This window comes from Saccoglossus kowalevskii, chromosome 3 (assembly GCF_978046115.1).
Source record: "Saccoglossus kowalevskii chromosome 3, keSacKowa6.1, whole genome shotgun sequence".
NCBI lineage: Eukaryota > Metazoa > Hemichordata > Enteropneusta > Harrimaniidae > Saccoglossus > Saccoglossus kowalevskii.
Window position 1 is genome coordinate 9,819,818 of NC_140643.1, and position 64,701 is coordinate 9,884,518.

Sequence of the window (64,701 nt, forward strand, 5' to 3'; positions counted from 1 at the left end):
TAATAACACACACATGAGTGCAAGTAGTAAAAGCTTGCTGCTCATCGTCTGGGATCGTGCCATAATTCAAGAGGTATGAAGTACATGTACGTGATGACCGCAGTTATAAAGGCATTGTACACTGTTATAATATCATGAACAAACAAACTTGTCATTGACTACTGAACCTTTGATCAGCGCACAAACTGTAAACAAATGTCCCACTGCCCGCCCAAAGGTCATGGTGTTAAGCTAAAACATAAATCCTGTACATCGACAGGTGCAGCCAACGAGCAATAAATTGAACTAGTCAATTCTTAGGGACAACATTTATTTTGAAGTATGCTAACTAATATAAAAGAGAGAGGGGAAATTAAAAGCTGTTAAAAGTTACCCTCCACCTGAAAAAATTGTCTTCCCCTCCCGCTGACCAATTTCATCTTTCCCCTGCCCTCAATAAAAAAACACTTTTTTGCCTACTCCCCTACCGCCAACTTGCCTTTCTTGCCCCTCTGCTGACCAAATTCATCATTCGCTGCCGAACTGTAACATCAACTTCGTACATTCATAGTGATGACAACTGTTATGAACTCTATTCCTCACTTACACTGGTTGCAGTACACTGTCTGTGAATATCCCGAGTGAATATTCACAGTGTCAGAACTTACATTGCTGTGCCGATTGGTGGCGTAATTCATCGAGTCATTGTCTTCTATGTGCTTCTTGAATACAATAACCCCTCAGCAGATCAGTGGGTGACTCGCATTTTCAGTTATTGGTAGCACACGGCTGCCCACATTTAGCAGATATTATTTCCCCAATTTTTTTTATTATATCCTGCCCTAAAGGCCGTTTTGCCCACTCTGCAATATTTTTTTTATATAAGTACCCTACCCACTAAAAAAGTTTCTCTGTCCTTGCATTTTTTTTAGAAATCTGCCCTGCCCACTGGGGGGGGGGGTACATATATATATACTGAAAAAATCAACCGCCCTCAACAAAAATCCCTTGGAACATTATTTTTCGTACATCCAAACGCAATGTATTATGGGATTCTAACTTTTGTTAACTCGGCGATAGTCGCCACGATGACAAATTCGATGTTTTTTGTATTCTCGCGGTACGGACGAGGGAGTACGATATTTCAGTAGAAAACTATCACCGTGATCCAGGGTATTTGTATTTACTCTGGTATTACCTATAATTTCAGCAGAAAACAGGTTTTTGAGGACACAGTTATTAAATTTTCATTATTTTGAATATATTTTAGTGGAACAACGCATCATCTGCCACCCATTGTTCAATAGTTTACTGTATTCGAGTTTACATTTCTTGACACAGCTCAAGGTGAGGTACATTGTACTGGTAAGCAGTGTTTCACTGTATATTTAATACTGTGCATAGTATATACTGCGGTCATCGCGTACCACGTACTGTATACCTCTTGAATTATGGCACATTCCCAAACAACGAGCCACGAGTGTTTACTACTAGCACTCATGTGTGTGCTATTAGGAAATATGTTGTGCCACAAAGTCTTTATTTTTTCGGAGCCTCGGTGGATGTTACAATGCTATCATCTTTCTAAACAAGATACCTTTTGTAGATGGTTTCAGCTTTCAAATTGAGAAATATACCAGTGCTGCGGAGCAAAATGCGATGTACAAGATGGACAAGTTGTATACAAAGCTAAAAGGGAAGTTTAATCCTTATGATATTGAATAACTTATTATTAGAAGATTCTCTATTACTGCTCAAAAACAAGGAATTATTTCAACGATTACCAAAAAAAGAGTTTGATGTCATACTTATCGATCACTTTACTCCATGTACCATTTTTACAAAAACTATGTCTACCGTTTGTCATTGTATCCACCAATCGATCGATAACAATGAAGGATGCATATTATCTCAATATGCCGTGCCCCATTTCATATGTCCCATCAATGATGTCTGGGCTCTCTGACAACAAGAAAATTTGTCAAAGATTATTATTTAATGTATATGTTTCTGTTTTTAGCTCCTCATGACAAATTAAATTTGTCATCTTTCATTCTTCATTTCAGTTATAAGAAGAATACCGAGAAGATATCAGCTATACACGAAGACAAACCCGGGGTTTACTTGAAGTTAAATAGCCAAGTATGGCAATGGGCAGTTAGAATATACCATTTATTAATATTCCTTTGGCTCTCCCAAATAAAAGCCAACTTCCTTATGACTTACGTGCCATGCCCTATTTAAGGTAGAGATGAAGGTTCGTTGGCACTAGGGAGTGATTTTTTTTGCTTTTTATTATCCAAGCAGTCTTGGCTATAGACTGTTAAAATTTTGTAGAATTGTGAATAGTGGAACATACTCAAAAAACGATTTTAAATATATATAACAGGTACAAACATTCTCTCTTTTGAATGCTTAACAAGATTTAGCAAGGCTGTACATATATAATAAAAAAGAAACATGGTGAAAAAAAGAAATGACGGGATCTCCATATTGTGTACTATATTTTACTTTTAACAAAACGATAATACATTTAAATTTTGAACTGTTACAGCCATTTTAATTATGAGCATTAGCAAACTTCTTACTGAGTGAATTGTTATGCAAATTAGCAATTATCTCAGCTTCTTTTTAGTGCACATTCCAGAACTTAAAAAAAAAATAGCTCCTAGACGCTTTAACCTTTTGTTTTGAAATTGTCACAAATGATTGACAATGTGTTTATCTTCAAAACGCCGTCGGGGCATTTTTTTTGGTTGAACAGTGTTACAATAATCGTACAGACAACTTGCCTGAGTGTTAATTTATGTATAAACTTGAAGTAATGAAATTTGAGCTACTGTCCTGCAAAATTGGTAGATAGTTTTCAAGACGGCACTTTCTTCATAGTAAACAGATGTACCCGTAAACCAATTTTGACAGGAAACCGAAGCATGGTTTAGAAGCTAATTTTTTTTAAATCAGTTTTGACCAAAAAAGCACATTTTTGTGCATATTTCAAACTACAGTGTTCATAAAAAAATACTAACAAATGTAAAAATTCATACAATAAGCTTTCCGAAAATATATAGTTTTGTGGACAAGGACTACTGAAATATAAAAATACTGAATACTTGATCGAATTCGTCCTGAAAGTACGTACAAAATGGAACTTGTGGGCTCGCAATTCAAATATCATTCTCTCTCATTAATAATTGTTTCTTCACAGCGACTGTTTCTTACTCAGGAATAATTACGCCAAGTCCATTACCATGCAAAAGAGCAATTTACAATGTCGGGTGAAGAAAATCCGACTAACTACGATTACATTTTGGCACGCTAGTGTTAAAACACTTATACATGTATACTGTGTAAGATATGCATATAATTATGCACCTTTATATATAGTTTCAATCCTACTAAGTTCGTAACGTAATTTTAAACCAGTTTGGGCGTTCATTACTGAGTCAATGAATTCAATGAAAATAATCTCCCAGCTAATGAATGCATCGTTCTATATTATAAATCAAGTATAGTGTAAAGGAATAACCATCAGAACAGAAAATAAAACTACGAGATCCCGTGTTATGAAAGAAACAAAGGTCATTGCGCCATAGTGGCATCAAAACATCGCATGAGATTGTACAATTGCGAAGGTGATTTTCAAGTCTTTTCACGCCTAAAGATGTGATAAAGTAAGGATATCTAACACCATATCACGAAAAAATGCTTGTAAATGCTTGCAAAGTTATCAAGAACAAACACATAATAAATATATATATAATAGAATTTAATAAATAACACGCACAATATATATATTTACTGAACATACAGGGAATATGACAGGTACGTAAATATGTTCTGTTCTGAGTGTTGCGTCATTGTTAGATTTCTTCCTCAGTTAGAGCTTTTTTAACATCATTGAGTTTGCTACCGAAGCATAAGTGGCGTATAATTGCCAGCTGCTTTGTATCCATGTTGTCGCATACGACTTGTTTACCACTTCCGTGTCACTGAGAATGTTCTAGAACCGTACTGTGTCTGGGTGGATTTTTTAGAAACTGTTTGAATAGGTAATAGAACACTGTAGGAGGCAATAGAAGGTAATGGAACATTCTAGAAATTTGTAGTAAGTTCCAGATTCATTATGTATGCTGATGTAATGGTCTATTTATAGACAGTGTGGGTATATATAGGGGAGTTGTGAGATCAGATCGGAGATCTCGTTGAATTGTATTGGAGTTTAAGTATCTAGTTATTGGAGTAGTGGAGTTTTACCGCGTTATTGTACTTGATGTTTGCAGAGTATAATAATACCAGTACCAGTTGAAACCTCATCTGTTGGCTCAGTGTTCGTATTTTATCATCGCCGCCAGGGAAGTCTTTTTGTTACTGTTGCCATTTTGGTATTTGAACCATCACACCTGTACTATACCAATTACGGTAATATTACGTTGCGTGTGACATCTGGGGGCTCGTCCGGGAACAGTGAAGACATATAGAAGACAACATGGCCAGCGAGATAAAAAATATGTCGAAACAAGAGTTGATGGAATGGGCGGATGAACTGGGAATGACTGGAGAAGACAGAAGGAAATTTATTTTGGAGCAACTGAGTTCTCAGCGGGCTGACAGACAAGCCGCGAGGGAAGAGAGAAGGGCAAAATGGAAATAGAAGCAGAGGTGAGGAAAATGGAGATTGAGGAAAGAAAGGAAAAGTAACGGCTGGAAGCGGAAAGGGAGATTGAGGAAAGAAAGGAAAAGTTATGGCTGGAAGCGGAAGCAGGCGAACGAGAGAAATTGCGAATGGAAGCAGAACAGCAAGAAGAGAATTTGAGTTGAGGAAATTAGAGCTGCAAGCAGCAATGCCGAGGCTCCAACAGGCTGATTTTGGCGGTCAACGAAATGTGGTCAGTGATGCACAGTCACCAAAGTTGCCTGCATTTGTTGATGGTAAGGACGAACTTGATAGTTATTTATTGCGGTTTGAGAGGTTTGCAACGAATGCGAGTTGGCATAGAAATGGATGGGCCACAAAATTGAGTGCGCTGTTGACTGGTAGAGCACTGGAAGTATATTCCAGGATGTCCGACACTGATGCAGTTGACTATGATCGTGTGAAGGTGGCGCTGTTGACAAGATACGATTTCACAGAGGATGGGTACAGGAAGCGATTCCGTGAAATTAAACCTGAAAGTTCCAAGAGTCCTGACCAGTTAATTGTGAGGCTTATGAATTATTTTGCTAAATGGGTTGAGTTGTCAGTCACTGCAGCAACATATGATGGTGTTACCGACTTGATGGTAAAGGAGCAATTTATTGGTGCCTGTACAAAAGATCTTGTTGAGGGTGTTGGTCATCGAGCAGCACAATGTCCATCCCGCGTTACTGATGTCAACCATGACAAAGGTGAACAGTGCCTTCAGTGTGGTGCCGTAGGACATGTGGCTAAGTTCTGCCGTAGTGGACAACACAAGGGTCAAGAAAGAAAGAGTGTCAAACCCAGCACTACTACTGGTGCAGCTGCAGTGGTTAAAGAGGAGTCTACTATCAGTGCTAGCTGTGCTGTTCATATTACCAGTGATGTGCCTAAAATGATTGAGAAGGACCATTTGTTGTTAGCATCGGGGGAGCAGTTAAAGGTTGTGAATGGTGCATGTATGGAACGGAGTGGCGTTGTGGAGGACAGGACTTTGCCTGTGGGTCAAGGGAAGGTTGGTGACACAGTTGTGACCATGTTGAGAGACACTGGGTGTAATGGCATTATAGTCAAGAAGAGCTTGGTACCAGATGACCAGTATACAAAAAAGATGGGTCATAAATTGATGGTTGATCGTACTGTAAGAAGGGTTTCAGTCGCCATGGTGGAAATTAATACGCCATATTTGAGAGGCACGGTTGAAGCATTATGTGTGCAGGACCCAATCTATGAGTTAATTGTTGGGAATGTGCCCGGAGCAAGACCACCAGATGACCCGGATCCAGTGTGGAATGTGAGTGGAGCAGTAACAACCAGAGCACAAGCGAAGAAATCTGGTAAGCTGAAGCCGCTCAAAGTGTGTGATGTAAAGACTGGAGCACATGTAACAAAAAACAAATTAATCGAGATGCAGCAAGCAGACACATCGTTGAAGAAATATTATAATAAGAGAGAACCAGAAGTGAGAGGGCACCATACAACCGAGTTCCAGGTATATGGAGGTTTGCTGTATCGTGTGTATCGGGATCGTTCTGTTCCAGGAGGCAAGACGGTACGTCAAGTGGTTGTGCCGAAACTGTTGATGACTCGTGTTATGTAGATTGCCCATGATTCAATATTTGGTGGACACATGGGGATAAAGAAGACAGAAGACCGGATTGTGACTAGCTTTTATTGGCCTGGGCTACATCAAGATGTTACCAGTTTTTGTAGATCGTGTGATGTGTGCCAGAAGACTGTTTCAAAGGGATCAGTTGTGAAGGCCCTGTTAGGTAAGATGCCTTTAATTGATATGCCATTCAAGTGTGTAGCTATAGATTTGGTTGAACCAATTACACCAGCCAGTGACGGGGGTCATCGATACATCTTAACTATGGTGGACTATGCTACACGATATCCAGAGGCCGTTCCACTTAAAAATATAGATACGGAGACTGTAGCCGAGGCGTTGATTGACTTTTATAGCCGATTGGGGGTTCCAGAAGAAGTGCTAAGTGACATGGGGACTCAGTTTGTGTCAGAATGCATGCAAGAAGTATCGAGATTGCTCAGCATTAAGAGACTGACGTCTACGCCCTATCACCCCGTCTGTAATGGACTGGTGGAAAAGTTTAATGGTACTTTGAAGAAGATGTTAAAGCGGTTGTGCCATGAACAACCAAGGCAATGGCATCGGTATATTAGTGCTTTACTCTTCGCATATAGAGAGGTACCACAGGAGTCAACTGGTTTTTCCCCATTTGAGCTGTAATATGGTCGAACGGTTAGAGGCCCAATGAAGATCCTTAAAGAGTTATGGACCGAAGAGAGCGATACTCCTGAGATAGTTAATAGTTACCAGTATGTGTTTGAGTTGAGAGATCGGTTAGAACAGACATTAGAGATTGCTCGAGAGGAATTACAAAAGGCACAGAACCGATACAAGTGTTACTATTATCGTAAAACGAAGAAGCGAGTGCTTAAGGAAGGAGATAAGGTGTTAATTTTGCTGCCAACTGACAACAACAAGCTATTGATGCAGTGAAAGGGTTATTATGTGGTGGAGCAGGTAATAGGCGAACACGATTATCGAGTGAGGGTAGGTGACAAAGTGAAGACGTATCATGTAAATATATAAAGTTGTATGTTGAGCAGGAGACGTCACCTCAACCAGTTTTTTTGTGTGTTAATAACAATTTTATTTTTTATTCTGAAATACAGAAAAAAAATACAGAGCAGATGACATAATCCCCTCTGGGAAAAAAAAGTACATGACAAACGCTGTCTGGTATACGGTGGTGAGACAAAAACAAAAACAAGATTAATTTACTTGTATTAAGCCAATCAATTATTTAAGAGCTCCCATTTACGATAGTGATATTGTTCCTTTCCTTTATATAGGGCTATTTCCAACTCTATTTTTCTATTTTCACGGACTAGTGATTTAAACGCAATTGCAGAAGGGATTGTAGCATTTCTTCTACAGCTATAAATATACTTTCTGAACAGTAAAATAAAATGGTTCAAAATTAGATTGTCATCATTTAAAATACCTAAAATTATATTTACTTTATTACACTATATTTGTTGAATAATACTACACCCTGCCTGCAATGCATTCCATAATTTTTGAACATGGTGACAGTCAACTAAAAGATGTTCAATTGTTTCATTATACAATTGGCAGAGTGAACACAGAGGAGAATTTACAAGGCTCCATTCAAATAATTTTGCATTAACAGGTAGGTATCTATGTAAAATTTGAAACTGAAAAGAAAATCACATTACTCATTTCCGAGGATACACCATACAGTTCTTGAAATCTGCTGACAATGGTTGGAGTCTCAACAATATCTCTGCATAACAATTTATAAATTTGTTTACTTGTAATTGAATTAATATATATATAGGAGGACTTGCAATAAATCCTTTCACCATAATCAACCTTTGTATGTCTGTTTCTATGAATTATACTTTTCCATTCCCTTGGAATAGCTTCTATTATGCCCTGAATTTGGAAAAATTCTACTTGAGAAATACCTTTAGTATTCCAAAAACCCCAATTGTAAAAGTTTCCATTGGTGTCAATTAAATCCCCAATCCTATTAATATTTTTGTTTGCCAATCCCCGAAAATACACTGAGTGGTTAGCAATCCTTAAAAATTTATTATTCCAGAGTATCTGGCTATCAATTTGCTGTACAGTTTCAGGATTTATATGGGTAATTTTTGACCAATCTTGTAAAATATCATAATAGAAAAGTGGGACCTTGTTTAACAACTCTTTAATCTCAATGTTACACAAAAAAATAATATTACTCCCAAAGCCCTATTCACAATAGTTTGTCATCCAGCAAGACCACCAGAGATAAATTTTTTAACCCACTTTATTTGTTGTGCCTTTATGAAAGAGTCAACTTCAATCATATTAAGACCCCCATTTTCAATACTGGATATCAATGTATTCCTTTTAACTTTGTCTCTCCCGTTCCAAATAAACTTAAATATAATCTGTTTTATCTCTTTGATAACTAGTTTTGGTGTATGAATCATTGTTGCTATAAAAAGAAACTGTGAAAGGCCGAATGTTTTCAAAATTTGAATCTTACCAATAATTGAGAGTGATCTTTGAGACCACAGATTACATATTTGTTTCAGTTTTGTTAATTTATTTTTGAAATTTTCTTCAAAGAACTTGTTTTCATCATAGGTTACATAAATGCCCAGTATTTTTATACCATTAGACCAGTTTAAAACAAATTCAGGGTTTTTCTTTGGCTTGTGCCCATAACCCAGCAACAATAATTCTGTTTTATCTTGGTTTAATCTCAAACCTGAACAACATTTAAAATTATTATTTATTTGAAACAAAACTTTAATTGATGTTGGTTTGATAAAACATGTAATGTCATCTGCATACATTGCCAGTTTAATACATTTCTGAAAAATAATAAAACCTTCAATAGACTTATTGTTTCTAATTGCAATTGCTAACAATTCAATAGCTACAATGAATAGATAAGGAGATAGGGGGTCTCCTTGTCGAACTCCTCTACCCACTTCAAAATAACCAGTTGAGATACCATGGTTCATGACGCAAGCAGTAACATCTTTATAAAACATTTTCACCCAATTTATAAATGATTCACCAAAGTTAAAACTCTTTAATGCTTCAATAATAAACCTATGGTCGACCGAATCAAATGCCTTGTGAAAATACCTTCCTATTACTGGCCAAAATGTCTTATAAAAATCAGCAGAGAGACCATCGGTCCCTGGTGTTTTATTGTTAGGCAATGATTGAAGTGCTGAATAACATTCTTACATTGTTAATTCTCCCTCATACTTCTTTTTTGCCTCTGCATCTAAACGGGGAATGTTATCACTTTTCAAAAACAGCTCAGCATTACTGCTATAGAGATCAGTTGGCTTAACAGCATAAAGTTTAGAGTAGAGTTCTTTAATACATTTATTTATCTTATCTTGGTCACTAATTTCACTACCATCAACATTCAGACGCCTCACTGTTGACCGTGTTTTATTTGTTCTTTCTAAACCTAAAAAATACCTATTACTTTTTTCCCCCATCTCATAATAGTTACACCTGGACCTGATTATTAACCCACGAGTTTCTTCTTCCAAGATGTTTTCCAACTGTAGTTTCAAATCAGTATAAAGTGCCATATCATTCTCATCATCTAATTTTGATTCCAAATTTTTAATTGATTTCTCCAATTCAAGTAATCTCTTTCGTTTATTTTGGGCTTTACTCTTTGTATAGGAAACTGTAAATCTCCTAATCTTATATTTCATGAACTCCCATGTCCCAATGGCATCCCCATCTAGGGTACCCTGTCCCCAAGTGTTAATATTCTGATTCATTTGGTTGACAAAGTCCTGATCGAGACACAAGCTATTATTAAACTTCCAGTACGATGTACCGTGTTTATCCATAGAGTCGTTACTTAAATATAAAAAAGTGCAGAATGATCTGAGGCAATTGAGGGCACAATATCAACCGATCTTACATTATCCTGTAGGAAGTCTGAGATAAACCAATAATCTAGACGACTTTGGATGACTGGTGATCTCTGGCGCCAAGTATATCGTTTTAAATTGGGATTTTTAACCCTCCATATATCAATCAAATCCAATACTGCTAGCTTTTCATTCACAATATTCAAAATATTTTTGTTGAATCTCAGACTTCCTCCTTGTCTATCCAAAAGTGGGTTTAAACACAGGTTAAAATCACCCCCCAAAATAACTGCTTCATCGCCCTCAGGGTTAAAGTCCTCAATCTCAGAGCAAACTTGATTGAAAAAAGGTACTTTATCAACTGGACAATTGGGTGCATAAATATTACAAAGAATTACATTCATACCCTGAATTGTAACATCCATACAAATTAGCCTGCCATTGTTATCTCTAAATGTATCATGAACCATGATATCTAATGATCTTTTGATCATAATACCAACCCCCCTACCATGACTGGTTCCATGAGAATAAACAATATTACCCTTCCAATCATTTGCCCATCTCTGCTCAATCTCTTGTGTACTGTACAATTCCTGTAGCATGATAACATCACTACCATTTTGTTTTAACCAGGTGAATATTTTTTTTCTTTTCAAATAATTCCTAATGCCCCGTGCGTTCAAAGACAGGAGCTTAAAAGAAAAACTATCCATTACTCATCAAAAAACAAATTACACCACCGTACACAGACAGACCAAAAATAAAAGTAAAAGACCAGTACAACCAGCACCAAAGTGCATGGTGAAAAAGCATGCCTTCACAAAGTACAAAAAAAAAGATAAAGAAAAAAATAAATAAATAACAAAAAATACTGTATATCACTTAACCACAAAAAAATAAATGAAACGGTCACTGGGAATAAGTAACAGTCAGTATGAAGCTGTCCTATACACATATTACATGTAACCACCATGGTGGCCTTTCTCCATGGCTCAGACGTTTCAACTTTCATTTCATCATTCTCAAATAGTGACATTGATGGTACTCACAGTAAAACAATGTGGGACAAGTTACTCACCAAATACGGCCATAGACTTGATGAATGCTGTGCGCGCAGCTACAGCGGGTTGCAATGAGTCAGATGAAGAGAATGCTGTAGACGAAGATGATCTTCTAGAGTTAGGAACTTGTAAACCTAAGGAGTCAGGTAAAGATGTTCAAATTGGTACAGACCTGACAGAACACCAGAGGAAAGAACTGGTGGGTTTAGTCAATACTTATGATAAGGTGTTTACTGACTTGTCAGGAAAGACCAAGATAATTAGTCATAAGATTGAGCTGACAAATGATACACCAATACGATCTAAGCCATACACACTACCATATGCAATAAGGGAGAACCTTAGGCAAGATATTGAAGATATGTTAAAAATGGGAGTAATCAGGAAGTCCACATCACCCTATGCGTCACCAGTGGTGATTGTAAAGAAGAAGGATGGATCGAATCGCATATGTGTAGACTATAGAAAATTAAATAAGGTCACTGTAACCGACTCTGAGCCAATGCTAACAACAGGGGATTTATTTCAGAGGCTACATAATAGTAAGCTCCTGTCAAAAATTGATTTAAGTAAGGGTTATTGGCAGATACCAGTAGCTGAAGAAGATATACCAAAGACAGCATACTCCCGATGGAACTTATGAATTTTTAGGGCTACTCTGGTGCGGGGAATCAGGAAATTATTGTCAGGTATGGAGGGGGTTGGAAGCTATATAGATGACCTGATAGTTTATTCAAGCTGCTGGGATGAGCATGTTCAAGTATTATCTGAGTTGTTACGAAGACTGAGGGCAGCGGACATAACAGCTAGACCATCCAAGTGTGTTCTGGGTGCAACATCAGTAGAATTCCTGGGTCATGAAATTGGACACAATTGGGTGAGTCTGAGTCACGACAACATGGAAAAAATTCGAGAAGCGCAAAGACCAGCGACCAAGAAAGGTGTCCGATCATTCTTTGGGCTGGTCAATTACTACAGAGACCACATCCCCTTATTCGCAACTATTGCAGCACCCCTGAGTGATCTACTAAGGAAAGGACAACCCAACAAAGTTGTATGGGGAGAGGCCCAGGAGAAAGCATATAACTGTCATTATTTATATTTCAGTCAGTTTGACAGTGGTTGCCATGACATATACTGATAAAGGTTAATGACAAGACCAGATGGCGAGCTGGTCGAAATCAACCAAAAACATCTTATGACTCTGCAGTTTTTAAGATACAATACAGTAGCTGTAATCCTAAACCAATTTTGTTTGCGATTCTAACTAAGGCGGTATCTTTGTGGAATGTTAGTGCAAGACTATTACCCCATAAATATTAGTTAGTGTTGACAATATATAGTAGTGTTTTTTCTAGATAGCTTGACGAGTAATTAATTGATTATGATGTGTAAAACTTTCATGTGATTTGTTGTTTGTTTGAAGGCAAGGCCTTGGAGTCCCTTATACTGATTGTAATTGGTTAAGGAGTGACAAGAAATAAAGAGTGATTTAATGCTGTCTCGGGTGAAAACCAGGGACTTGGCAGAGAATCGTTTGGGGAACATGAATGAAGCTTGTGTGTGTTTTTTTGTCAGCCTAGCGTGGAAACGACCGAATCCCGGTTACCTAAGTGAAAGGTTTTTAACTATCAAAAATACCTATCACATAACACTTTGCGGGAATACTTATTGGGCAAACCAATTTTGAAGTTGCCAGACCCACAGAAACCATTTGTGTTGCGGACGGACGCGTCTCAGGTAGGAATTGGAGCAGCACTTATGCAGAATCATGGTGAGAAGCTTCATCCAGTTGCGTATGCAAGTAAGAAGTTATCCGATGCAGAAAAGAAATATTCAACTGTAGAAAGGGAATGTTTAGCCATTGTATGGGGCGTGAATAAATTTCGCCTATATTTAGCCGGTGTGGAGTTCATTTTGCAGACGGATCATAAACCATTGTCTTCCCTGGATAAAGCCAAGTTTGCAAATGACCGAGTGATGAGATGGGCGATGACTCTGCAAGGATATAATTATCGTGTTGAAGATATTCCTGGACGGGACAATGTGGTAGCGACTACCTGAGTAGATTGATGGACTGAGGAACTTTGAACAGTATAGTAGAATATTATTCGTTTATGACTGTATTTCATATTTTATTATATTCTACTGTATGTGATTTTCGAATTTATGTACTCAGTTCGATTTGATATATTGTATTGTTGTTTTTTTTGAAATTTTTATTGTATTCGTATTATTGACGTCGTTGCTAGTCATGTAATATTATATGTTATAATATTCTTGAGAGGGGAGGCATGTCGCATACGACTTGTTTACCACTTCCGTGTGACTGAGAATGTTCTAGAACCGTACTGTGTCTGGGTGGAATTTTTAGAAACTGGTTGAATAGGTAATAGAACACTGTAGGAGGCAATAGAAGGTAATGGAACATTCTAGAAATTTGTAGTAAGTTCCAGACTCATTATGTATGCTGATGTAATGGTCTATTTATAGACAGCGTGGGTATATATAGGGGAGTTGTTCAGCACTGAGATCAGATCGGAGATCTCGTTGAATTGTATTGGAGTTTAAGTATCTAGTTATTGGAGTAGTGGAGTTTTACCGCGTTATTGTACTTGATGTTTGCAGAGTATAATAATACCAGTACCAGTTGAAAGCTCATCTGTTGGCTCAGTGTTCGTATTTTATCATTGCCGCCAGGGAAGTCTTTTTGTTACTGTTGCCATTTTGGTTTTTGAACCATCACACCTGTACTATACCAAATACGGTAATATTACGTTGCGTGTGACACATGTAAGTTACCAATAACGGGATAACAGGGTACAATGTTAGTATATACACGTATGTATCTTCTAGACTCGTGTAAATTTGTTTTGCTGTTAAAATAATACCATGTAATTACTATGGAATACAAGAAATTAGAATGAATAATAAACCCGCATGCTGTAGATAATTAATTGACATTTTTGTAATACGTCAACAACAAATAAACATGGGCTCAAATGCGTCAGAATGTACATCAAGACTGCACGAACACTAGTCAAACGCGACGTCAACTTTACAATTAATGACATTCCTCGAAGGCGCGTATATCTGTCTGTATGTGTTGGCGTTGCATGGAAAAATCAACATTGTTTTCAGAGACAGAATATAAGCGTATATAAGCGCTTACATCTTGGATAATCTCAGCTATTGCGTCAACGCTGTAGGGGCTTTATAATTTCATAGGACATGTACACATGATATATCACAATAACAATACAGATCTACACATATAATGGTTTAATGTAGACAAACCCAAAATCAAGATTGAAGACTTGAGTTTCGACAATTTATTTTTATACGAAATAGGAGTTTTCGCAATTCAACTGCAGGGTTGTTTGACAATGACTTCAAATATACAAGAGGCTTCGTCTACTTTTCAATCGCTTTTTCCAACTTTGCACACTGATTTTTACCATTTTACACACAGCTCATGTGACAATGTGCTAATATAGGCTGCTTTCATCTGACTTTTATTCATTTTTTCGACTTTACAACTGGTTTCTATATACCAGCAGCTTACTTTGCACAACTTTGCTCCGTGTGTAACAGTCTAAAGGCGCGATGTGCTGACAGCACCAACAACTTGTTCTTCAAAAATTAGAAGGAATTGGAAACATTCCAAGAATTTAAAAAATATTTCCACCCATTTCTACTAGAAATGATCGATATCACAGCAAGGAACTTGAAGAATAAGCGAACGTTGCCGCACATCTTTTCCATGTGTGTGATGAAACTATAAAAACAAAATCACCAGCTCGTTTATTCAAGCAGTATCCCATACAGGTACTAACTACACCCGATTCAGCTTTAATTTACACATCTTTCAATCGTCTTGCTACACTGATGTATGCATAAATTGAAATTGATCCGATTTAGCGGCTATTTCATGTTTGGAAATATTTTAAAATTATATGGTTATCACAAGTAACTTCTTGAATTGACCTTTGACCTGTACATGCTTTGCGAGACAGTGCGGTAATTTAACTACAATTCATTTATTCAAAATTTAGAATTTTTAACTATGGGTCATATCAATATAACATCATAGGTCACGTTCCCAAATGAATCTACCAGCTTTGCAATCGCTTTTCACAACTTAGTTAGCAGTTTGTCGTCCATTTTTCGGTTCGCTGTTGAGATCAGTTTTTATATATTTAGTTAATGTTTTCGCAATTTAACTGTGGGGTTGGCATGGCAATGACTTAGGTAAAATATACAATAAACTTCGCTTTTTCCAACTTTGCACACTGTTTTTTAACATTTTACAGACAGCTCATGTGACAATGTGCTAATATAGAGTGCTTTATCTGGGTAAAGACTTTGACATGCATTATAGGTTTTGACACTACATCCGCAACAACAAATTCAATTTGTTCTCGTATTGTTGTGTTTGCAAGTTATTGTTGTCTCGCACATTGTGACCACCATATGATGTCAAGCATATATTTGTTTTCTACAAATTTGGTTTATTATTCATGCGACTGTACACTCCATTTGGGATGACATTCACTTGGCCACCTGTGTCCAATTTAAACGGCATTTTATTTTTGCCTAGCACCAGATTTACATATCACTCATCATTCATAGTGTCGTGTTCGTCAATATTTCCCGCAAACAAATGTGAGTTCATAATCCGTGTCACTATTATTTTCTCTAAGCATATCAACTTTCTTCGATCTACTGACTTTAGCAACCTTGACACGTCCTACACGTTTTATCATAAGTTTTATCATAATATTTCGTAAATATCCGTTAAATTATCATACTGTCTCTCGAAAGCAGCCTATATTAGCAGATTGTCACATGAGCTGATCGTAAAATGTTGAAAAGCAGAGTGCAAAGTTGTGAAAAGCGATTGAAAATTAGATGGAACTGTTTGCATATTTCACCCAAGTCATTGTCATGCCAACCCCGCAGTTAAATCTCGAAAACGTTAACTAAATGACTAGAAAATGACCCATATATATATGTAGATTATCTCAACAGCGAACTGAAGAGTGGTAGACAAATTGCTGGGTTGAAAATGTCCGTTTTTGGTTAAATTGTGTTTAAAACTATTTAACTCCCGAACGCATAGGTTTATCGAATGGCAGTTTGACTTGTTTTTTTCCTTATGCGTGGATGGAGCTTGTACGCGCATGTATGCAAATTACAGATCATCTGATTGTTCATAAATACCGACTCGCCAGGGGCTCGGGGTAAAATCTGACTCGCAGATGTCGTTATAAAATAGCATTAATAGACTATGCCAAAGTATATTATGCATCGCAATAGTATTGTCTCCGTAATTTCTGGGGAAAATGTTTTTATTGTTACTCTTCTGATAGCTGACAGAAATTCTTGTTGGGCCGTCATCTTCACAGCTCAACGACAGTCGTCATTCAAACATCTGAACTCGAGAAAACTCCCCCAGCCTTGTCGTGTCTTTTCATGCAGGGTCAAAAGTTTTCCTACAGAGGTCACAGGACGCAAGCATTCGTTCAGAGAAATTAGATCGATTATTTCAGGGAGCTGTAATGCGCATTACAGCTCCCTGATTATTCTCAGGACTTCAGAATCTTCTTCCATTTTATTGTCATTACAGCCAACTTTTTTCGTTGGCATATCTGTTTCTTCTGTTGTACAGATGTATGATCCCGTGTCTGTTTATTACTCCGATTCACTTTCGGTACAGTATGCACTAAACATCGCGTATTCTCTTTGGTTACGATAAGAACCACGGTCTGATTCCTTCAGTAACAATTGTTTCCCTCTACCACAGTGTCCGTCTTTCTTTTTTCAGACCTGTTCTCCTTTTTACTCCGCATGGCATTGTTGTATACAATAAATAAATCGCGGGATATAAAATAGCGGATGTGGTGTTGCCTACGAAAGGCGTTTGTGAAATCATGGAGGTAACTCCACGGTGAAAGAATTACACAGGAAACGAAACTGGTTCCCGAAACATGATTTGCATACTACTGTTAGACTCCAGCGATCAATCAACATTAATTAAGCAAGATTTATGCAAATAAAACAGTTAAAGTAAGACCATGGCACATGTGTTTGTTTTTAATAATTTAAATCTAGTTTATGAGGTGTTCTACTCACAATACAATCTTGAAATTTTCACTCAAGAACAAGAACATTTCTACTATATAAAAAGTTAAAAAAGTGAAAATTCGCCTCTAAATGCATTTTTCCCTGCACCGCTACCTAAAGGGCGTGTTTTCATATATCCTGTATCTGACACGTCACGCCATACTGTATCAATGTATTTTATTATATGCCTAGAGGTTCGTATATCACTGATTTGTACATGAATAATACGTGTATGGCTGGTTTGTTCTTAACATATATTTACATTTTCGAATTGTCTACGAAGAAAGTACGTGGTAAATATCATTTAAACTGGATTGTATACATTCAATAAATTCAATTGCGTTAGGTGATGACGGATACGAAGTTAGAGTAAGGCCTATTCTGTCTTCAATAATTTGGTATGCGACGCCAAATCCATCGGGTACTACTGGTGCGAATCCACTCACTATCAAAGAGGAAGAAAGTACAGTACTTGTTGAAAGTATGATATGATTGATTGCTTTATATGCCTCATCGTTGAACATAGCTGATTGTTGTCCACGTTGGTTTGCTAAAACTCTCAATGCAAACAAATGACGATCCCATCCTTGGCCTGAAAGTAATGGAGATGATGTTTTTAAGTGAGTTGGCTATAGGAATGATTATCACAGCATGCCTTCTTTGGCATTTGTAGCACCGTGTGCGCAAAACAGTTATTTATGTAAGATACATACATAAGATATATACATGTGTGCCCTTGATATATCGAACTTTGGCTTGCATAGGATCTATTTCTAGTAATCTAGATGTCATGTGATGTCTTACAAAATCCTGTGACGTACGTTTAGGATATGTTGCCATGAACGACAATATGATGTAACGTAAGTGATATAAACAACGTTATTTGCTAGCGATTCTCTGCATATTTAGAACTTCTAAAAATAGTGCATTGACTCACCCATAGCTGCTTCTTTGGCCAAATTACTGTGTTTCCTAGAACACACTTCTAATAATTGTCTTTTGTCTTCAATGCCGACCCCAGGTTTATTGAAGGCTTCACAGCAAGCTTTGGTTTCTATTGTTGCTGATCTCAGAGTTTCTGTACGTCCATGTTTAAATGCAGCTGTACTACATGATTCATATGTGGCAACAGTTTTTCCTCCACTCATTCTGTAGTAACCCATCTATTAATATTGAACAACCAATGATGTTAATGCGGACAGCTACAATGCATGTACAGTAATGTGAACAAAATTACATTACATTACATTACATTACATTACCTGGAATGAAAGTTGCATCATAGCATCTGGACTCATTTTGTATTTCTTGAAGATTTCTTTGTTTACGTTTTTATTTTCGAATCTATTAACCGCTAAGGTTGACGTGGTCTTATAAAAAATCTTTCGCGCTTCCTCAATACCTTGTATGATTGCAGGTGTCAGCTTCCAGTCCAACTGAGAACAAATAAAACACATTTTGAATTTATAATAAAACAGTATTACAAGCAATGTAACTCACATCCACCTGAAATCAGCATCAGTAATATCGATGAGGTGTAATAACAAGTACGGAAATACAGAACATTGGAAGATATGTAAATAACTTAATACATTGTTAAATTTCAAGAAACGCAGCTATGTAATAGTGAACACAAAGAAGTAAACACAAACCAAAAGAGTACAGAATATTATTAGTCATTTAAGTCAGGTTCTCATATATTGAAACACTCTATCCACAATGACTAATATTGACACCATATTTGAATAACCTGTCTTCATTGTGCTGAAACATTTTGAAAGAAAACAAACCTTTCTTATAAACTCTGAAGAATTTACATAGGCTGGTTTAGATGCAGGCTTCACTGCAGGTTTAGATGCAGGCTTCACTGCAGGTTTAGATGCAGGCTTCACTGCAGGTTTAGATGCAGGCTTCACTGCAGGTTTAGATGCAGGCTTCACTGCAGGTTTAGATGCAGGCTTCACTGCAGGTTTAGATGCAGGCTTCACTGCAGGTTTAGATGCAGGCTTCACTGCAGGTTTCCTTGTACAATCTTTAAACATTTCATTCATGAGTCTCATAAACGTAACACCGTCTCCCCATGAATGTTCGAAATTCATAGATGCAACTCCATCTTTAGAGATAATCAACTGAAAGGATTTGTCGAACCATCTGAATAAACAATAATTGCATAAATCAAAGAAAGCTTAGAAAGAACTCCCGTGTGCTGAGAGTATTGAAGACACATTAAAAATTAATTCAAAATTACTTTTACATGAGATATTGATGGAAAAGCTGAAAACTAATTATGTAAATCAGGTAACTAATATGAACAAAACAGAACAAGAAAAATTATGAATTATTATGCTAATTAGAGAATTAATATGAACAAATTTTAACCCAAAATTAATCAGGCCTGTCTATTGTCCTATTGTCTATTGTTTATTCAAATGTGATGATCAGTAATTGAGATATCAGTGTTAATTAATAATATTAATTAGGTGATTAATAAGCATAAATATTTACCAAAAACTAATTTGATTTCTGCATAGTTCTCTTTAAAGGTTTCATTAAAATCCAATTTGTGGTTCTTTATATATCAGTGGAACATTATGCAAATTAGGTAATTAATATCCAATTAAAACTAATCAGGTCTCTGCATAATCCTAGAAGATCTATGTAGCAAGTCCCATTGAAATATGATGATTACTACTTGATATATCAAAAGCTGAAAATTAATTAATTATGCAAATTAGGTAATTAATATGTACTCATACTACCCTAAAAACTATCAGGTCTGTGCAGTGTCCTATGACATATATGTACCAAGTGTCATTGAAATGTGATGATTACTACTTGAAATATCAAAAGCTGAAAATTAATTAATTATGCAAACTAGCTAATTAATATATACTGATATTACCCTAAAAACTATCAGGTCTGTGCAGTGTCCTATGACATCTATGTACCAAATTTCATTGAAATGTGATTACTACTTGAAATATCAAAAGCTGAAAATTAATTAATTATGCAAATTAGGTAATTAATATGTACTCATATTACCCTAAAAACTATCAGGTATGTGCAGTGTTCTATGACATCTATGTACCAAGTTTCATTGAAATGTGACAATTACTACTTGAAATATCAAAAGCTGAAAATTAATTAATTATGCTAATCAGGTAATTAATATCTACTGATATTACCCTAAAAACTATGAGGTTTGTGCAGTGTCCTATGACATCTATGTACCAAGTTTTATTGAAATATGATGATTAGTACTTGAGATATCAGTGGAAAAGCCGAAAATTGATTAATCATTATGCAAATTAGGTAATTAATATTGGACAGATTTTTACCCAAAACTAATCAAATCTGCGCATTAGTTTGGAGCATCTGTGTGCCAAGTTTCATCAAAATCCAATGAGTGGTTCTTTAGATATCAGTGGAACAGTCATGGAACAGCTAAAAATCAGCTAATTATCATGCAAATTAGGTAATTAATATGCATGGATTTTAACCAAAACCTAATCAAATCTGCGCATTGGCCCAGAGCATCGATGCACCAAGTTTCATCAAAAACTGATGTATGGTTCTTGAGATATCAGTGGAACAGACGAACACACACACATACATACCCATACACATACACACACACACACATACAGACACACTAACTGCAAAGACTCCCTTTTTGTGCTTCGCACACGGGAGTCAAAAATTGTATATATATAGAATGTGTATGGTTTTCAATCAGATGTACATGGTACACACATATATAAACCATATTATGTGAACTTTACTGAGAATGTATTCCTACAAATCATCAATATTACATATGACTTTCACATCATGATTACTATTGTGGCAGTATTACATACGACCGTTAATAAAGATTCTGTTCTATTGCTGATAATTTATTTTATATTGAACATGAGAATATGTTAGGTGTCTAAAATTACATAGGTAGTGTGACTGTCAGTGTATTTACCTATTCGCAGAATCGCCACACAGAGACAGCTTCATGCGTGAAATGTTATCATCACTAAGTTTATCATCTTCTAAACATAGTGCAAACACAGCAGAATCTATTAATTTCAATGTTTCTTTATTTCCACATTCTTCTAATTGTGCTCTATAAGATGCCCATGTATTGCGTTCTTGAGATGTTAATGCAGCTACAGGATGTTGAGGTACAGGACTTTTGTCTGAGAGGATAAACTCTAAATGTGCTTGGATTTCACTTGCAGCTACTATACCACCTGTTAGTTAATTACAAGTAATTTATTAACAAGTATGAAGATACCAATTTACAAAACAGTCAATTTGAAACTTATTAGCCGGCATACAAACACACACTTGACTTACCATCTTTAGTAAGCACATCAAAAGTATAAAACTGTCCATTTCTGATAACCACGATATGTCTGGCATTGACATCAGTATAAAGCTCATCTTTGTTCTGTTTAGGTATTCTTGTAGAGTTAAATATATTACTATATTGACTCATATCTAATGGAATTGCTTCATACAGGTGGGCTACATACCATGACAATGAACTTGGCACCCATCTAGTTTAATAAATGAAAACAAAAAGTGCCTTTTAAAAATTCAGTTAGTATTAACTTATTTTTTGTGTTCATGCACATTATCGTATAATTGGCATTTGATAGAACTTCAATTAAATATACAGATGTACCTTACAATATTCTTAAAAACATTTGTATTACTTTTAGCTGGAATACGATGTAATACTTCAGGTGATAATATATTCGACCTCAAGGTTTTTAGAAATCGCATTGCCGATACTATCATGTTAGTAGAACGAGTCACCTGAAAATAGTATTGAATTTAGAATATGTTCATTTACGGTTTTTGCTCCATTTAACATATTCAAAGGAATGTTGAGATATGCTTGGAGGAAACTTATATTATAGTAAGTCTGGAATAGCGTTTATAAATGTACTTATTCTATATGTTATAACAACACGTTATAGTCACATCCTGCTATGTCGTATATTTGACTTATATTTGCACAATTCGTTATTCCATAATGAAAAAGTACGATATTCAAATAACGAATAAGATCTAAAAAATACTCTTACAAATACGGAACATAATTGTCAGAATGTTCTACTTGCTACATTCAGAGAATAGTTGGTACTGGCAGCATAACAGTTTGTACTACTATAAACCAACCTGATTATTATATGCATGTCTTTCATCCATCCGAAAAAATACTGATGCATTAGAGTTAAGTACGAGAGGGTCTCTAGACTCCAAATACATATCAAACCAAGGCCCTTTAAAATAAAGTAATATTATGTTGTTAAATTGCTACCACCCCTTCTAATAATGCAGGGGGCAAATGTGAAATAATGAACATTATTTCAATTAAACTTGTCCATTGGGTAACCTTTCTTCATGAACATTCGTTCACAATGTTTTTAGTTGTTCTGCTTAGGCGACACTGATTTAATTTCATGGAATACATCTTCTGGAGACCCCAAAACTAATGCGAGAGGACGAAAAAACAATCCTGCCAAGAAAAAAATGCTGCTAAAACCACAGTACTACGGAGCTGCTATTACGAATTGAACCACATAACAGAGTGTATCAAAAAAAACAAAAAAAAACAAGTCTTTATTTGTAGGAGACACATGTTGATGTACACATCTCGTACTGTATTACTGTCACAGGTAAAACCATTTCATTCATGATGAAGTACCTTCAGTCAGACTGCATTCAAGGTACAGCATGAACACCATTTTCAGTACAAGTCAAGGCGGAATGTACATATCACTACTTTATGACAATAACTAACAAAACATTGCACTGTGTGTGCAAGCATATTATCCGAATCAGAAAATGAAAAAAAAATAAGAAAATTTTCTTCACCTGGAAAGCGGACCTCAGCCGAGGAGCTTCCTGCTTTCGTTGCAGTTTTGTCGACTTCAATGCGGACAATAACAACCGAACTGACTTGTCGCCTGACCGACTTTTAGGCCACCATACACCTCCACTCCTCTCCCATTTCTCTCATCATTGCAGAAGAAACGCGGGACAGCCACTCTGGACAATATGTCCTTAAAGTTGTCTGGGCGAAACTCGCTTGCCGTTACCAATTCTCTCGTATAGCTATGTAAACGTCACATCTCCCTGGCCGACGTCAATTGCGTACCAGTCTAGAATAATCCCTCCGTTTTTCCTCTTTTTTGCTCACGTATTTTTGTGGCGTGGTCGCCATGTTGGAATCATTTACGACAAAATTGGCACGTTTTGAGAAAGTCTAAAATGAGTTTTACGACAAGCCGGCACTTTGTGACAATATGAGTCGGCAAGTTTCGGACAGAAAACTGATCTGTGGAGACTCGTTGTGGGAGATTTGTTTTCTGAGAACAGGTGCAAACTAATGCACGTGCGAATGTCATCCATAAAATTAAGTCGGTGTATATAGCCTTATTACAAATAAAAAGTTAGACAGACAAACTAACCAACATAAACATAACAAACTTGACGAGGATAAGAGAAACAATCATGCACAGTGAAGGATGCGATTTGTAATTTGCATTAAAAATACCTGTAATATAGCTGGTATGTTTATTCTTGTTATTCAATAAAATCAGCTCATTATTCAGCTCTAAAAGAAATAAAATATAGTGTATCATATTTAAAAATGTAAGGATATATGTAATGACCACCTACAACATATAGGTTATTGTTTTCCTGTAATGTATACTGGTAATAAAAATTAAATCAATATATACCATCTTCGAGTAAAATTGAAAACAATTTCCGACTTCTGTTGAAGTAAAACTGTGTCACCGAACGTTAGAAATCATGCAAATACTATACACTTAATACCGTAAAAACTCGTAGTTGTAAAACTATTTCGTTTATAGGTGTGTGAATAACTAGTATGCTAATGCAATCGCGATTTGTTGTCTGGAAAATTATTACACTTTTCAAAGATTGATTGAATCTGGAATAAATGTTTGTCGTTTATTTTATTTTCCGGATGCAAAATGTTATAGAACGATTGGTCTTCTTGCGGCATTATACTGCAGTATACTATCATGAATTAGTTTACGCGTATCTGTTGACCGACTTAATTAGCTGATTATTAGCGAATTGCTGTGTTATGTCTGTCATCGTTTAGGCATATTTGAAGTTTTGGACGGAACTTGGCTCAGTGATTTGGAACTAATTACGAGATAACCGTCGCTATTCTGACTACCCTTTCTGACAGTTGGCATCCGTAGTTATTAATGTAGTGAACGATTAATCAAAAGATATGACGTATTCAGTACTTAGTGTGATTGGCTTTATGATTGAAGGTTACGCCCTAGAGTCGTTTTACCGTTTTGTAATTGGTTAGAGTTTTGAAAATGAATAAAGAGAGTATGAGTTGGTCTTGGCAAGTACTGCACGATAGATGCAGTCCTGGAGAGCCTTGGGGCGAGTGTTGACACAGTCTAAAAGAGTCTTGGGCCAGCCTTGCGATAGTCTTGGGGACTTTTCCCCAGGGCGCTGTGTCTTATAGAGTGCTCGATTGACCGACTAAGACGAGAGCTGAAACGTATTTCGTTGTGTGTGTCTTATTTGACTGTAAGGCTTAAGTGACTTTCCCGATCCCGCACATCGAGGGGACGCGATATAGAGACGAGACGAGATTCCCCCCTGGCAAGTGTGGAGAACCCCCGAGGAAAAGAATTTACCCCTGATAATACCAATACGCGATCACTAACATGCGTCAGGTTATGTCATATAGTGTAACAGCCAAGTCTGTTTACAGTTGTTTCTATTAAAAATAAACTAATAATAAAACAACCCATTGTGACAATTGACAAATTTATCCCCACATGTGCAAGATAACAAATGCTGTTTAATATATTTCAATACAAATTCTCACCTTGACCTTGACCATCTAAAAATGCCTTGGCAATATTAGTGGTGTTCTCATAGCTATTGTCATCTAATAAGGGTCTTTGAGATCTCAGATACCTTTCACATGTTACATCTAGTTTGGGTATCGGAAGTTTTGGTAGACTGGCTTGAAAATGCATTGTGGGTATTAAACTTTGATGTAGATATTCACAAGAATGTGACGAGGCGCTAATGAAACAAAATAATATGAGTTATCTCAGAAGTATATTGAGAGTAATATATTTACATTGGGATCATTTCAACTAGAGGGAAATTAAATAATAACCGCCTACAACAGATGTATCCGAATTCACAGTCATTTTACAAGTTCAGGAAAACAAAACAAAAACAACTGACAAATACATTTGTAATTTGTCAAATTTATTAACGCCATGTTAAACATAAGGTGTCATGAGTTATAAAAAGATTGGAGAACGTGCAATATGTGGCATCCAAAATATACCAGTATTAGTCAAAATCAAATGTTTTCTATAAAACCCCGTAAGCTACATCAAACAAGTGGCATTGATGACATAAACATGTGTAACAAGCACAATATATATATATATATATATATACCCAAACGCTTTTTAAATGTTAAGGTTAGTCATCTTTCGCAAACCCCTTAATTTAATTAATAATTTGTACAAAAGAAAGAAGAATTTTTTTTTCTTTTAGTAAAAATATATAAACTACGGTTAAAACAGAGTGTAATGTTGCTGATGTGGATAAATGATGGTGGTAAAATGAAAATCCTATTTTTTTTTAATTCTGATATAAAGCTGTCCCTTAGAGTCAGACTCACTTATCTACGTTGGAGATCTGTAGACACTTTAATCTATTTTTTTGGGGTATTTCTTTGTAATATAAAACCTAATTTACGACTGTTGATGGAAAATACGTCATCAATACAACATAAAACACTATATGTAAGAAGCATAATTAAATATTATAATCAGATAACTGTAGATGTGTGTATTACACAATTGATGCTGTTTGTTTCGAATTTCATTAATGACAAATTTCTAATCAACATGATAAACATATCATCTATCATCTATCTACACGAACATAAAATATTAAACTCACCTGCATTGTCGACAGTGCATTTGATTGATATGACATCTTAGTATCTAAAAACAGAAATTGACTTGATTTCCATAAATATGGAATCAATCACCAATTCAACTCAAATTTTATATAAACCGTAATATTTTTTTTAATAATTGTGGTTATCATAATGACTGATTTTGGACATGTCTTCATAACATTTCAAAGTTCAATGATAATCATTCGCCAGGAATGTGGAGTCAATCTGGCAATCGAGCAGTAATTCAATAAAGGAAGGTTCTGATTGACTCGTCGTGACAACCAATGCCAATCCACATGTGAATTTTAAGACGGGCTGATTAGATGAATTTATATTCTGAATAGCATAGTAAAAGAAGGACATACACAATGGCGATCAAATTGGCACTTACAGAGCATCACGATTGTAAGTTTGTATATAAAACATTCGATAATGTAAAATGTATAGATATGCAGTTTCATGATTATTGTTTCATGATTTTTTTTAATAAACTTTGTTTGCCGATATGATGTGTTCACTCACTTGTTCAATTAAATTGTCATTGACCACATAGACTGAATTGGGTTATCTAATGAGGCTAACTATTGACAAGTAATTATCCAGGGTTTATTATTCTGAGATAAGTGTTCCGCCATTGTTTTTAAACACAATTACGCATCTGGTGATAGTAACGTATATTAACATTACAATCCTGCAGTGTTAGTCACATACAATTAGCATAAAACTCCTGCTGTGATAGTCACATACAATTAGCATAACACTCCTGCTGTGATAGTCACATACAATTAGCATAACACTCCTGCTGTGATAGTCACGTACAATTAGCATATCAATCCTACTATGATAGTCACGTACTATTAGCATAACATTCCTTCTGTGATAGTCACGTACAATTAGCATATCAATCCTACTGTGATAGTCACATACTATTAGCATATCAATCCTACTGTGATAGTCACATACTATTAGCATATCAATCCTACTGTGATAGTCACATACTATTAGCATATCAATCCTACTGTGATAGTCACGTACTATTAGCATATCAATCCTACTGTGATAGTCATGTACTATTAGCATAGTAATCCTACTGTGATAGTCACATACTATTAGCATATCAATCCTACTGTGATAGTCACGTACAATTAGCACATCAATCCTACTTTGATAATCACGTACTATTAGCATATCAATCCTGCTGTAATAGTCACATACTATTAGCATATCAATCCTACTGTGATAGTCACATACTATTAGCATATCAATCCTACTGTGATAGTCATGTACAATGAGCACATCAATCCTACTTTGATAATCACGTACTATTAGCATATCAATCCTGCTGTAATAGTCACATACTATTAGCATATCAATCCTACTGTCATAGTCACATACTATTAGCATATCAATCCTACTGTGATAGTCACGTACAATGAGCACATCAATCCTACTGTGATAATCACGTACTATTAGCATATCAATCCAACTGTCATAGTCACGTACTATTAGCATATCAATCCTGCTGTAATAGTCACATACTATTAGCATATCAATCCTACTGTCATAGTCACATACTATTAGCATATCAATCCTGCTGTAATAGTCACATACTATTAGCATATCAATCCTACTGTCATAGTCACATACTATTAGCATATCAATCCTGCTGTAATAGTCACATACTATTAGCATATCAATCCAACTGTCATAGTCACGTACTATTAGCATATCAATCCTGCTGTAATAGTCACATACTATTAGCATATCAATCCTACTGTAATAGTCACATACTATTAGCATATCAATCCTACTGTCATAGTCACATACTATTAGCATATCAATCCAACTGTCATAGTCACGTACTATTAGCATATCAATCCTGCTGTAATAGTCACATACTATTAGCATATCAATCCTACTGTCATAGTCACATACTATTAGCATATCAATCCTGCTGTAATAGTCACATACTATTAGCATATCAATCCAACTGTCATAGTTACGTACTATTAGCATATCAATCCTGCTGTAATAGTCACATACTATTAGCATATCAATCCTACTGTCATAGTCACATACTATTAGCATATCAATCCTGCTGTCATAGTCACATACTATTAGCATATCAATCCTACTGTCATAGTCACGTACTATTAGCATATCAATCCTGCTGTAATAGTCACATACTATTAGCATATCAATCCTACTGTCATAGTCACATACTATTAGCATATCAATCCTACTGTGATAGTCACATACTATTAGCATATCAATCTTACTGTCATAGTCACATACTATTAGCATATCAATCCTACTGTGATAGTCACATACTATTAGCATATCAATCCTACTGTGATAGTCATGTACAATGAGCACATCAATCCTACTTTGATAATCACGTACTATTAGCATATCAATCCTACTGTGATAGTTACGTACAATTAGCATATCAATCCTAATGTGATAGTTACGTACTATTAGCATATCAATCCTACTGTGATAGTCACATACTATTAGCATATCAATCCTACTGTAATAGTCACGTACAATGAGCACATCAATCCTACTGTGATAATCACGTACTATTAGCATATCAATCCTACTGTGATAGTCACATACTATTAGCATATCAATCCTACTGTGATAGTCATGTACTATTAGCATATCAATCCTACTGTGATAGTCACATACTATTAGCATATCAATCCTACGGTAATAGTCACGTACAATGAGCACATCAATCCTACTGTGATAATCACGTACTATTAGCATATCAATTCTACTGTGATAGTCATGTACTATTAGCATATCAAAACTACTGTGATAGTCATGTACTATTAGCATAGCAATCCTACTGTGATAGTCATGTACTATTAGCATAGCAATCCTACTGTGACAATCACGTGCTATTAGCATATCAATCCTACTGTGATAGTCATATACTATTAGCATAGCAATCCTACTGTGATAGTCACATACTATTAGCATATAAATCATACTGTGATAGTCACATACTATTAGCATATCAATCCTACTGTGATAGTTACGTACAATTAGCATATCAATCCTACTGTGATAGTTACGTACTATTAGCATATCAATCCTAATGTGATAGTCACATACTATTAGCATATCAATCCTACTGTGATAGTCACGTACAATTAGCATATCAATCTACTGTGATAGTTACGTAATATTAGCATATCAATCCTACTGTGATAGTCACATATTATTAGCATATCAATCCTACTGTGATAGTCACATACTATTAGCATATCAATCCTACTGTGATAGTCACATACTATTAGCATATCAATCATACTGTGATAGTCACATACTATTAGCATATCAATCCTATTCTGATAGTCACGTACTATTTGCATATCAATCCTACTGTGATAGTCACATACTATTAGCATATCAATCTTACTGTGATAGTCATGTACTATTAGCATATCAATCCTACTATAATAGTCACATACTATTAGCATATCAATCCTACTGTGATAGTCATGTACTATTAGCATATCAATCCTACTGTGATAGTCATGTATTATTAGCATATCAAAACTACTGTGATAGTCATGTACTATTAGCATAGCAATCCTACTGTGATAGTCATGTACTATTAGCATATCAATCCTACTGTGATAGTCATGTACTATTAGCATATCAATCCTACTGTGATAGTCACATGCTATTAGCATATCAATCCTATTCTGATAGTCACGTACTATTAGCATATCAATCCTAGTGTGATAGTCATGTACTATTAGCATATCAATCTTACTGTCATAGTCACATACTATTAGCATAGCAATCCTACTGTGATAGTCACGTACTATTAGCATAGCAATCCTACTGTGATAGTCACGTACTATTAGCATGTCAATCTTACTGTCATAGTCACGTACTATTAGCATAGCAATCCTACTGTGATAGTCACGTACTATTAGCATATCAATCCTACTGTGACAGTCACATACTATTAGCATATCAATCCTACTGTGATAGTCACATACTATTAGCATATCAATCCTACTGTGATAGTCACATACTATTAGCATATCAATCCTACTGTGATAGTCACATACTATTAGCATATCAATCCTACTGTGATAGTCATGTACTATTAGCATATCAATCCTACTGTGATAGTCACATACTATTAGCATATCAATCATACTGTGATAGTCACATACTATTAGCATATAAATCCTACTGTGATAGTCACATACTATTAGCATATCAATCCTACTGTGATAGTCACGTACAATTAGCATATCAATCCTACTGTGATAGTTACGTACTATTAGCATATCAATCCTAATGTGATAGTCACGTACTATTAGCATATCAATCATACTGTGATAGTCACATACTATTAGCATATCAATCCTACTGTGATAGTCACATACTATTAGCATATCAATCCTACTGGGATAGTCACGTACTATTAGCATATCAATCCTAATGTGATAGTCACGTAATATTAGCATATCAATCCTACTGTGATAGTCACGTACAATGAGCACATCAATCCTACTGTGATAATCACGTACTATTAGCATATCAATCCAACTGTAATAGTCACATACTATTAGCATATCAATCCTACTGTGATAATCACGTACTATTAGCATATCAATCCAACTGTAATAGTCACGTACTATTAGCATATCAATCCAACTGTAATAGTCACGTACTATTAGCATATCAATCCTACTGTGATAATCACGTACTATTAGCATATCAATCCAACTGTAATAGTCACGTACTATTAGCATATCAATCCTACTGTGATAGTCACGTACAATTAGCATAGCAATCCTAATGTGATAGTCACGTACTATTAGCATATCAATCCTACTGTGATAGTCATGTACTATTAGCATAGTAATCCTACTGTGATAAGCACGTACTATTAGCATATCAATCGTAGTGTGATAGTCATGTACTATTAGCATATCAATCTTACTGTCATAGTCACAAACTATTAGCATATCAATCCTACTGTGATAGTCACGTACTATTAGCATAGCAATCCTACTGTCATAGTCACGTACTATTAGCATATCAATCTTACTGTCATAGTCACATACTATTAGCATATCAATCCTACTGTGATAATCACGTACTATTAGCATATCAATCCTACTGTGATAGTCACATACTATTAGCATATCAATCCTAATGTGATAGTCACGTACTATTAGCATATCAATCCTACTGTGATAGTCACGTACAATGAGCACATCAATCCTACTGTGATAATCACGTACTATTAACATATCAATCCTACTGTGATAGTTACGTACAATTAGCATATCAATCATACTGTGATAGTCACGTACAATTAGCATATCAATCTTACTGTGATAGTCACATACTATTAGCATATCAATCCTACTGTGATAGTTAACGTACAATTAGCATATCAATCCTACTGTGACAGTCACATACTATTAGCATATCAATCCTACTGTGATAATCACGTACAATTAGCACATCAATCCTACTGTGATAGTCACATACTATTAGCATATCAATCTTACTGTGATAGTCACATACTATTAGCATATCAATCCTACTGTGATAGTCACATACTATTAGCATATCAATCTTACTGTCATAGTCACATACTATTAGCATATCAATCCTACTGTGATAGTCACGTACAATTAGCACATCAATCCTACTGTGATAGTCACATACTATTAGCATATCAATCTTACTGTCATAGTCACATACTATTAGCATATCAATCCTACTGTGATAGTCACGTACAATTAGCATATCAATCATACTGTGATAGTCACGTACAATTAGCACATCAATCCTACTGTGATAGTCACATACTATTAGCATATCAATCCTACTGTGATAGTTACGTACTATTAGCATATCAATCCTACTGTGATAGTCACGTACAATTAGCACATCAATCCTACTGTGATAGTCACATACTATTAGCATATCAATCCTACTGTGATAGTCACATACTATTAGCATATCAATCATACTGTGATAGTCATGTACTATTAGCATAGTAATCCTACTGTGATAAGCACGTACTATTAGCATATCAATCCTAGTGTGATAGTCATGTACTATTAGCATATCAATCTTACTGTCATAGTCACAAACTATTAGCATATCAATCCTACTGTGATAGTCACGTACTATTAGCATAGCAATCCTACTGTCATAGTCACGTACTATTAGCATATCAATCTTACTGTCATAGTCACATACTATTAGCATATCAATCCTACTGTGATAATCACGTACTATTAGCATATCAATCCTACTGTGATAGTCACATACTATTAGCATATCAATCCTACTGTGATAGTCACATACTATTAGCATATCAATCCTACTGTGATAATCACGTACTATTAGCATATCAATCCTACTGTGATAGTCACGTACAATTAGCATATCAATCCTACTGTGACAGTCACATACTATTAGCATATCAATCATACTGTGATAGTCACATACTATTAGCATATCAATTCTACTGTGATAGTCACATACTATTAGCATATCAATCCTACTGTGATAGTCACATACTATTAGCATATCAATCCTACTGTGACAGTCACGTACAATTAGCATATCAATCCTACTGTGATAGTCATGTACTATTAGCATATCAATCCTACTGTGATAGTCATGTACTATTAGAATAGCAATCCTACTGTGACAGTCACATACTATTAGCATATCAATCCTACTGTGACAGTCACATACTATTAGCATATCAATCCTACTGTGATAGTCACGTACAATTAGCATATCAATCCTACTGTGATAGTCATGTACTATTAGCATATCAATCCTACTGTGATAGTCATGTACAATGAGCATATCAATCCTACTGTGACAGTCACATACTATTAGCATATCAATCCTACTGTGACAGTCACATACTATTAGCATATCAATCCTACTGTGATAGTCATGTACAATGAGCATATCAATCCTACTGTGACAGTCACATACTATTAGCATATCAATCCTACTGTGATAGTCATGTACAATTAGCATATCAATCCTACTTTGATAGTCATGTACTATTAGCATAGCAATCCTACTGTGACAGTCACATACTATTAGCATATCAATCCTACTGTGACAGTCACATACTATTAGCATATCAATCCTACTGTGATAGTCACATACTATTAGCATATCAATCCTACTGTGACAGTCACATACTATTAGCATATCAATCCTACTGTGATAGTCATGTACAATTAGCATATCAATCCTACTTTGATAGTCATGTACAATTAGCATATCAATCCTACTGTGATAGTCATGTACTATTAGCATAGCAATCCTACTGTGACAGTCACATACTATTAGCATATCAATCCTACTGTGATAGTCATGTACTATTAGCATATCAATCCTACTGTGATAGTCATGTACTATTAGCATATCAATCCTACTGTGACAGTCATGTACAATTAGCATATCAATCCTACTGTGATAGTCATGTACTATTAGCATATCAATCCTACTGTGATAGTCATGTACTATTAGCATAGCAATCCTACTGTGACAGTCACATACTATTAGCATATCAATCCTACTGTGATAGTCATGTACAATTAGCATATCAATCCTACTGTGATAGTCATGTACAATTAGCATATCAATCCTACTGTGATAGTCATGTACAATTAGCATATCAATCCTACTGTGATAGTCACATACTATTAGCATATCAATCCTACTGTGATAGTCATGTACAATTAGCATAGCAATCCTACTGTGACAGTCACATACTATTAGCATATCAATCCTACTGTGATAGTTACGTACAATTAGCATATCAATCCTACTGTGATAGTCACATACTATTAGCATATCAATCCTACTGTGATAGTCATGTACAATTAGCATATCAATCCTACTGTGATAGTCACGTACAATTAGCATATCAATCCTACTGTGATAGTCATGTACTATTAGCATATCAATCCTACTGTGATAGTCATGTACAATTAGCATAGCAATCCTACTGTGACAGTCACATACTATTAGCATATCAATCCTACTGTGATAGTTACGTACAATTAGCATATCAATCCTACTGTGATAGTCACATACTATTAGCATATCAATCCTACTGTGATAGTCATGTACAATTAGCATATCAATCCTACTGTGATAGTCACGTACTATTAGCATATCAATCCTACTGTGATAGTCATGTACAATGAGCATAGCAATCCTACTATGACAGTCACATACTATTAGCATATCAATCCTACTGTGATAGTCACGTACAATTAGCATATCAATCCTACTGTGATAGTCATGTACTATTAGCATATCAATCCTACTGTGATAGTCATGTACAATTAGCATAGCAATCCTACTGTGACAGTCACATACTATTAGCATATCAATCCTACTGTGATAGTTACGTACAATTAGCATATCAATCCTACTGTGATAGTCACATACTATTAGCATATCAATCCTACTGTGATAGTCATGTACAATTAGCATATCAATCCTACTGTGATAGTCACGTACTATTAGCATATCAATCCTACTGTGATAGTCACGTACTATTAGCATAGCAATCCTACTGTGACAGTCACATACTATTAGCATATCAATCCTACTGTGATAGTTACGTACAATTAGCATATCAATCCTACTGTGATAGTCACATACTATTAGCATAGCAATCCTACTGTGACAGTCACATACTATTAGCATATCAATCCTACTGTGATAGTTACATACAATTAGCATATCAATCCTACTGTGATAGTCACATACTATTAGCATATCAATCCTACTGTGATAGTCACATACTATTAGCATATCAATCCTACTGTGATAGTTACGTACAATTAGCATATCAATCCTACTGTGATAGTCACATACTATTAGCATATCAATCCTACTGTGATAGTCATGTACAATTAGCATATCAATCCTACTGTGATAGTCACATACTATTAGCATATCAATCCTACTGTGATAGTCATGTACAATGAGCATATCAATCCTACTGTGACAGTCACATACTATTAGCATATCAATCCTACTGTGACAGTCACATACTATTAGCATATCAATCCTACTGTGATAGTCATGTACAATTAGCATAGCAATCCTACTGTGACAGTCACATACTATTAGCATATCAATCCTACTGTGATAGTCACGTACAATTAGCATATCAATCCTACTGTGATAGTCACATACTATTAGCATATCAATCCTACTGTGATAGTCACATACTATTAGCATATCAATCCTACTGTGATAGTCATGTACAATTAGCATAGCAATCCTACTGTGACAGTCACATACTATTAGCATATCAATCCTACTGTGATAGTCACATACTATTAGCATATCAATCCTACTGTGATAGTCATGTACTATTAGCATATCAATCCTACTGTGATAGTCATGTACAATTAGCATAGCAATCCTACTGTGACAGTCACATACTATTAGCATATCAATCCTACTGTGATAGTCACATACTATTAGCATATCAATCCTACTGTGATAGTCATGTACAATTAGCATAGCAATCCTACTGTGACAGTCACATACTATTAGCATATCAATCCTACTGTGATAGTCACATACTATTAGCATATCAATCCTACTGTGATAGTCATGTACTATTAGCATATCAATCCTACTGTGATAATCATGTACAATGAGCACATCAATCCTACTTTGATAGTCACATACTATTAGCATATCAATCCTACTGTGATAGTCATGTACAATGAGCACATCAATCCTACTTTGATAGTCACATACTATTAGCATATCAATCCTACTGTGATAGTCACATACTATTAGCATATCAATCCTACTGTGATAGTCATGTACAATTAGCATAGCAATCCTACTGTGACAGTCACATACTATTAGCATATCAATCCTACTGTGATAGTCACATACAATTAGCATATCAATCCTACTGTGATAGTCACATACTATTAGCATATCAATCCTACTGTGATAGTCATGTACTATTAGCATATCAATCCTACTGTGACAGTCACATACTATTAGCATATCAATCCTACTGTGATAGTCACATACTATTAGCATATCAATCCTACTGTGATAGTCATGTACAATTAGCATAGCAATCCTACTGTGACAGTCACATACTATTAGCATATCAATCCTACTGTGACAGTCACATACAATTAGCATATCAATCCTACTGTGATAGTCACATACAATTAGCATATCAATCCTACTGTGATAATCACGTACTATTAGCATATCAATCCTACTGTGATAGTCACATACTATTAGCATATCAATCCTACTGTGATAATCATGTACAATGAGCACATCAATCCTACTTTGATAGTCACATACTATTAGCATATCAATCCTACTGTGATAGTCACATACTATTAGCATATCAATCCTACTGTGATAGTCACATACAATTAGCATATCAATCCTACTGTGATAATCACGTACTATTAGCATATCAATCCTACTGTGATAGTCACATACTATTAGCATATCAATCCTACTGTGATAATCATGTACAATGAGCACATCAATCCTACTTTGATAGTCACATACTATTAGCATATCAATCCTACTGTGATAGTCACATACTATTAGCATATCAATCCTACTGTGATAGTCATGTACTATTAGCATATCAATCCTACTGTGATAATCATGTACAATGAGCACATCAATCCTACTTTGATAGTCACATACTATTAGCATATCAATCCTACTGTGATAGTCATGTACAATGAGCACATCAATCCTACTTTGATAGTCACATACTATTAGCATATCAATCCTACTGTGATAGTCACATACTATTAGCATATCAATCCTACTGTGATAGTCATGTACAATTAGCATAGCAATCCTACTGTGACAGTCACATACTATTAGCATATCAATCCTACTGTGATAGTCACATACAATTAGCATATCAATCCTACTGTGATAGTCACATACTATTAGCATATCAATCCTACTGTGATAGTCATGTACTATTAGCATATCAATCCTACTGTGACAGTCACATACTATTAGCATATCAATCCTACTGTGATAGTCACATACTATTAGCATATCAATCCTACTGTGATAGTCATGTACAATTAGCATAGCAATCCTACTGTGACAGTCACATACTATTAGCATATCAATCCTACTGTGACAGTCACATACAATTAGCATATCAATCCTACTGTGATAGTCACATACAATTAGCATATCAATCCTACTGTGATAATCACGTACTATTAGCATATCAATCCTACTGTGATAGTCACATACTATTAGCATATCAATCCTACTGTGATAATCATGTACAATGAGCACATCAATCCTACTTTGATAGTCACATACTATTAGCATATCAATCCTACTGTGATAGTCACATACTATTAGCATATCAATCCTACTGTGATAGTCACATACAATTAGCATATCAATCCTACTGTGATAATCACGTACTATTAGCATATCAATCCTACTGTGATAGTCACATACTATTAGCATATCAATCCTACTGTGATAATCATGTACAATGAGCACATCAATCCTACTTTGATAGTCACATACTATTAGCATATCAATCCTACTGTGATAGTCACATACTATTAGCATATCAATCCTACTGTGATAGTCATGTACAATTAGCATAGCAATCCTACTGTGACAGTCACATACTATTAGCATATCAATCCTACTGTGATAGTCACATACTATTAGCATATCAATCCTACTGTGATAGTCATGTACTATTAGCATATCAATCCTACTGTGATAATCATGTACAATGAGCACATCAATCCTACTTTGATAGTCACATACTATTAGCATATCAATCCTACTGTGATAGTCACATACTATTAGCATATCAATCCTACTGTGATAGTCATGTACTATTAGCATATCAATCCTACTGTGATAATCATGTACAATGAGCACATCAATCCTACTTTGATAGTCACATACAATTAGCATATCAATCCTGCTGTGATAGTCATGTACAATGAGCACATCAATCCTACTTTGATAGTCACATACTATTAGCATATCAATCCTACTGTGATAGTCATGTACAATGAGCACATCAATCCTACTTTGATAGTCACATACAATTAGCATATCAATCCTACTGTGATAGTCACATACTATTAGCATATCAATCATACTGTGACAGTCACATACTATTAGCATATCAATCATACTGTGACAGTCACGTACTATTAGCATATCAATCCTACTGTGATAGTCACGTACTATTAGCATATCAATCCTACTGTGATAGTCACATACAATTAGCATATCAATCCTACTGTGATAGTCACGTACTATTAGCATATCAATCCTACTGTGACAGTCACATACTATTAGCATATCAATCCTACTGTGATAGTCATGTACAATGAGCACATCAATCCTACTTTGATAGTCACGTACAATTAGCATATCAATCCTACTGTGATAGTCACGTACTATTAGCATAGCAATCCTACTGTGATAGTTACGTACTATTAGCATATCAATCCTACTGTGACAGTCACATACTATTAGCATATCAATCCTACTGTGATAGTCATGTACAATGAGCACATCAATCCTACTTTGATAGTCACGTACAATTAGCATATCAATCCTACTGTGATAGTCACGTACTATTAGCATAGCAATCCTACTGTGATAGTTACGTACTATTAGCATATCAATCCTACTGTGATAGTCACATACTATTAGCATATCAATCCTACTGTGACAGTCACATACTATTAGCATATCAATCCTACTGTGATAGTCACGTACAATGAGCACATCAATCCTACTTTGATAGTCACATACTATTAGCATAGCAATCCTACTGTGACAGTCACATACTATTAGCATATCAATCCTACTGTGATAGTCACATACAATTAGCATATCAATCCTACTGTGATAGTCACGTACAATTAGCATATCAATCCTACTGTGATAGTCACGTACTATTAGCATATCAATCCTACTGTGACAGTCACATACTATTAGCATATCAATCCTACTTTGATAGTCACATACAATTAGCATATCAATCCTACTGTGATAGTCACGTACTATTAGCATATCAATCCTACTGTGATAGTCATGTACTATTAGCATATCAATCCTACTGTGACAGTCACATACTATTAGCATATCAATCCTACTGTGATAGTCACATACTATTAGCATATCAATCCTACTTTGATAGTCACGTACAATTAGCATATCAATCCTACTGTGACAGTCACATACTATTAGCATATCAATCCTACTGTGATAGTCACATACTATTAGCATATCAATCCTACTGTGATAGTCACGTACTATTAGCATATCAATCCTACTGTGATAGTCACATACTATTAGCATATCAATCCTACTGTGATAGTCACGTACAATTAGCATATCAATCCTACTGTGATAGTCACGTACTATTAGCATATCAATCCTACTGTGATAGTCACATACTATTAGCATATCAATCCTACTGTGATAGTCACGTACAATTAGCATATCAATCCTACTGTGATAGTCACGTACAATTAGCATATCAATCCTACTGTGATAGTCACGTACTATTAGCATATCAATCCTACTGTGATAGTCACGTACTATTAGCATATCAATCCTACTGTGATAGTCACGTACTATTAGCATATCAATCCTACTGTGATAGTCATGTACTATTAGCATATCAATCCTACTGTGATAGTCACGTACTATTAGCATATCAATCCTACTGTGATAGTCACGTACTATTAGCATATCAATCCTACTGTGATAGTCATGTACTATTAGCATATCAATCCTACTGTGACAGTCACATACTATTAGCATATCAATCCTACTGTGATAGTCACATACTATTAGCATATCAATCCTACTTTGATAGTCACGTACAATTAGCATATCAATCCTACTGTGACAGTCACGTACAATTAGCATATCAATCCTACTGTGATAGTCACGTACTATTAGCATATCAATCCTACTGTGATAGTCACGTACTATTAGCATATCAATCCTACTGTGATAGTCACATACTATTAGCATATCAATCCTACTTTGATAGTCACGTACAATTAGCATATCAATCCTACTGTGATAGTCACATACTATTAGCATATCAATCCTACTGTGATAGTCACATACCATTAGCATATCAATCCTACTTTGATAGTCACGTACAATTAGCATATCAATCCTACTGTGACAGTCACATACTATTAGCATATCAATCCTACTGTGATAGTCACGTACTATTAGCATATCAATCCTACTGTGATAGTCACGTACTATTAGCATATCAATCCTACTGTGATAGTCACATACTATTAGCATATCAATCCTACTGTGATAGTCACGTGCTATTAGCATATCAATCCTACTGTGATAGTCATATACTATTAGCATATCAATCCTACTGTGACAGTCACATACTATTAGCATATCAATCCTACTGTGATAGTCACATACTATTAGCATATCAATCCTACTTTGATAGTCACGTACAATTAGCATATCAATCCTACTGTGATAGTCACATACTATTAGCATATCAATCCTACTGTGATAGTCACGTACTATTAGCATATCAATCCTACTGTGATAGTCACATACTATTAGCATATCAATCCTACTGTGATAGTCACGTGCTATTAGCATATCAATCCTACTGTGATAGTCATATACTATTAGCATATCAATCCTACTGTGACAGTCACATACTATTAGCATATCAATCCTACTGTGATAGTCACGTACTATTAGCATATCAATCATACTGTGATAGTCATGTACTATTAGCATATCAATCCTACTGTGACAGTCACATACAATTAGCATATCAATCCTACTGTGATAGTCACGTACAATTAGCATATCAATCCTACTGTGATAGTCACGTACAATTAGCACATCAATCCTACTGTGATAGTCACGTACAATTAGCATATCAATCCTACTGTGACAGTCACATACTATTAGCATATCAATCCTACTTTGATAGTCACGTACAATTAGCATATCAATCCTACTTTGATAGTCACATACAATTAGCATATCAATCCTACTTTGATAGTCACATACAATTAGCATATCAATCCTACTGTGATAGTCACGTACTATTAGCATATCAATCCTACTGTGATAATCACGTACTATTAGCATATCAATCCTACTGTGATAGTCACGTACTATTAGCATATCAATCCTACTGTGATAGTCATGTACAATTAGCATATCAATCCTACTGTGACAGTCACATACAATTAGCATATCAATCCTACTGTGATAGTCACGTACAATTAGCATATCAATCCTACTGTGATAGTCACGTACAATTAGCACATCAATCCTACTGTGATAGTCACGTACAATTAGCATATCAATCCTACTGTGACAGTCACATACTATTAGCATATCAATCCTACTGTGATAGTCACATACTATTAGCATATCAATCATACTGTGACAGTCACATACTATTAGCATATCAATCCTACTGTGATAGTCACATACTATTAGCATATCAATCCTACTGTGACAGTCACGTACAATGAGCATATCAATCCTACGGTGACAGTCACATACTATTAGCATATCAATCCTACTGTGATAGTCATGTACAATTAGCATATCAATCCTACTGTGATAGTCACATACAATTAGCATATCAATCCTACTGTGATAGTCATGTACAATTAGCATATCAATCCTACTGTGATAGTCATGTACTATTAGCATATCAATCCTACTGTGATAGTCATGTACAATTAGCATATCAATCCTACTGTGATAGTCATGTACAATTAGCATAGCAATCCTACTGTGATAGTCACATACTATTAGCATATCAATCCTACTGTGATAGTCACATACTATTAGCATATCAATCATACTGTGATAGTCACATACTATTAGCATATCAATCCTACTGTGATAGTCACATACTATTAGCATATCAATCCTACTTTGATAGTCACGTACAATTAGCATATCAATCCTACTTTGATAGTCACATACAATTAGCATATCAATCCTACTGTGATAGTCACGCACTATTAGCATATCAATCCTACTGTGATAGTCACAAACTATTAGCATATCAATCCTACTGTGACAGTCACATACTATTAGCATATCAATCCTACTGTGATAGTCATGTACAATGAGCACATCAATCCTACTTTGATAGTCACGTACAATGAGCACATCAATCCTACTTTGATAGTCACGTACAATTAGCATATCAATCCTACTGTGACAGTCACATACTATTAGCACATCAATCCTACTTTGATAGTCACATACTATTAGCATATCAATCCTACTGTGATAGTCATGTACAATGAGCACATCAATCCTACTGTGATAGTCATGTACAATGAGCACATCAATCCTACTTTGATAGTCACGTACAATTAGCATATCAATCCTACTGTGATAGTCACATACAATTAGCATATCAATCCTACTGTGATAGTCACATACTATTAGCATATCAATCCTACTGTGACAGTCACATACTATTAGCATATCAATCCTACTGTGATAGTCATGTACAATGAGCACATCAATCCTACTGTGATAGTCATGTACAATTAGCATATCAATCCTACTGTGATAGTCACATACAATTAGCATATCAATCCTACTGTGACAGTCACATACTATTAGCATATCAATCCTACTGTGATAGTCATGTACAATGAGCACATCAATCCTACTGTGATAGTCACATACAATTAGCATATCAATCCTACTGTGATAGTCACATACTATTAGCATATCAATCCTACTGTGACAGTCACATACAATTAGCATATCAATCCTACTGTGATAGTCACATACTATTAGCATATCAATCCTACTGTGACAGTCACGTACAATGAGCATATCAATCCTACTGTGACAGTCACATACTATTAGCATATCAATCCTACTGTGACAGTCACATACAATTAGCATATCAATCCTACTGTGATAGTCACATACTATTAGCATATCAATCCTACTGTGATAGTCACGTACAATTAGCATATCAATCCTACTGTGATAGTCACATACTATTAGCATATCAATCCTACTGTGATAGTCACGTACTATTAGCATATCAATCCTACTGTGATAGTCACATACTATTAGCATATCAATCCTACTGTGATAGTCATGTACTATTAGCATATCAATCCTACTGTGATAGTCACATACTATTAGCATATCAATCCTACTGTGATAGTCACGTACTATTAGCATATCAATCCTACTGTGATAGTCACATACTATTAGCATATCAATCCTACTTTGATAGTCACGTACAATTAGCATATCAATCCTACTGTGATAGTCACATACTATTAGCATATCAATCCTACTTTGATAGTCACGTACAATTAGCATATCAATCCTACTTTGATAGTCACATACAATTAGCATATCAATCCTACTTTGATAGTCACATACAATTAGCATATCAATCCTACTGTGATAGTCACGTACTATTAGCATATCAATCCTACTGTGATAATCACGTACTATTAGCATATCAATCCTACTGTGATAGTCACGTACTATTAGCATATCAATCCTACTGTGATAGTCATGTACAATTAGCATATCAATCCTACAGTGACAGTCACATACAATTAGCATATCAATCCTACTGTGATAGTCACGTACAATTAGCATATCAATCCTACTGTGATAGTCACGTACAATTAGCACATCAATCCTACTGTGATAGTCACGTACAATTAGCATATCAATCCTACTGTGACAGTCACATACTATTAGCATATCAATCCTACTGTGATAGTCACATACTATTAGCATATCAATCATACTGTGACAGTCACATACTATTAGCATATCAATCCTACTGTGATAGTCACATACTATTAGCATATCAATCCTACTGTGACAGTCACGTACAATGAGCATATCAATCCTACTGTGACAGTCACATACTATTAGCATATCAATCCTACTGTGATAGTCATGTACAATTAGCATATCAATCCTACTGTGATAGTCACATACAATTAGCATATCAATCCTACTGTGATAGTCACATACTATTAGCATATCAATCATACTGTGACAGTCACATACTATTAGCATATCAATCCTACTGTGATAGTCATGTACAATTAGCATATCAATCCTACTGTGATAGTCATGTACTATTAGCATATCAATCCTACTGTGATAGTCATGTACAATTAGCATATCAATCCTACTGTGATAGTCATGTACAATTAGCATAGCAATCCTACTGTGATAGTCACATACTATTAGCATATCAATCCTACTGTGATAGTCACATACTATTAGCATATCAATCATACTGTGATAGTCACATACTATTAGCATATCAATCCTACTGTGATAGTCACATACTATTAGCATATCAATCCTACTTTGATAGTCACGTACAATTAGCATATCAATCCTACTTTGATAGTCACATACAATTAGCATATCAATCCTACTGTGATAGTCACGTACTATTAGCATATCAATCCTACTGTGATAGTCACAAACTATTAGCATATCAATCCTACTGTGACAGTCACATACTATTAGCATATCAATCCTACTGTGATAGTCATGTACAATGAGCACATCAATCCTACTTTGATAGTCACGTACAATGAGCACATCAATCCTACTTTGATAGTCACGTACAATTAGCATATCAATCCTACTGTGACAGTCACATACTATTAGCACATCAATCCTACTTTGATAGTCACATACTATTAGCATATCAATCCTACTGTGATAGTCATGTACAATGAGCACATCAATCCTACTGTGATAGTCATGTACAATGAGCACATCAATCCTACTTTGATAGTCACGTACAATTAGCATATCAATCCTACTGTGATAGTCACATACAATTAGCATATCAATCCTACTGTGATAGTCACATACTATTAGCATATCAATCCTACTGTGACAGTCACATACTATTAGCATATCAATCCTACTGTGATAGTCATGTACAATGAGCACATCAATCCTACTGTGATAGTCATGTACAATTAGCATATCAATCCTACTGTGATAGTCACATACAATTAGCATATCAATCCTACTGTGACAGTCACATACTATTAGCATATCAATCCTACTGTGATAGTCATGTACAATGAGCACATCAATCCTACTGTGATAGTCACATACAATTAGCATATCAATCCTACTGTGATAGTCACATACTATTAGCATATCAATCCTACTGTGACAGTCACATACAATTAGCATATCAATCCTACTGTGATAGTCACATACTATTAGCATATCAATCCTACTGTGACAGTCACGTACAATGAGCATATCAATCCTACTGTGACAGTCACATACTATTAGCATATCAATCCTACTGTGACAGTCACATACAATTAGCATATCAATCCTACTGTGATAGTCACATACTATTAGCATATCAATCCTACTGTGATAGTCACGTACAATTAGCATATCAATCCTACTGTGATAGTCACATACTATTAGCATATCAATCCTACTGTGATAGTCACGTACTATTAGCATATCAATCCTACTGTGATAGTCACATACTATTAGCATATCAATCCTACTGTGATAGTCATGTACTATTAGCATATCAATCCTACTGTGATAGTCACATACTATTAGCATATCAATCCTACTGTGATAGTCACGTACTATTAGCATATCAATCCTACTGTGATAGTCACATACTATTAGCATATCAATCCTACTGTGATAGTCATGTACTATTAGCATATCAATCCTACTGTGATAGTCACATACTATTAGCATATCAATCCTACTGTGATAGTCATGTACTATTAGCATATCAATCCGACTGTGATAGTCACATACTATTAGCATATCAATCCTACTGTGATAGTTACGTACAATTAGCATATCAATCATACTGTGATAGTTACGTACAATTAGCATATCAATCCTACTGTGATAGTTACATACTATTAGCATATCAATCCTACTGTGATAATCACGTACTATTAGCATATCAATCCTACTGTGATAGTCACATACTATTAGCATATCAATCCTACTGTGACAGTCACATACTATTAGCATATCAATCCTACTGTGATAATCACGTACTATTAGCATATCAATCCTACTGTGATAGTCACATACTATTAGCATATCAATCCTACTGTGATAGTCACATACTATTAGCATATCAATCCTACTGTGATAGTCACATACTATTAGCATATCAATCCTACTGTGATAGTCACGTACTATTAGCATATCAATCCTACTGTGATAGTCACATACTATTAGCATATCAATCCTACTGTGATAGTCACATACTATTAGCATATCAATCCTACTGTGATAGTCACATACTATTAGCATATCAATCCTACTGTAATAGTCACATACTATTAGCATATCAATCCTACTGTGATAGTCACGTACAATTAGCATATCAATCCTACTGTGATAGTCATGTACTATTAGCATATCAATCCTACTGTGATAGTCACGTACAATTAGCATATCAATCCTACTGTGATAGTCACATACTATTAGCATATCAATCCTACTGTGATAGTCACATACTATTAGCATATCAATCCTACTGTGATAGTCATGTACTATTAGCATATCAATCCTACTGTGATAGTCACATACTATTAGCATATCAATCCTACTGTGATAGTCACGTACAATTAGCATATCAATCCTACTGTGATAGTTACGTACTATTAGCATATCAATCCTACTGTGATAGTCACATACTATTAGCATATTAATCCTACTGTGATAGTCACATACTATTAGCATATCAATCCTATTCTGATAGTAACGTACTAGTAGCATATCAATCCTACTGTGATAGTCATGTACTATTAGCATATCAATCCTACTGTGATAGTCACATACTATTAGCATATCAATCCTACTGTGATAGTCACATACTATTAGCATATCAATCCTACTGTGATAGTCATGTACTATTAGCATATCAATCCTACTGTGATAGTCACATACTATTAGCATATCAATCTTACTGTCATAGTCACGTACTATTAGCATATCAATCCTACTGTGATAGTCACATACTATTAGTATATCAATCCTACTGTGATAGTCACGTACTATTAGCATATCAATCCTAATGTGATAGTCACGTACTATTAGCATATCAATCCTAATGTGATAGTCACGTAATATTAGCATATCAATCCTACTGTGATAGTCACGTACAATGAGCACATCAATCCTACTGTGATAATCACGTACTATTAGCATATCAATCCTACTGTGATAGTCACGTACTATTAGCATATCAATCCTAATGTGATAGTCACGTACTATTAGCATATCAATCCTAATGTGATAGTCACGTAATATTAGCATATCAATCCTACTGTGATAGTCACGTACAATGAGCACATCAATCCTACTGTGATAATCACGTACTATTAGCATATCAATCCAACTGTAATAGTCACATACTATTAGCATATCAATCCTACTGTGATAATCACGTACTATTAGCATATCAATCCAACTGTAATAGTCACGTACTATTAGCATATCAATCCAACTGTAATAGTCACGTACTATTAGCATACCAATCCTACTGTGATAATCACGAACTATTAGCATATCAATCCAACTGTAATAGTCACGTACTATTAGCATATCAATCCTACTGTGATAGTCACGTACAATTAGCATAGCAATCCTAATGTGATAGTCACGTACTATTAGCATATCAATCCTACTGTGATAGTCATGTACTATTAGCATAGTAATCCTACTGTGATAAGCACGTACTATTAGCATATCAATCCTAGTGTGATAGTCATGTACTATTAGCATATCAATCTTACTGTCATAGTCACAAACTATTAGCATATCAATCCTACTGTGATAGTCACGTACTATTAGCATAGCAATCCTACTGTCATAGTCACGTACTATTAGCATATCAATCTTACTGTCATAGTCACATACTATTAGCATATCAATCCTACTGTGATAATCACGTACTATTAGCATATCAATCCTACTGTGATAGTCACATACTATTAGCATATCAATCCTAATGTGATAGTCACGTACTATTAGCATATCAATCCTACTGTGATAGTCACGTACAATGAGCACATCAATCCTACTGTGATAATCACGTACTATTAGCATATCAATCCTACTGTGATAGTTACGTACAATGAGCACATCAATCCTACTGTGATAATCACGTACTATTAGCATATCAATCCTACTGTGATAGTTACGTACAATTAGCATATCAATCATACTGTGATAGTCACGTACAATTAGCATATCAATCTTACTGTGATAGTCACATACTATTAGCATATCAATCCTACTGTGATAGTTACGTACTATTAGCATATCAATCCTACTGTGATAGTCACATACTATTAGCATATCAATCCTACTGTGATAGTCACGTACAATTAGCATATCAATCCTACTGTGATAGTTACGTACTATTAGCATATCAATCCTACTGTGATAGTCACATACTATTAGCATATCAATCCTACTGTGATAGTCACATACTATTAGCATATCAATCCTACTGTGACAGTCACATACTATTAGCATATCAATCCTACTGTGATAGTTACGTACTATTAGCATATCAATCCTACTGTGATAGTCACATACTATTAGCATATCAATCCTACTGTGACAGTCACATACTATTAGCATATCAATCCTACTGTGATAGTCACGTACTATTAGCATATCAATCCTACTGTGACAGTCACATACTATTAGCATATCAATCCTACTGTGACAGTCACATACTATTAGCATATCAATCCTACTGTGATAGTCACATACTATTAGCATATCAATCCTACTGTGACAGTCACATACTATTAGCATATCAATCCTACTTTGATAGTCATGTACAATTAGCATATCAATCCTACTGTGATAGTCACGTACTATTAGCATATCAATCCTACTGTGACAGTCACATACTATTAGCATATCAATCCTACTTTGATAGTCATGTACTATTAGCATATCAATCCTACTGTGATAGTCACATACTATTAGCATATCAATCCTACTGTGATAGTCACATACAATTAGCATATCAATCCTACTGTGATAGTCACATACTATTAGCATATCAATCCTACTGTGATAGTCACATACTATTAGCATATCAATCCTACTGTGACAGTCACATACTATTAGCATATCAATCCTACTGTGACAGTCACATACTATTAGCATATCAATCCTACTTTGATAGTCATGTACTATTAGCATATCAATCCTACTGTGATAGTCACATACTATTAGCATATCAATCCTACTGTGACAGTTACGTACTATTAGCATATCAATCCTACTGTGATAGTTACGTACTATTAGCATATCAATCCTACTGTGATAGTCACATACTATTAGCATATCAATCCTACTGTGACAGTCACATACTATTAGCATATCAATCCTACTGTGATAGTCACGTACTATTAGCATATCAATCCTACTGTGACAGTCACATACTATTAGCATATCAATCCTACTGTGATAGTCACGTACAATTAGCATATCAATCCTACTGTGATAGTTACGTACTATTAGCATATCAATCCTACTGTGATAGTCACATACTATTAGCATATCAATCCTACTGTGATAGTCACATACTATTAGCATATCAATCCTACTGTGACAGTCACATACTATTAGCATATCAATCCTACTGTGATAGTTACGTACTATTAGCATATCAATCCTACTGTGATAGTCACATACTATTAGCATATCAATCCTACTGTGACAGTCACATACTATTAGCATATCAATCCTACTGTGATAGTCACGTACTATTAGCATATCAATCCTACTGTGACAGTCACATACTATTAGCATATCAATCCTACTGTGACAGTCACATACTATTAGCATATCAATCCTACTGTGATAGTCACATACTATTAGCATATCAATCCTACTGTGACAGTCACATACTATTAGCATATCAATCCTACTTTGATAGTCATGTACTATTAGCATATCAATCCTACTGTGACAGTCACATACTATTAGCATATCAATCCTACTTTGATAGTCATGTACTATTAGCATATCAATCCTACTGTGATAGTCACATACTATTAGCATATCAATCCTACTGTGATAGTCACATACAATTAGCATATCAATCCTACTGTGATAGTCACATACTATTAGCATATCAATCCTACTGTGATAGTCACATACTATTAGCATATCAATCCTACTGTGACAGTCACATACTATTAGCATATCAATCCTACTGTGACAGTCACATACTATTAGCATATCAATCCTACTTTGATAGTCATGTACTATTAGCATATCAATCCTACTGTGATAGTCACATACTATTAGCATATCAATCCTACTTTGATAGTCATGTACTATTAGCATATCAATCCTACTGTGATAGTCACATACTATTAGCATATCAATCCTACTGTGACAGTTACGTACTATTAGCATATCAATCCTACTGTGATAGTTACGTACTATTAGCATATCAATCCTACTGTGATAGTCACATACTATTAGCATATCAATCCTACTGTGACAGTCACATACTATTAGCATATCAATCCTACTGTGATAGTCACGTACTATTAGCATATCAATCCTACTGTGACAGTCACATACTATTAGCATATCAATCCTACTGTGATAGTCACGTACAATTAGCATATCAATCCTACTGTGATAGTTACGTACTATTAGCATATCAATCCTACTGTGATAGTCACATACTATTAGCATATCAATCCTACTGTGATAGTCACATACTATTAGCATATCAATCCTACTGTGACAGTCACATACTATTAGCATATCAATCCTACTGTGATAGTTACGTACTATTAGCATATCAATCCTACTGTGATAGTCACATACTATTAGCATATCAATCCTACTGTGACAGTCACATACTATTAGCATATCAATCCTACTGTGATAGTCACGTACTATTAGCATATCAATCCTACTGTGACAGTCACATACTATTAGCATATCAATCCTACTGTGACAGTCACATACTATTAGCATATCAATCCTACTGTGATAGTCACATACTATTAGCATATCAATCCTACTGTGACAGTCACATACTATTAGCATATCAATCCTACTTTGATAGTCATGTACTATTAGCATATCAATCCTACTGTGACAGTCACATACTATTAGCATATCAATCCTACTTTGATAGTCATGTACTATTAGCATATCAATCCTACTGTGATAGTCACATACTATTAGCATATCAATCCTACTGTGATAGTCACATACAATTAGCATATCAATCCTACTGTGATAGTCACATACTATTAGCATATCAATCCTACTGTGATAGTCACATACTATTAGCATATCAATCCTACTGTGACAGTCACATACTATTAGCATATCAATCCTACTGTGACAGTCACATACTATTAGCATATCAATCCTACTTTGATAGTCATGTACTATTAGCATATCAATCCTACTGTGATAGTCACATACTATTAGCATATCAATCCTACTGTGACAGTTACGTACTATTAGCATATCAATCCTACTGTGATAGTTACGTACTATTAGCATATCAATCCTACTGTGATAGTCACATACTATTAGCATATCAATCCTACTGTGACAGTCACATACTATTAGCATATCAATCCTACTGTGATAGTCACGTACTATTAGCATATCAATCCTACTGTGACAGTCACATACTATTAGCATATCAATCCTACTGTGACAGTCACATACTATTAGCATATCAATCCTACTGTGATAGTCACATACTATTAGCATATCAATCCTACTGTGACAGTCACATACTATTAGCATATCAATCCTACTTTGATAGTCATGTACTATTAGCATATCAATCCTACTGTGACAGTCACATACTATTAGCATATCAATCCTACTTTGATAGTCATGTACTATTAGCATATCAATCCTACTGTGATAGTCACATACTATTAGCATATCAATCCTACTGTGATAGTCACATACAATTAGCATATCAATCCTACTGTGATAGTCACATACTATTAGCATATCAATCCTACTGTGATAGTCACATACTATTAGCATATCAATCCTACTGTGACAGTCACATACTATTAGCATATCAATCCTACTGTGACAGTCACATACTATTAGCATATCAATCCTACTTTGATAGTCATGTACTATTAGCATAGCAATCCTACTGTGATAGTTACGTACTATTAGCATATCAATCCTACTGTGATAGTCATGTACTATTAGCATATCAATCCTACTGTGATAGTCACATACTATTAGCATATCAATCCTAATGTGATAGTCACATACTATTAGCATATCAATCCTACTGTGATAGTCACATACTATTAGCATAGCAATCCTACTGTGATAGTCACATACTATTAGCATATCAATCCTACTGTGATAGTCATGTACTATTAGCATATCAATCCTACTGTGATAGTCACATACTATTAGCATATCAATCATACTGTGACAGTCACATACTATTAGCATATCAATCCTACTGTGATAGTCATGTACAATTAGCATATCAATCCTGCTGTGATAGTTATGTACTATTAGCATATCAATCCTACTGTGATAGTCACATACTATTAGCATATCAATCCTACTGTGATAGTCATGTACTATTAGCATATCAATCATACTGTGACAGTCACATACTATTAGCATATCAATCCTACTGTGACAGTCACATACTATTAGCATATCAATCCTACTTTGATAGTCATGTACTATTAGCATATCAATCCTACTGTGATAGTCACATACTATTAGCATATCAATCCTACTGTGACAGTTACGTACTATTAGCATATCAATCCTACTGTGATAGTTACGTACTATTAGCATATCAATCCTACTGTGATAGTCACATACTATTAGCATATCAATCCTACTGTGACAGTCACATACTATTAGCATATCAATCCTACTGTGATAGTCACGTACTATTAGCATATCAATCCTACTGTGACAGTCACATACTATTAGCATATCAATCCTACTGTGATAGTCACGTACAATTAGCATATCAATCCTACTGTGATAGTTACGTACTATTAGCATATCAATCCTACTGTGATAGTCACATACTATTAGCATATCAATCCTACTGTGATAGTCACATACTATTAGCATATCAATCCTACTGTGACAGTCACATACTATTAGCATATCAATCCTACTGTGATAGTTACGTACTATTAGCATATCAATCCTACTGTGATAGTCACATACTATTAGCATATCAATCCTACTGTGACAGTCACATACTATTAGCATATCAATCCTACTGTGATAGTCACGTACTATTAGCATATCAATCCTACTGTGACAGTCACATACTATTAGCATATCAATCCTACTGTGACAGTCACATACTATTAGCATATCAATCCTACTGTGATAGTCACATACTATTAGCATATCAATCCTACTGTGACAGTCACATACTATTAGCATATCAATCCTACTTTGATAGTCATGTACTATTAGCATATCAATCCTACTGTGACAGTCACATACTATTAGCATATCAATCCTACTTTGATAGTCATGTACTATTAGCATATCAATCCTACTGTGATAGTCACATACTATTAGCATATCAATCCTACTGTGATAGTCACATACAATTAGCATATCAATCCTACTGTGATAGTCACATACTATTAGCATATCAATCCTACTGTGATAGTCACATACTATTAGCATATCAATCCTACTGTGACAGTCACATACTATTAGCATATCAATCCTACTGTGACAGTCACATACTATTAGCATATCAATCCTACTTTGATAGTCATGTACTATTAGCATATCAATCCTACTGTGATAGTCACATACTATTAGCATATCAATCCTACTGTGACAGTTACGTACTATTAGCATATCAATCCTACTGTGATAGTTACGTACTATTAGCATATCAATCCTACTGTGATAGTCACATACTATTAGCATATCAATCCTACTGTGACAGTCACATACTATTAGCATATCAATCCTACTGTGATAGTCACGTACTATTAGCATATCAATCCTACTGTGACAGTCACATACTATTAGCATATCAATCCTACTGTGACAGTCACATACTATTAGCATATCAATCCTACTGTGATAGTCACATACTATTAGCATATCAATCCTACTGTGACAGTCACATACTATTAGCATATCAATCCTACTTTGATAGTCATGTACTATTAGCATATCAATCCTACTGTGACAGTCACATACTATTAGCATATCAATCCTACTTTGATAGTCATGTACTATTAGCATATCAATCCTACTGTGATAGTCACATACTATTAGCATATCAATCCTACTGTGATAGTCACATACAATTAGCATATCAATCCTACTGTGATAGTCACATACTATTAGCATATCAATCCTACTGTGATAGTCACATACTATTAGCATATCAATCCTACTGTGACAGTCACATACTATTAGCATATCAATCCTACTGTGACAGTCACATACTATTAGCATATCAATCCTACTGTGATAGTCATGTACTATTAGCATAGCAATCCTACTGTGATAGTTACGTACTATTAGCATATCAATCCTACTGTGATAGTCATGTACTATTAGCATATCAATCCTACTGTGATAGTCACATACTATTAGCATATCAATCCTAATGTGATAGTCACATACTATTAGCATATCAATCCTACTGTGATAGTCACATACTATTAGCATAGCAATCCTACTGTGATAGTCACATACTATTAGCATATCAATCCTACTGTGATAGTCATGTACTATTAGCATATCAATCCTACTGTGATAGTCACATACTATTAGCATATCAATCATACTGTGACAGTCACATACTATTAGCATATCAATCCTACTGTGATAGTCATGTACAATTAGCATATCAATCCTGCTGTGATAGTTATGTACTATTAGCATATCAATCCTACTGTGATAGTCACATACTATTAGCATATCAATCCTACTGTGATAGTCATGTACTATTAGCATATCAATCATACTGTGACAGTCACATACTATTAGCATATCAATCCTACTGTGATAGTCATGTACTATTAGCATATCAATCCTACTGTGATAGTCATGTACAATTAGCATATCAATCCTGCTGTGATAGTTATGTACTATTAGCATATCAATCATACTGTGACAGTCACATACTATTAGCATATCAATCCTACTGTGATAGTCATGTACTATTAGCATATCAATCCTACTGTGATAGTCACATACTATTAGCATATCAATCATACTGTGACAGTCACGTACAATTAGCATATCAATCCTACTGTGATAGTCATGTACTATTAGCATATCAATCCTACTGTGATAGTCACATACTATTAGCATATCAATCATACTGTGACAGTCACGTACAATTAGCATATCAATCCTACTGTGATAGTCATGTACTATTAGCATATCAATCCTACTGTGATAGTCACATACTATTAGCATATCAATCATACTGTGACAGTCACGTACAATTAGCATATCAATCCTACTGTGATAGTCATGTACTATTAGCATATCAATCCTACTGTGATAGTCACATACTATTAGCATATCAATCATACTGTGACAGTCACGTACAATTAGCATATCAATCCTACTGTGATAGTCATTTACTATTAGCACATCAATCCTACTGTGATAGTCACATACTATTAGCATATCAATCCTACTGTGATAGTCATGTACTATTAGCATATCAATCCTACTGTGATAGTCACATACTATTAGCATATCAATCCTACTGTGATAGTCATGTACTATTAGCATATCAATCCTACTGTGATAGTCACATACTATTAGCATATCAATCCTACTGTGATAGTCACGTACAATTAGCATATCAATCCTACTGTGATAGTCACATACTATTAGCATATCAATCCTACTGTGATAGTCATGTACTATTAGCATATCAATCCTACTGTGATAGTCACATACTATTAGCATATCAATCCTACTGTGATAGTCATGTACTATTAGCATATCAATCCTACTGTGATAGTCACATACTATTAGCATATCAATCCTACTGTGATAGTCACGTACAATTAGCATATCAATCCTACTGTGATAGTCACATACTATTAGCATATCAATCCTACTGTGATAGTCACGTACTATTAGCATATCAATCCTACTGTGATAGTCACATACTATTAGCATATTAATCCTACTGTGATAGTCACATACTATTAGCATATCAATCCTATTCTGATAGTCACGTACTAGTAGCATATCAATCCTACTGTGATAGTCATGTACTATTAGCATATCAATCCTACTGTGATAGTCACATACTATTAGCATATCAATCCTACTGTGATAGTCACATACTATTAGCATATCAATCCTACTGTGATAGTCATGTACTATTAGCATATCAATCCTACTGTGATAGTCACATACTATTAGCATATCAATCCTACTGTGATAGTCACGTACAATTAGCATATCAATCCTACTGTGATAGTTACGTACAATTAGCATATCAATCCTACTGTGATAGTCACATACTATTAGCATATCAATCCTACTGTGATAGTCACATACTATTAGCATATCAATCCTACTGTGATAGTCACGTACTATTAGCATATCAATCCTACTGTGATAGTCACATACTATTAGCATATCAATCCTACTGTGATAGTTACGTACAATTAGCATATCAATCCTACTGTGATAGTCACATACTATTAGCATATCAATCCTACTGTGATAGTCACATACTATTAGCATATCAATCCTACTGTGATAGTCACGTACTATTAGCATATCAATCCTACTGTGATAGTCACGTACTATTAGCATATCAATCCTACTGTGATAGTTATGTACTATTAGCATATCAATCCTACTGTGATAGTCATGTACTATTAGCATATCAATCCTACTGTGATAGTCACATACTATTAGCATATCAATCCTACTGTGATAGTTACGTACAATTAGCATATCAATCCTACTGTGATAGTCACATACTATTAGCATATCAATCCTACTGTGATAGTCACATACTATTAGCATATCAATCCTACTGTGATAGTCACGTACTATTAGCATATCAATCCTACTGTGATAGTCACGTACTATTAGCATATCAATCCTACTGTGATAGTTATGTACTATTAGCATATCAATCCTACTGTGATAGTTATGTACTATTAGCATATCAATCCTACTGTGATAGTCACATACTATTAGCATATCAATCCTACTGTGATAGTTATGTACTATTAGCATATCAATCCTACTGTGATAGTCACATACTATTAGCATAACAATCCTACTGCCAAGGATATTATTTAGCCATGAAAATAATTTATTGTGTACAACAATGGTCCCTCCACACCCTGTTGAAAAACCATGCAATCAATCAACATTGCCCCTTTAAAATAAAGTATGTTTCTAGTTTTGTATGGGGTGAGTGAGATAAGTGCCAAAAACATTTCTCTTAGCATTTTACCATTATGTTCACATTATTTTTTTAATTTTATTTGCATTTTTGCATTATTTCATCATTATGTTCACATTTTTATATTATTTTATCATTATGTTCACATTATTTTTTTAATTTTATTTGCATTTTTGCATTATTTCATCATTATGTTCACATTTTTATATTATTGTATCATTATGTTCACATTATTTTTTTATTTTATTTTTTCATTTTTACAGAATTTCATGATTATGTTCAATTTTTTATATTATTTTATCATTATGTTCACATTATTTTTTATTTTGTTTGCATTTTTACATTATTTCATCATTATGTTCACATTTTTATATTATTTTATCATTATGTTCACATTATTTTTTTAATTTTGTTTGCATTTTTACATTATTTTATCATAATGTTCACATTATTTTTTCATTTTGTTTGCATTTTTACATAATTTCATCATTATGTTCACATTTTTATATTATTTTATCATTATGTTTACATTATTTTTTCAATTTTGTTTGCATTTTTACATTATTTCATCATTATCTTCACATTTTTATATTATTTTATCATTATGTTCACATTATTTTTTAATTTTGCATTATTCTTCTGCGGTGACTTCGGCGGGTTACAAACCTATATCCCGACACCCCTTCGTTCCAACACCCCTATATTCCGACATCCCTACATTCCGACACACCTATGTTCCGGCAACCCTATGTTGAGATTCTAATAGGTTCTGACACCTACAAAATTTAAGAAACGTTTTTGACATTTCACTGCATTTTTATCTCTTTACTATAAGAAAAAAATATCATTATTCTTCTTCAAATATTATTCTACGCTCACCTTTTGTAACACAATGTTAAATTTCTTTACATTTAAAAAATGGGGGCTTTCATGGAGGTGTTTTGTGATCATCGTCGGCAATATTTTCAGACGCGAAGTATCATATCAAGCTCCAGTCGCAAAATATTTATTTTTTTAATTATTGCCAAACGTTCAGATCAACAATAAATGTGGGCCTCTGATAACTTGTACTCGGGGACATCTAAATTACATTGTTCAGAACTTTTATGGTCGACGATCATCCAACAAATTCTGAGTCAGCCAGAACGTGCCATATTTTCTGTACACTAGTGGTCGCAAGGCAAATGTGGACAAATACCCATCAAAACAATATGTTTTTTCTCTGTTCAACACGATCAGTCTAGTTACAGAATACTCGTTGTACAATTAAAATTTAAGACAAAGTTGTCAAATTTACATGTCATAAAATAGACAGAAACATGGGAATTAATTTGGTCAATTTTGGCTGTAGAATCTGAGCCGTTTCTGAGATATAAATTTGCCCCCGAATATCAGGATAAACGTGTTAGCTTTAGAAAATTAAACACGACGTCAAATAAAAAGCTAATTTTATGGGATCAACCTTATACAAGGAACATCCTCAGTTTCACATTTAAGACTGTTACATGGTGTTAGAATCAAAAGGTCTGAAATCAGCTGATATCGGTGCGGCTGACGGTGCCTCCACAGAAGCTAGCGAATTATCTGCCTATTTTCGATAAGGCGCGCAATGCAGTTGGTGGAAAGCGACTTTGTACTTCATGTGAACAAATACGGTACCAACAAACCAGCGACTCAAATTCCATGCCCAATTTGAGGTGGAATAACAAGCCAGGGAAACAGACATCATCAAACAACTTCATCGAAGTCAACCCGTAAAATATTGCAACCAAAGCTAACCATATGTAACTACACGGGTGGCAAACAACCAAACAACTCGATGACATCGATCCTGCCGATGTCACAAGATAAGTTAAACCAACAAGAAGTACAGAAACGCGCATATGTGAATTCAACAGAAGACAACGCAGTCAATGACTCATATGAACTTTTGTACATAAACTTTTTTAGACGAAACTTTTCTATTGTAGCACAACTACACTTTCCAGATCAGATTTGCACAAGGTATGGTTTTGAGTATCTATTTTTTTCTCCTACTCGCATTGACTGTTATTCTTTTATATCACCGACTTTTTCTGCTATATAGGTCAGCCATAACACATTAATTATTGTGAATGTTCCAAGATTGTGTTAATTGTTCTTGTTGAGCATAGTTATTTCTGTATAACTATGTACGTGATTGTGACAGTATTTAATTTGACATGTTTTGTTTTGTTTTGTTTTGCTACGAGCATCACGTTGAGCACATTAAATTATGTTCATTGTGTGTGTAAATAATTTTGGCACCAACCTATTCGAGCTTTCGACTCGCGCAATATTAAACTGAGCACAAGTTTGATCTCGTGTAACACATTAATCCACGTATTATTATGCCCATAATTGTGACATATTTAATTTGACATGCTCCGTCTTGTTTTTTGGGATAGAATAACACGTTGAGCACATTGTATGATGTTCATTGTGTGTGTATGTTTGGCACCGACACGTCCATTTTCTGGTTATTTTACTGTCAATATTTTTATTTATATATATATTTTTTCCTATCATATGATTTGATTTTACGAAAATGGGGACATTTTCATTTTGCGTTGGAAGTGACAGTGTCACCAATGGTGTGCTACCCGCATGTACGTATGACATGACAAATATATTCAATTGTGTATGTCAGTACGTGTTAACTTTCCCATTCAATATTACTTTAATCTCCACATTTCAACACCTATATGTAATTTTCTAATCAAATGTCATCACGACTGTCTAGCACTCCTTTTTTGGCATGTGTGTGTGTCTCTAGGCGTGGCTGCAAAGCCAACGCCTATGAACCAAGTTCTTATCACTACATGTATTATCATTATCCAATGTCTCTACAAATAAATACTCTGATTATATCACTACCACAGTAACTCTACTATCTCGATTGATTCCTTACACCACAACATCTCTACAGCTTTACACATGTTACACATGTTTTAGCAGATATAAGGATAAGTATTTAAATTGTGTGTTATACCAACTGTAATTTATCAGTGTAACTAACATGTGGGGATATATTCAGAATAAAGAGGAATATCAGAACATCGCAATGGAACGACAAAGTAAAACGCGAAGACATCATAAGGAAACATGAGAATAGAATAGAATAGAATAGAATAGAATAGAATAGAATAGAATAAAATAGAATAGAATAGAATAGAATAGAATAGAATAGAATAGAATAGAATAGAATAGAATAGAATAAATATCTGATAATTCTCCATGTTTTAGATCGATATTAGACAGGGTTTACAGCTGGGTGGTGGTTTGATTTTTTTGAACATGGAATTCTCCGATAATTCTCTGAGAACTATCAATGTCTTAAATTGATAGGAAAACGTATAATGTGTGGCCGAAAACAAACAATATGGGAGTGTACGATAGTGTGAGACCTTATTTTTTGGCAATTTCAAAAACTTGTGCAAACACTACGAAATGCTAATTGCAGTGCCTATTTATCTCTTGCATAAATAAATAAAATAAATAAATAAATAAATAAATAAATAAATAAATAAATAAATAAATAAATAAATAAATAAATAAATAAATAAATAAATAATTTAATTAATATGTAGATAAACTTGGAAAGGTGCTACCAGATGTAAACGGTAACCTTCCAATTCCGCAACTTTCATAAAAAAGGTAAAATAATTCTCCGATAATTATCGATCTAATATCAATCTAAAACTTTGATAGTTAGAACATCAGAAGATTTAAGGTTGGAAACACTCCCACCGACACAAACGAATATTGTCATATAATTGTCGAAGTATTAGACTGATACAATGAGCAACATTGTTTGATAATTCTCTGATAATTATCCGATCATCATGGCCGGACTCTGGTTCACTACAGTTGAATTTTCAGTAGTATCCCACAGGACATCCTGGTTATATCATAGCAGTAAAAGATCACGCACGGCTAGTCAGATTAAGTTTGACACAAGTATACTGTGTGTCGGAACATAGGGGTGTCGGGACATAGGGGTGTCGGAACATAGAGATGTCGGAACATAGAGATGTCAGAACATAAGGCAGTCCCCCTTCAGCGAATACACTCTCCGCACGGCGTTCTCAAGAAATAGGGGTCGCCGTGGGAGGGGCGATGCCAGCAAGTTCTTGACCGACATGGCCTCATGCTTTGATAGCATTGGCTCGGGGGGGGGGGGGGCAGTTGATAATACCTGGGTAGGGAGGTGTCCCTGAGTGCTCAAAAGTGTGACCATTTTTATACCTGGATAGTTACAAAATCTATACCCATATTTATACCAAAGTACCATTTCTGGTATCTGCGTTGTTTATTCCAAATAAAACAATTACCATATTTGCTTTCTATCAGAAGAGCAAGAGCCAACAGTTGCATTGTGTATCGATTTATTAAAATATGTATTTTGACCATAGAAACACTAACCGTGATATTATTAACACAATGTTCAGGTTATTTGTACCAAAAAATATCACCGATATTTATACCTAAAATAAACAAAACGAGACCCATTTTAGGGGTACGTCCATTAGGCAAGTTCTATGTATTGACCTTTCTCCCCGGAGCATTGGCCATCAAAGAAACGAAACGGGATAACACACATAATGAAAATTAAACTATAATCAGTAAAAATGGGTTTTTATACGCACAATATTTACAAATTATTTGCCGAAAATAATAATATTTAATACGTTTATGGGTTTTTTTTCGCTTATTACAGATGATTAAAAATGTGTAATCAGAAAAACAAGGGTCTTACACGTACAATATTTACAATTGTTGGACGTAACTTAACCAGTACATTCCCTTTTCCGTCGTATATATAACGACATAAACCATTTGTCGAAAATAACAATTTGTAATCTGTAACTGGTTCGTTTTGCTAATTACAGATAATAAAAAAATCTGTAGTCAGCGAAACAAGGTTTACATATACAATATTTACAACTGTCGGACGAAAGAGTTGATGTTTATGTTGTATTAGTACACGGGGATATAAATACAAGATACTAGTATATTTATGCCACAAACGCGTATATAGTTTCAAACCAACTACGCTTGTACTCGCGCCTACTCTAATCTAGGGAGTTTGCTCACCATGCATAAATTATCATAATTAGACAGATATACATGTCAAATAATGCTAATATAATGAAAACATAATGATAAAATATAAAAATATGAACATAATGATGACATAATGTAAAAATCCTACAAAATGAAAAAACAATGTGAACATAGTGATTGTCACACGCAACGTAATTTTACCGTAATTGGTATAGTACAGGTGTGATGGTTCAAATACCAAAATGGCAACAGTAACAGAAAGACTTCCCCGGCGGCGATGATAAAATACAAACACGGAGCCAACAGATGAGGTTTCAACTGGTACTGGTATTATTATACTCTGCAAACATCAAGTACAATAACGCGGTAAAACTCCACTACTCCAATGACTAGATACAATTCAACGAGATCTCCGATCTGAACTCAGTGCTGAACAACTCCCCTATGTATACCCCCACTGTCTATAAATAGACCATTACATCAGCATACATAATGAGTCTGGAACTTACTACAAATTTCTAGAATGTTCCATTACCTTCTATTGCCTCCTACAGTGTTCTATTACCTATTCAACCAGTTTCTAAAAAAAATCTAGAATATTCCACCCAGACACAGTACGGTTCTAGAACATTCTCAGTGACACGGAAGTGGTAAATAAATCGTATGCGACAGTGATAAAATATAAAAATGTGAAGATAATGATGAAATAAAGAAAAATGAAAACATAATTATAACATTGACAAAAATGTGAACATAGTGACAAAATAATATAAAAATGTGAATACAATGATGAAATAATGTAAAAATGTGAACTTAATGATGAAATAATGTAATAATGTGAACATAATGATGCCATAAGGCAAAACTGCTAACACAATTAAAAAATAATGTGAACATAATGATAAAACAAGTCATTGTCAATGACACATTCCCGTTCCGTTCATATTTGAGTGACATATACATTCAAAGCAGATCATGACCGAAATCTCAGACCACTTTCAGTGGTCTGATCCAAAATGCACCTGCATATGTACAACACATTGTACTAAATCTGAACAAAATCCATCCATGCATGACTGAGATCCGGTTCCGGAATTGTGAAAATACGTGATTGTGATGCATTTTCGGCCTTAAAATGGCCATCAATCAGCTATTGTTAAGCGGACCATTAAACAAATGCACATATCTATTTGTGACATGATGTACCATGTGTGTGTGAAGTTTGAACTTAATCAATCCAGACATGTCTCGGATACGGACCCAGAACTGAATTCTTTAAAACAAAATGGCCGCCCGTCGGCCATTTCGAACTAGATCCGAAAAAAAAAATGACGTGCATCAAGGTCCTATTATGTTTAATGTATGTACAAAATTTGAACAAAAATCGTCCATGCATAACTGAGATCCAGGTCCGGAATAGTTAAAATGTGTGATTTCAATGCATTTTCGGCCTTAAAGCGGCCGCCATTTAGCTATCGTTAATGAGATCATGAAACAAATGCACATACATATTTGTTACATGATGTACCTTGTGTATGTGAAGTTTGAACTCGATCAATCCAGGCATGTCTCAGATACGGATCCAGAACTGAACGCACGGACACACGGACGCACTGACGCACACAGGGCAAAACATAAGTCCCCGTTTTCGGACTACGTCCGAACGGGGACTAATAATATATAAATGTGAACATAATGATGAAATAATGTAAAAATG

At 35.0% G+C, this 64,701-nt stretch overlaps 1 protein-coding gene across 1 annotated transcript; it reads right to left on the reverse strand.

The window, feature by feature from the left end:
* Positions 1–17,464: 17,464 nt before the first annotated feature.
* On the reverse strand, positions 17,465–25,388 carry LOC100368542 (carnitine O-palmitoyltransferase 2, mitochondrial-like). Its single transcript, XM_085497550.1, has 8 exons — positions 25,196–25,388; positions 22,483–23,923; positions 21,652–21,854; positions 21,275–21,545; positions 19,095–19,455; positions 18,567–18,740; positions 18,242–18,467; positions 17,465–17,896 (listed from the first exon to the last, which is right to left on the reverse strand). The coding sequence occupies exons 2-8, from the start codon at positions 22,530–22,532 to the stop codon at positions 17,580–17,582; spliced, it is 1,602 nt and encodes a 533-aa protein (XP_085353676.1). The 5' UTR covers positions 22,533–23,923; positions 25,196–25,388; the 3' UTR covers positions 17,465–17,579.
* Between the last annotated feature and the right edge of the window lie 39,313 nt (positions 25,389–64,701).

What these genes read in the sequence shown, in the direction of transcription:
- LOC100368542 (XM_085497550.1), bottom strand. Translation starts at nt 22,532, where the DNA reads ATGCATCAGTATTTTTTCGGATGGATGAAAGACATGCATATAATAATC. An exon ending in TGATGTGCTTACTAAAGATG is followed by an intron (nt 21,546 to 21,651) that starts GTAAGTCAAGTG and finishes ATTAACTAACAG; the next exon opens with GTGGTATAGTAGCTGCAAGT. An exon ending in CTTCAGAGTTTATAAGAAAG is followed by an intron (nt 18,741 to 19,094) that starts GTTTGTTTTCTT and finishes ATTTGTTCTCAG; the next exon opens with TTGGACTGGAAGCTGACACC.